General features: G+C 35.8%; 4 protein-coding genes across 4 annotated transcripts; 1 reads left to right on the plus strand and 3 right to left on the minus strand.

Annotated features, from left to right (window-relative positions):
* Positions 1-6615: 6615 nt before the first annotated feature.
* On the minus strand, positions 6616-13505 carry LOC145098779 (uncharacterized). The gene is made up of 10 exons (XM_079036386.1): positions 13282-13505; positions 12440-12582; positions 12268-12336; positions 11703-11864; positions 11485-11608; positions 9825-10245; positions 8857-9203; positions 8467-8580; positions 7982-8367; positions 6616-7850 (listed from the first exon to the last, which is right to left on the minus strand). Exons 1-10 carry the CDS (start codon positions 13503-13505, stop codon positions 6616-6618), a joined length of 3225 nt encoding a protein of 1074 aa, XP_078892512.1.
* A 12880-nt stretch (positions 13506-26385) lies between these two features.
* Positions 26386-28678, minus strand: LOC145102459 (DPP6 N-terminal domain-like protein). Its single transcript, XM_079039856.1, has one exon. The coding sequence runs from the start codon at positions 28634-28636 to the stop codon at positions 26513-26515; it is 2124 nt and encodes a 707-aa protein (XP_078895982.1). The 5' UTR covers positions 28637-28678; the 3' UTR covers positions 26386-26512.
* A 322-nt stretch (positions 28679-29000) lies between these two features.
* Positions 29001-32282, plus strand: LOC145102460 (serine/threonine-protein kinase AtPK1/AtPK6-like). Its single transcript, XM_079039857.1, has 6 exons — positions 29001-29996; positions 30937-31019; positions 31119-31239; positions 31317-31490; positions 31580-31687; positions 31761-32282. The coding sequence occupies exons 1-6, from the start codon at positions 29370-29372 to the stop codon at positions 32070-32072; spliced, it is 1425 nt and encodes a 474-aa protein (XP_078895983.1). The 5' UTR covers positions 29001-29369; the 3' UTR covers positions 32073-32282.
* A 2127-nt stretch (positions 32283-34409) lies between these two features.
* LOC145102461 (transcription factor MYB1R1-like) lies at positions 34410-35913 on the minus strand. The gene is made up of 3 exons (XM_079039858.1): positions 35404-35913; positions 34972-35180; positions 34410-34850 (listed from the first exon to the last, which is right to left on the minus strand). The coding sequence occupies exons 1-3, from the start codon at positions 35684-35686 to the stop codon at positions 34536-34538; spliced, it is 807 nt and encodes a 268-aa protein (XP_078895984.1). The 5' UTR covers positions 35687-35913; the 3' UTR covers positions 34410-34535.
* Between the last annotated feature and the right edge of the window lie 36176 nt (positions 35914-72089).

A 72089-nucleotide genomic window follows, 5' to 3' on the forward strand; every position in this document is an offset into this window, starting at 1 on the left:
ACAGAAGTTACATGCTGAAAAAAATTTCTCCGTCAATTCAAGGTACAGCTTGCTTAATCGGGGCTAGCAAGTAGATTGGTGCGTGTGATAGATACTAGTTACATTATCTAACCATCGGCACAGATTGTTGTGACTTCATCAGTGAGTGGTTTATCTTACTGAATCATTAGACACTGAATAAGAGGAGGGTAAAGAATGGATTGTTGCGTGTGATAAACCTTGGTGTTTTGGTCTAACCATCGGCAAAGATTTTTAGATTCTCATCAGCGTGTGTTTTGGCACACTGAATCATAGGATCAGTGTAAGATTGGTAAGAAGGGATAGTTGCGTGTGATAGATCTTGGTGTTTTGATCTAACCATCGGCAAAGATTTTTGATTCTCATCAGTGTGTGTTTTGGCACACTGAATCACAGAGTCAGTGTAAGATTGGTGAGAAGGGGTAGTTACGTGTGATAGATCTTGGTGTTTTGATCTAACCATCGGTAGAGAGTTTCAAGTCGTTATCAGTGTATGGTTTAATACAGTGAATCATTCAACTTTTATTTAGAAGACTTGAAGAAGAGATAAAGATAAGAAATCAAACCAAAGTGCTCAGTAGCAAATATCATCAGTATGTCATCATCAGCACAATGTACATCAGCTTATAAGACAATATCAAACATTAGCACAATTAAACATCAAAATTAATTACAAGGAAATCATTCCCAGTTCTCCGATAATGTAAGCAGTTGATTGAGAATCCAGTGCCTTTGTGAAGATATCATCAAGTTGCTCCGAAGTCTTGACATGTTCAAGAACAACTTTTCCTTTTTCAACATTATCTCTGATGAAGTGATGTCTGATTTCGATATGCTTTGTCTTTAAGTGCTGAACAGGATTTTGTGTGATCTGAATGGCACTGGTGTTGTCACAATATATGGGAGTCTTTGAGAACTTGAATCCATAGTCGAGAAGCTGATTTTGAATCCATAAGAGCTGAGCACAACATCTTCCAGCGGCAACATACTCAGCTTCTGCAGTTGAGATGGCTACTGATGTTTGCTTCTTGCTAGACCAGCTGATGAGACGATTGCCAAGGAAGTGACATCCACCAGATGTACTCTTTTTGTCTAAATTGCATCCTGCATAATCTGAGTCAGTGTATCCATAAAGTTCAAATACTGAGTCGCGAGGATACCACAGAGCAAGGTTTTGAGTTCCCTTCAAGTATCGAAAAATACGTTTAACAGCCATGAGGTGAGATTCTTTGGGATTAGCTTGGAATCGAGCATAGAGAATGGTTCCAAACATGATATCAGGACGACTTGCTGTGAGATATAAGAGAGATCCGATCATTCCTCGATACAGAGAGTGATTGACATCAGTTCCAGTTGGATCAGCGTGTATCTTATCAGTCTTAGACACTGGGGTAGACGCTGGTTTGCAGTCACTGAGAGAATACTTAACAAGTAGGTCAGAAATATATTTACTTTGGCAAATGGAAATACCTGTATTTTGTTGCTGAACTTCAAGACCTAAGAAAAAGGTCATCTTCCCCATCATGCTCATTTCGAACCTTTGAGACATGATCTCTGCAAATTCCTTGCTCAGTGTCTCATTTGGAGAGCCAAAAATGATGTCATCGACATAAATTTGAACAAGAACCATGTCTGAGCCTTTGTTTTTGATGAAGAGAGTATTGTCGATTGCTCCTCGTCTGTATCCATTTTCAAGTAAATACGATGTCAGCGTCTCATACCAAGCCCTGGGAGCTTGCTTCAGTCCATAGACAGCTTTGTCTAACCGGTACACGTAATCAGGATGATCTTTGTCCACAAAGCCTGGGGGCTGATTTAGGAATACTTCTTCTTCTAACACACCATGAAGGAATGCTGTTTTCACATCCATCTGATAGACAATGAAATTCATGTAGGATGCGTATGCGAGAAACAGTCTAATTGCTTCAATGCGAGCAACTGGAGCAAAAGTTTCCCCATAGTCGATGGATTCAATTTGAGTAAACCCTTGAGCTACAAGCCTTGCCTTGTTGCGAGTGATAATTCCATCTTTATCAACCTTGTTACGATAGACCCAGCGAGTTCCAGTGATAGTCTTCCCGGATGGTCTTGGGACAAGAGTCCAAACTTTGTGCCTTTCAAACTCATTCAGTTCTTCTTGCATGGCTTTGATCCAATCAGCATCTTGAAGAGCTGTGTGTACTTTATCAGGTAAGATCATTGAAACAAAGTTAACATACATGCAAAAGTTGTTAAGTACACTAGATCCGGTTCGGACACCATCATGAATATTCCCTATAATTCGATCAACAAGATGATCTCGATGTTCAATGACTGATGCTGATTCCGGAGAGATTGACACTGACACATTATCAGTTTCAGGAGAGTCTTCAGCTTCAAGGGTTTCATCAGCACCTAATGAATTATCTGCTGATGTGGTTGCAGTATCTTGATTCAAGGAACATGGAACTGGAATGATAGGATCGGAGGAATCAGTCTTATCTTCAGCAAAAGGTGCTTCATCGAATGGACAAGAGAGAAGCTCTTGAAAGATAGAAGGAGAATGAGTGACTTTTTCATCAGTGTATGATTCCTCATCAAACTTCACATGAATGGATTCTTCAACACATTGCCTGTTCACATGAAAAACACGAAAAGCCTTTGAAATAGATGAGTACCCAACAAAAATACCTTTATCAGCCTTAGGTTCAAACTTGGATCTTGGGTCACGCTGATTAAGAATGTAACAAATGCATCCGAACACATGAAAAAAGGATACGTCTGGTTTTCGATCTTTCAGCATTTCATATGGAGTCTTCTTGTGAATCCTGTGAATTAGAGATCGATTCTGAGTAAAACATGCTGTATTGACAGCTTCAGCCCAAAACGACATAGGAAGACCAACATGGATCATCAAGGTCCTTCCTGCCTCAATCAGTGTTCTATTCCTTCGTTCAGCAACACCATTTTGCTGAGGAGTACGAGGAGCTGAGAAGTTTTGTCCAATTCCTTTATGATCACAAAATTCTTCAAGAGTTGAGTTTCGGAACTCAGTACCATGATCACTTCTTAGTTGCTTAACTTTAAGACCTGTCAGTGTCTCATTTTTACGAATCAGTGAGATAATTTCCTATGCAGCATGACTTTTCTTCTTCAAGAAAACTACCCATGTAAATCGAGTGAACTCATCAACGACCACTAGAGTATACTTATTTCCATCTAGTGAACGAAAAGGAATAGGTCCAAACAAGTCCATGTGGAGTAGATGAAGAGGGACTGATATACTGGAACATGACTTGGGTTTGAAGGAGGACTTGGTTTGTTTTCCTTGTTCACAAGCTGAGCACATCTTGTCTTTCACAACGCTGAATTTTGGGAGCCCTCTAACTAGGTCTTGATTGGATATCTTGGATAGATTCTTGAAGTTCAGATGAGAAAACCTTTTGTGCCAAATCTAGCTAAGATTCGTCTGAGACTTTGTAAAGAAACATTGCATCAGTGCCTTGTCACTTGAGAACATGTCAAGAACATATATATCATCTTTTCTACTTGCTGAGAGTACGATGTTCTTGTCAGTGTTTACAACTCTTCCTTCCTTCTTTGTAAAGTGAACTTCATAGTCAGCATCACACAATTGACTAATAGAAATAAGGTTGTGTTTGAGACCCTTTACATATGAAACGTTTTGAAAAAACCACGTTATTGCATTTGATATTTCCATATCCCTTAGTGAACCCCTTTCCATTGTCTCCATAAGTAACTGCAGGACCAGTTTTCTTAACATAATCTTCCAGGAGAGACTTTGATCCTGTCATATGCCTTGAGCAACCACTATCTAAGTACCAAAGATGCTCCTGACCCTGCAGTGTTGAGAAACTAGTTAGAACACACTGACCCATTCAAAGATGGGTCATTCACAAAGTTATTTGATAATAGATTATAACACTCCTTAGGAAGACAGTTTAAAGAGTTTGACTTAAGAGTCCATTTTTCATTTCTAACTTTAATATTTTCAGCTCTTGAGGATGATTTATCAAAAGAACATTCACTGATCTTGTGAGAGGAATCACCACATCTGTAACAAACTCTAGTACCAAAGTTCTTCTTGGTGAGCAAATTTTTTGATTTAACACATTTTGACATGTAAGATTCACCAAGAGAGCTTTGAGTTCTTTTGTTTATCATTGAGTCACGACTGAATTCAGTGTCAGGAGGAGTTTGATCAGTGTTAGGTGATGAACTATCAGTATCTGATTTTGACTCATTCACAGATGGATTGCAATCAGGGAAGTGCTTGAGTTGTTCATGAACAGCATGAAACACTCCATTCGAGATAGGAAAAGCAATAATATTCTCAGTTAGAGGGGTTGGTCTAACAAGATGTGCAGGATAAGAGGTAGGATCAATTCCGGTAATTTCAACATTACACTCAGTAATACCATCAGAATTAGTAATGCAATATTCATCAATTAAACTTTGATTAATAAAAGAGTTACTGACAAACTTATTTTTGAAATTGTTTTTCATCTCATTCATGGAATAGAACTCAGATTCCTTGTCTTGTGATTTAAAAACTTTTTCAGCTTCTGCAAAATTACCCCCAAGGATTTTCTCACAAGAATGTGGAATTTGAGCTGAAATAATATAATTAGCATTCTTATGAGATTTTGCCCAAGTGTGAAGCACAGTTTGTTCTTTGATCAAAAGATTTTTAACATTGTCAATTTCAGCAGACAAAGATGAATTTGACAAACTAGTAATTCTAAGATTTTCCTGAGTGGACTCAATAATGCTATTTTTTATGGATATATCAGTTTCAAGAAGATCAATTTGATTTTGCAAATTTCTTATGGTTTGATTTTTCTTAGAATTAATGACACCCAAATACTCAAACATTTTGATTTTTTCATTCATTGAATAGGAAACAAAGTTTTTAACCTGGTACATTGAAGAAGAGTCAATGTTGTGCTTCCTGGAATTTTCAGCATCAGACATATCAGTGTCAAAAGTACTTTTGTCTTTATCAGAAATAGTCGGGTCCTCTATTTTGACCATTAGACACTTGCCTTCATCATCTGATGACTCTTCATTAGTTTTCCATTTTTCTTCTTCAGCTACAAGCACTTTATGTTCCAAGTTTTCAGCTTTCAGCTTCTCAATCAGCTTGTTGTACTTCTGCTTCCAGTATTCATCTGAGCCTTGTTTCTTTTGTTTGCAATCCTTCGCAAAATGATCAGTGCTCCCACAGTTAAAGCACTGAGCCTTCTCTTTCTTATCAGCACCATGCCTTTTATCAGCTCCTGACCCTTTTAAGAACTTTCCACCCATCTTCTTTTGAACTTTGAGAAGTTTCGACCTGATTTTTCAAAGGTCTTCACAATCAAAGTTGCACTAGCCACAACCTTTTCAAGATCATCAGTGTCAGTTTTAGATGAATCAGTGTCTGAATCACTTTCAGTGTCTGAATCTGACACCAGCTTTTTGTTGGAGAAAAAGGCTATAGAGGATTCACGCTGAGAATCTTTCATCAGTTCCTTTCTTTGAAGCTTGGATTCTTCATAGTATCGAAGATTTCCATAGAGACTTTGTAAGTCCATAGAGTGGATCTTCTCACTATTTTTCAGCACATCAACATGATTCTCCCAACCTGCACCCAGAGAATCCAAAAACTTTTGCACTAGAACAGTTCTATGCTTCAACTGATCTAGTCTCCGAAGATCATTAACAAGAGTATTGAATCTGTTAAAAGTTTGAGTCAAGGTTTCACCTTTCTTAGCAAAAAAATGTTCATACCTTCGGTTAAGATCATTTATTTGAGTAGCCTTGACTTCTTCAGTTCCTTCAAAAGATACAGTCAGAGTATCCATCATCTCTTTTGTTGAGATGCAATTTTGAACCAGCCCAAAGATGTTGTATGGCAGAGAGTAGCTGATTACGGCACGAGCACGAACATCTAGACCATGTTTTCTCTTGTCATCTGGCGTCCAGTTCTCTTTGGGAGTTTTCTTCATAGTACCATCAGGAACATTATTTTTAAGAGGCTGATACATCAGAACATAAGGACCTTTTTCAACGATGTCTAGCATGTCTTCATCAACAGACTCTAAGGCATATAGAGCCTTTATTTTCCACATAGCAAAGTTCGTTTCATCGAAAGGAGGGATTTTAGCAGAAGGATGATTTGATGAGTTTGATGAAGAAGAAGATGAAGCCATTTGTTTGATAAAAGAAACCTGCTCTGATACCAATTGAAGAGGCCTTTAGATCAATCGATATATCAAACAATGACGATAAATAAGAACAAGAGAAATTCACGAAGAAAACTTTCACTAAGAAAGATAATCTCACAAAGAGATTATCGTGTGCACAAAGCGACGATTAGGGTTTGTGAAAGGCGTAACCATTCACAAACCTATACAAAATAATATATACTGTTATTCTAGACAATCCCTACAATTCAGGGATACGCTAGCTAATAAATCAAGATAACTAAGGAAACAGGATAAATACAAGATTTGTTACAATGCACTGAATAGACTAAACTATTACAAACTGAGCTGCTGACGCGCTGGTGCTGATGCTGAGATACGTGTTGACGCTGAGTCTATTTAAACATTATCATATTTCAAGGTTTGACCTTACATGATTTGGTAGATTGGATACTTTAAGACCATTTAATACATCAGGCGAGTATAAATTTGCATCAAACTGATCATGCACAAATTCGGACTGACATAGGCTATCTGAACTTAAATATTCAACCTCATCTCTTGGAAACTTGTTAAGCAAACGATCGTTTATTTCCTGAACAACTTCATTCTTCGAGGCAAGTATAGCTCTTTCTTGGAAATAATGTGTATTGTTATACTGCTCCAAAATTGAAGGATATACAAACTCAATTAATGAACCTATAGGATCATCTGGATCATTAATGAAAATATCATTCGGAATATCGATAATCGTTTCGTCGTCGTTTGGACCACCGAGTTTGCCTTCTCCTATATCCAATAACCAATTTGCAAAATCTCTTATTTTTTCTACATCAGCTTGATCCCTTCCAACAGTTAGTCTCATGTTTTTTGTTAATCTATACACTTTGCAATGTTGCCATAAATATGAAGAACTCAAAGACGCATTAACAATGTTTTGTCTGTTACCACCAGGAACAACTGGTAGAATATGTCTGAAATCTCCTCCAAAGACAATAACTTTGCCTCCAAAAGGAATATTTGAGATGGTAGAATTTCCACTCCTTAATACATCTTTCAAAGTTCGATCTAAAGCTTCAAAAGCATGCTTAAGGATCATCGGTGCTTCATCCCAAATTATCAAAGAGGTTTTTCTTATTAAGCTAGCCAACTCACCATGTGGATTTATTTTACAAAAAGAATCCTCTATAAGTTCAAATGGAAGTATAAATCTAGAGTGTGTTGTTCTACCACCGGGTAATAATAACGAAGCAATACCGCTTGAAGCAACATTTAAAACAATATTACCGTGAGATCTAATTGCTGCAGATATTGTCTTCCAGAGAAAAGTTTTACCCGTTCCACCATAACCATAAACAAAGAAAACACCTCCTTTATTTTCTTTAACAATAATCATGATGTTAAGGAAAATGTAATGTTGCTCATTTGTTAATGCAACAAACATACAATCAAACTCATTCTTTAGAACGGGAATGCCATAATCTTGCTCCTCAACGATAATTTGATTGTTCAAAGAAGAAACTGATTCAACATCTGGGTATGGCATGTTTTTGAAATTTTTGAGAGTGGAGTTGTTTCGAAGTAAAATTTGTTCTATTTCAAACAAAGTTAAGTTCTTAACTTCATCTTCACTGAGTGATAAGTCTGCAACATAAATTTTAAATTAATTACAAAATATAAAATACAATATTTAATAATATTTATAATACTTATTTAATGGTTGTTGATAAGAAAAAAAATATTTTAAATAGAAATGAAGAAAATAATTTAAATACCTGCAGACTTGAACCTTTGTCGTTGGTTATATAGAATTCCATCCGCCAAATATTCCCATTTATCTTCCCAAACAATCTCTGGTTTAGACATATTATTACACATCAACAATGTGGCAAATAAGAAGAGTAGATAAAAACCAGATCCAGAATGACTTGCTTCTTTAATTGCATCGATGTATTCCTTGTCATCATCTAATAGCCCGAGTGCATAACAAGCATCTCTAAAAGAAGAATAAGTTTCACCTTTTACCGTGCGAATTTCATCAAATGACGTCGGACCTTTAACTTTATTTAAAAGAATCCTTAAAAAATAGGTTTCGCCAAGATTAGGTGAAACGGAATGAATTCTACCAATGGCTTTTCCTGTTTTCCTTCGCTTCCAAAACCTACAATTTAATACCCAAACAAACTTTGTTGGAAACTCAAAATATGTAAGATCCCGTGCTTCACTATTAATTGCATTACACTCCATCCAAGATGTGAACTTTGAAGCAGCAACAGAAGGTTTGTCCAGAACCTCGTCGATATCATCGTCTTCGCCATATACAATCTGTTGTTGATTAGGAAGATGAAAAGGTAGTCTAACCACAGAAGGATACCTGCAATGAACATCGTATTTAAAAATTCGTCATGATGTTTCACATGCAAATAAATATTTACAATCGTAATATTCAGCTATTTCATCGACCACATCATTATTTTCACATTCATTTTTTGTTGGTACAACAACAACCGTAGCTCTATCAGGACCCTTGTTTATGTATTTGAACAGATACTTTATAGAAGATCCTTGATTGCACTATTCAACATTAATATGAGCCTGATATCTTTTTAATAGATATTTGTTGTATAGAACAAAATTTCTATTATCCAACTTCACACCTGATTTTTCTACAAAATGACCATCGTTTCTTCTCCTATATAACGGAAAACCATTTCCATCAACAGACGAATGATCACATAATTGTTTTGGAAAGTTTTTTGAGCACTTTTTATCCACCATGCATGGACAATTGATATTTTCAGCTCCACATGGACCATGAATCATGAACTCATTGACAAATGAATACAATTCCAGATCTTCAATTTTATCTGGTATCTCGGCAAAAATTATCGGATCGATAAATTCAACAATAGGTAACTTGTTGTCAGAATGCATAAATAAACATATATATATGACTACGCGGCAAACCTCTCTTTTGAAATTCAATGGTATAAGCATCTGCAAAATATTTGGCAAAAAAAACAAAATATGATTAGACAATAAAAACATATAAAAATATACTATAATAAGAGTAATGTTTTATCAATAATGAAAAAAATATAATTTTAATTACATGCTTGAACTGTGCCGAAAATTTTATTCTCCCTTAAGTCCTTAATAAATGCATTGAGCTTGATCTTAAACAACCTACATAATATCTCAGGTTTGTCTTCTGGTTGAAGTGAAGTATCCCTAAGAAATCTTTTAATCTCTGGCCATTTTGGATTACACGTAAAGGTTATGAAAAAATCTAGATATCCAAACCATTTACATAGTGACATGGCATTCAAATAGTATGCAGCATATATCGTGTGCCACCAGTAAAGGATGAAGGTAATATGACACGTTGTCCGACATTGGAGATATTCGCTGTTCCTTGAGCTTTTTGTTTACATAAATTTTCATAAGACTTACATCTAAGAACATGTTGTTGCCTACGTATGTAATGCAATCTCTCCGTTTCCATCATAGTATAGGCATCTACCAGAAACTGCTGAAACAACCTTTTTGAATTAAGAATGAGGGAGAACGAATGATCTCTATCTTGAATTCTAAAAGCGAAATATTCTCTCATTGTACATTTCGCCCGCTTGTTGTTGGTTGTAAATGAAACACCTCTATGAAGAATGTCAACACTGTAACCATCATCTCCATATGGAAATAGCAGTGGATATTGAAGAGGAATGTATGAAGGATGCAATTCATTGATACGTTGTAGAAATCCAATTTTTGTTTCAACAAAAATATCCCTTTTTCAATTGAATCACAAATGTCCCCGACAATTAAAGCGGCAACCTCTGAAGCAGTCGGTAGGTTATATGTTCTTCCATCTCGCTGCCTTGTCCCGATAAGTCGTAGTTTCATATCAACTTGAGGGTTTTTCTGAAAAGTATCTCTTGCCATCCTATAAGATCTAACCAACACATTATTTGAATCCAACATCACCTTTATATCTTCAATAATATCACTGTCAGTTGACTTTGATTGATCTTTTACCCCACTAAAATAAATGAAATTATACATAATATTAGTAATATATATATATATATATATATATATATATCAGTGTTGTAAAAATCTCGATTAGGTCTCGATTAATCTTCGACTAATACCTAAGCGTTACTCAACCGATTAGAGAACGTCTAGCGATTAATCCGTGCATACAAAATGACCGAAACAGTAGAACCCGAAGAAATTTTGAAACTTTGAAGAAGTTAGATCTCAATAGAAACTATTTGAGGTATGATTAGTGTTGTATTTATCATATTAACCTATTTTGTTATGATATTAGTGATATTTAAGAACTTTTATATGATATTAGTCATATTTAATTTTTTTAAAATCTAACAAATTAGCAATTAATGGTCCCCGATTAATCCTCTGATTAATCTCCGTCTAGCCGATTAATCTCTTAACCCCAGTCCACCGACTAGCTAACGTCGAGCGATTTTTACAACGTTGATATATATATATATATATATATATATATATATATATATATATGTGTGTGTGTGTGTGTGTGTGTAATGAATAATTATGAATAAGAAGGATGAAAAAAAAATACCCAATGCATCTTTGTCTATTTGAAATTTCGTTCTGAGTATCATAAATGTATAACTGAGAGAATTTTGGTTCCGATCCTTTTACTGGTAAAAGGTTTCCAATACTATGATAATTTTGACCACCCAGTCTGAAAATGTATGAAGCGTTTCCTCTATTGATTGAAGTATCAATTTTACCACTCATCAACGTAAAAGAAAACATTGAATTGTAACGTCTAATGTTTTTCATGAAGTGTTTGCTTTTAGAATCCCCATTTCGAAACATTCTTTCGTAACTTGGCGGTGATTTCTTTAAATCTGGAATTTGAACTTTGCCGTAACCACAACATAAAGAATAATTTGTGTTCCCTTTTTCTTTACCTCTAATGGATTCATTTCTTCATAACTTTGCATGACATGTTTGACATACAACATTTTGATCACCATGATCCAAATATTCTGTAAATTAAAAGGCGATGAAAAAAATATCAGTGAAATTTATAAGTATTTACAATGTAGTATTTGAAATGTAAAAAAAATGAAAATGAATATTATTTTTTATTACCATTTGAGATACCAACTATAACGTTTTCATTTATGACTTGATGTATATTTTCTACATTATCTCTCAAATCAATAAAGGGATAGGCGATAAATGTGTCGTCTTCCTTTTTAATTTATGACATCCTGGATTCAACTTGATTGAAGATGAAGAAGCAGTTATTGTAGATGCATTTTTCGATGTCATATCATTTGAAAGTACATAGTACTGTCTTTTATCTGGTAAGTTGGAAGTGACATATTTACCGAAACCGATGTTATCTGAACAAAAAAAATGAAATAAGTATACATATACTTATATTCGGATTATAAAGAAAATTAATAATTGTATATTTTAAAAACAATAAATTATTACCATTTGTAATGTTAGATAACGGAGTTCTAACATTTGTAATGTTAGATAACGGAGTTCTAACATTTGTAAAGGAATGAGAGTATTGTACGGTTGTATTTTGGATTCCTGGTGAATTAAATGAACTGACATTTTGAGTTTGATCAACAATATTGGTTGATTGATCTGCAAATAACAAAAATTTATAAAAACTAAAGAGATATGTATACAACATAATAATAACCTGCAATCATATAATATTACAAGATAATTAAAAAAATATGAGAAATCATTTATTGTAAATAAATGTAAAATAAACATAAAACATTGAATAAAAAAATAATAGGATTATAATTAATTATATTTTTTAAGAGATGAGGTATTGATGTACTTGGAACATTAGATGTTGTATTTATTTTCTTCGATCTTTTATTTTGCAAATATATTTTTCTTTGTCTTCTTTTCTCTTTGGCTTGCAAGTGGCACATGTTATTGTTGTTTTCTGCATAACATATAATATGGCAGGATATGAAATGTATAATTACGTAAATAATATGTTTATAAAATAATGTTGAATAAATAAACGTACATTTGTAAGCATCGGTTACCAATTTCGAAGAATATTGAGTTGCAGTGGGTGAAGATTTTGACAAATTATCTATTTTTTTATGTTAATAAATATTTATGTTATTCAAATAAATATTATGTGAATTAAAAAATAATAAATAATAAGAATAGAATTTGTATATGAAAAAACTTACCTTTGTAAATCGAAGTTTTAACAGTAGTAGTTGTTGAGGCTAGATTTGTTAATGTAGTACCCAAATTTTTATTTTTTGTATTATCTAAATAGAAATTATTTACCTTTATAGATTTTTTAGAAGAAAGTGAATGCATTGTATCTCTGCAACATTCATAGTTAAGATAAATAAAATTAGTTATAAATTAACATGCTTAACAAATAAGAATTAAGTAGTTCATATAATAATTATCTAGCGAAGAAATGGGTATAAAGCCAATGTTTTGTCATTTTTAAGTATTCTTGGTAAGTAGTTGGAAAAACAATACAACTTATCTGTGTCGTTTTTTTGAAATTGTTTATTAAAATGTACATATAAATTATAAATTAGTTTATTAATGTATTATTTATTTATAAAAAGTATGTCAATTGAATAGGTTGTATTTCAAAATATAGAGTCGAATCGTAACAGAAGGGCAATTTTGATTTTTCAGTTAGACATTTAAAGATTGTATAGGGTCTAAGCAAATGTTTGATTGCAATTTTATACTTATTTCTTTATTTATTTATAAAATTTATTTTTTTATTTATTAGTATTAGGATTTGGGATTATTTAAGGCCTTATAAATACATATGTTGTGATTCAATTTCTAACATTTTACACATTACTGGATGTCATTGGAAGGCATTTTATTCTGCATTACAGTTAAAATAAAAGTTCATATTCAAACCTAGTAACAACCAAAATGTACCACTTTAAAAGGTTCATAACAATGTTGTTGATTAATTAATTAATTAATTAGGTCAAGAAATGGCAATATTGTCCTCACCAACTCTATCTGAAAACGTCTTCTTCATTACTACATTTTCTCAGCATCCTCCCAAGCAGTTGTACGCATCTCAATGGCAGTTTTACCCGATTTTTCATATGTCAAAGAAGAAGATGCATCTTTATCTTCTACCTTGCTAGCCCAGGCAGCAATATTCGTCTTTTCCAACTGAGTTCCAAGAGCCTTGATCTCTTTTCCAGATTTCATGAAATGGCAATACTTTTTACAAACAACTCTATATGTCGCCATCTTCTTCATTACTCCGTCTCTCTATCATTCTCTCCATGTGTGTGTTGCTACCAAAAAAACGAAAACCCACTTCGTCACCGGTTAACCATCGGTCACTGTCCTCGATTCCGGCACAATCGATTGGGTTCAACAACGCATCAAACGGAATGGGAAGATTTCATCGACGATGACCGCTGCTTGTGCGACATAGTCTCCATCATTTGAGAAAAGAAAATCAATCCTCACATCGAGTCTCCTTCTTCCACTGGCGACATCAATTCCTTGCGAATGGAAATTACCACTTATCATCCTCATTTCAAAATTAGGGCTTCTTCAAGTTCCATTTGTTCTTTCCCCAATCTCACACAATTGTTCATTCGAATGATCCTAGAGGGTAAAACCCTAGTTCTCAATGGAAACCTGATAACATTGTCTCAGTGTGGAATCGATAACAACTACGGGTTTCATTTAGTTTCCGACATGTGAAGGCTGCTTCAAGGCGAAAGAGGAGTTTGCATATAGTATGTCAAATACTGGATTATCAGGTTTGTCAATCTAAGATTAACCCCCAAAATTCGATTTTCGTTCCTTGAATAATTGATCGAATAAGATTCAGTTTCAAGTAATCCAAGTTATATATAACTTATAACCCGATGTAGGTTCATGTTTTCCATATTAATGTTTTACAACAGAGGTTTTAAGTTTAATTGTTTCATGTTTGAAGCAGCTAAGGTGTATTTGATCGAGAAATTTTGTTACAGGAATCAATGTATGTTGAAATATAATTGATATTTTGAATAATTTATGGTTTATTTTATTGAGTTTAACAACAGGGAAAACATTTTGGTTGAGGATTTGTATATATTGTTAGAGATGAAGAGATACAAAAACGTTGTAATGTAATTTGAACATACATACAGGTACCATTTTAATATAATTTCAAAACACTAACAGGATGTGAATAAGAAAATCTTCCAGGAATTAAGAGACTTTTAAATCAAAAGTAGTTTAAGTCTTCTTCATAATGTGGAATAGAACTTGTATTCCAAATCTTGATGTAAATTTCCCGAAAGAAGAGTCTTAGATGCAATTGAAAGAAAAAGAAGACGAATCAGGAATTTAAAAATTATATGTTAACGTTCTGAGGTATATTTATAGATATAAAATAATTTTTTTAATATTTTTCAAAATATAATCCAGATTTTATGGAATTATTGTTGTTGATATTATATTGGATAATATTGAGTTACCGATTTTGTTGGATTTACTACATTATAAATGAATTTAATTTTAATACAGGATCTGGATTTAATAATCGATTACAAAAAAATAGGAAACAATTAGTGACATAAACGAAAAGTACCATATATTGATATCTTTGACTTAGAAATCAATATATGAATATTCCTGATTTATTAATTTTTTTAATGCAGAGATTTATTTTAAAATGGAAAATTTCTTTGTCTGTGATTCAAAATCAACCAGTGACTTTAATGGAGGTAATTGCATGCTTTTTGGGATTATGGATTTGATTAATAAACTTATGCAATTGAAAGACATAGAACTCCTTATAATGTAGTAATCCATTATTGTATGTTTTGTTAGGTTTGTATGTATAGCTCAATTCATGTTAAATCTAAAAGCCACTTTAGTTTGTATGTATATACAATTGGTGACTACTATATCCATAATCCATCCATCAGTATGTTCATGGTCTAACATAAGATTATATGACTATTTAACGAATGTGTTACAAGCTGTTAAATCTTATTTTACCCTGTGAATTTCTCAATACGTTGGTACAATCTGATAATTTTGTTGTATAGGTTCCTTTTATCCTTGTTGATGGAAGAAAATGGCGACAATCTTATGATCTAAGAGTAAAACTGGCTGGGTCAAAGCATCCTTTAGCTCTTACAACTGTATACCACAATCTGCAGCCTATAAACTAAAGAGTCTTGGCAAATAGCCTGTTGCTGTCAAAAGTGGTCAATTTATTGTTGAAGTCAAGCCCCAAGTATATATTGTCAAAATATTTTCATTTATTTTACATGTCTAAATTGTAAGTTAGAGCTTATTAGCTCTTTGATGCATTACAGGTTTGCCCCAAGGAGAATATACTCAAAAACCATTAATGCAACCCCAAATCATCTACTTTCACAGAATTGGTTATATATCCCAAACCATTTAGAGGTACCCTTTTCCCCTCTTATCTATTTAGCTTTAATTGGTTATATATCACCAGTTTTTTAAGGAAATTAATAATTTTTAACCGAATGTGCATAATGTTATAATGAATATATGGCTATTTGACCAAAATGAATCATTTATGTGATAACGAATTACTGAAAAAATGAATGGTGTACCTAATGAAAAAATGATGTACTAAGTTATTAAATATAACATCTAGATAACAAAAATCTTAATATTAAAAGCAGGATATTAATGTAAATCAACCAAAATCCAAAAAATTAAAACGAACCATAGCCTTAAAATTTGTTACCTAAGTTCCTACATTTCTAACAACCATTGTACCAAATCACCAAACATTATTTAAAACTTAACCAACACGAACCAAATTATTTTGTTTGTTAAACCAAAATAAAATCACTTTTCCACTTTTGAAACTAAAAGTGGATTTCCATCTCCCGTTGATTTTCTTTTGGATTTAGTTGAACTGAAATCAATTCCACTATCAACATCATAAATGTCATGGAGGTTGTGCTTCAAATCAGATGATATTTTCATTGGACTTGTTGCCGATGATTTATCAACTGTTGCGGGAGTAAAACTCTCATCTGTTTGTGATATGACATCCTGAATTAAAAATACATAAGTTGACAATTGGAATCATTAAATATAAAAGTCATTACTTTAATATAAAATACCTTTTCAACAGTTTGAACAACATCATCTGATTGCAGTGGTACTTCAATTAAGGAGACTGATTGAACACTCTACAAAATAAAATGTTAATATGTAAAATGTTTTGTATGTAAATAAAAAAACAAATATAAATTTTGAACATTTAAACATTATGTACCATAACTTCTAGTTTACTTTCCAAGTCCGAAACAGTAGAGACATCTTCTGTAAGTTTGACAACGGTGTAGATATTGTTATAGTTGATCACATTGTATGATGTAATATCCACAAGAAAGGCAAACTTCCTGTTTTTCAAAACGTTCATTTGATTTGGAAATAGGTGCAAACTGTCACCAGCCTGTTAGAAGATTGTTGAATATAAATTCTAATAAAATTTTGTATATTATAAAAAAATATGAAAAAAATATTATACCGCTTCATGTATTTTTTTCAACTCGAATGCACTTATATCCAACAGCCTTTTTGCTTCTCTATCAAAAAGAGTTAGTCCAATGGTGCCAGTATGATCTTGTACATTGATTGGAATTATATACCTAAAAAAAATTAGATTAATAGTTATTTTGATGAAAAATTGAAATAATTAATTAATATAAATAGATATGTGTGTACTTGATAATAGTATGAAAATTCGAATCGTTGCAAGCTGCATTTTTACACTTAATAACAACACTATCTTTCATCTTGTCGAGGGCGGTATAGGAAAGATTGGTTTTGGGCACATTGTTTACCCTGCTTCCACATTTGTAACACGCTTCGTAATACCAAGGTAGATTTTGTCTTATATTCACAATTGAACCAACTAATAGAAATTTCATTTCCTATTTCAAAAAACCTCTGTTAAATTAAATAAAAAAATGTTTAAATAAAGTTTAAAAATATAAACTCAATAAAATATACCTTTAGTGGTTTTGTGATTTCACAAACAGTTTTTAATGGGAAATTCCCTTTGAAATCATCCATATAAGAAGAAGAGTAGCTTGGAAGTGTAGTTATGCTTTTTTCCAACATACCACCATTGTTATCTGCTTTCAACCTGTAATGTTAAAAATTATATTATTAAATATTAGTAAATATAAGAAATTGTATTCATTTAAATAATAATAATAAGATAAATATGTTTAATTGAAAATGAAAAAACTAACTCTTTCTTAAAGTGATTAATTTCCACGATGTCAGAATTAATGAACATCTTCGTTACATCGAAGTGACTTTTAGCTTGACCAATTCCTGTAAAAACAGATAAGTGGATAAAAGAAATATCGAAAAAAGATTAGGTCACATCTCTACAAACCATTCCAAACGTTAAGTTTGACAAACTGCATCATTATAACAACACAAGTAATCGTGGTGTTGCTTTTCAGGTACTGTGACATTTGGTGTGCATGACTTCCAAATATAGTGACATTGAGGTGTACAAACCTAAATCTAAAATTAATTTAATTAGTATGAAAAAAAATGATTCAAAATAATAAATAAATGAAATAAATATCAGCTCACTATAAGTTGGTAATAGCCATCTTTATGTAATGTCTTGATGGGTTAGGATTGGTTGTCTCAAGATGCCTAAATGAGACAATTTGCCCAATAACATCTACATAATATTTTTTTTATAAAAAATAGTATATAAGATTAAGGTAAATAATAACATCCTTTAATTTATAATAAATTACACAAGTTATAAAAGTCAATGGAATAAAATAAAACAACTAACCAAATAATGAGTCTCTTGTGCATTTATGTTCGATGATAGAGTTAAAATCAGCAAACACAAAACCATTAACTGGACCCGAAAAATCATCACATTTTTTTACAATACTTTTACAATCCAAAGTTATTGTCTGTCTCTGACCGGTAACACTAAAACCATTTTTAGCAGCCGCCATGTTTGGTTTTAAATTTTAAAATGATATAACTTTCACCTTCCTTTATAAAGTCACGAAATCTGGAAAAATTTTGGTTGAACAAACGTGATTGGTATTTGGTAGCCTGATAAAAGAAATAAAAAAATTTATTCATTGAAACATATGAAATATTTAGTGGTTTTAAAAAAATTTAACTAACCTCCTCGTCCATGATGATCATTTCAGTTGATAAAACTTGGTTATTTTTTATAAAATTCCAAATCTTTAACACCTGTACTTTGAGATGTGAATCATCAGTGATATGTTCAATGTCTTTTAGGTATATTTTACTGTCGATATTCACTTCCTGCAAATTATTCATAGCATATTTAAATTAAAAACAATTTAGTATGACCATGGGCAAAACGATTGAGCAGTGAAGAAAATAAACAATTAAGGAGTGACTGTTAACAAGGCATACATATTTATATTAATATCAATTTTGTATAAAAACAATTAGGCAGTCACAGTGAAGAAAGCTAACATATTTAAATTAACATCAATTTTGTATGAGTATGGGCAAAACGGTCATTTATGTTATTTATGAGGTGATACATATATGAGCAGGGTCATGTCATCTTATGAAAGTAATGTTAGCAAACCGTCCATTTGTTTGTACAATGTACAAAAACTATTAAATTTTAGTTAAAATAATGCAGTCAAAGTAAACAAAGACACATAAATAAAAGTGCATTTCATGATTCATCAAAACACACATACAAACATCCATAAAATAAATTTTTTTTAGTTGATAACTATGTAATACTAATTTAAAATCCAAAACATAATTTTCAAGAAAGTATTTGAGTTCCTAAAATGGAATGCTATTTGGTTGGATAATAAAATGGCAAAATATTTTTTAAGAGAGCACACAATACACACAGAAACAAAAATAGAACACACATACTTTCATTTTATATGTTCAATTTTGTTTATTATAGCATCATTTTTTGTAAATTTACAAAAAAAAAAAAAAAAGGTTCTTAACACACGAATTGACAGAAAGTGTCCCTGTAAAATAAATTAAATAGCAGAAAAAGTTCCCTAAGTTATAACTTTTTCATACACAGATTATGTTTTCAAAAGTGCAATGTTATAGTTGGTATATTATTGTATTACAATAAATATAATATTTCAAAAGTATAATGCTATAGTTGGTATATTTTTTAAGCAAGTTGTTGCAACAGAAACAAATTAAAGCCATATTGGTATAATTATTCAAAAGTACAATGCTATACTTGGTTTATTATCTTGGTTTATTGTTACAGTTTTACCCTTTGAAAGTATAATAGCTCCTGTATGAAACTTTAGGTCAGGAAACCAATAAAACTTGAAGTAATCTAAACAATTATAATTCGGTATATTTGTAAAAATATAGTAGTATATTATTATTTTTTATAAATTTGGTAGATATATATGAAGGGTAAAATTACAGTTTTACCCTTTGAAAGTGTTATCCTACTTGATTTATAAAACAAAATATATACTATATATCTATGAAAGTAGGATGTTATTCATAAAAAAAATATATGTATCATGCTATATTTATGAAGTTTTACAAATTATAAGAATGTACTTTGAAATTATAGCAGCATCATTTATAGTTTTTATTTATGTGTATTATTTATAGCAGCAAACTTTCATTTTATATGTTCAGTTTTGACAATTATAGCATCATTTTCTGTACATTTACAAAAGAGGTCCTCAATACTATTAGTAGAACATAACATATCTCCATATATATTTGTATTTATTGTAAATTGATTGTGATTAGCAATTTCCTAGAATATATCTTTGTATATCCCTGTAATCTCTCCTATTCCTGTTGTATATATTGAGGGCTCCTCATATCAATAAGATCATCAAGATTCATAGATTCACACTAAAAACCAGTAATTTACCTAATTGATTAATCTTAAATACATGCTCACGATTATTTTCATTCACAGAGATTCCAAAATTCAGAGAAGAAGAAAAATTTCTTGAATATCTTCAAGTCGCCTACTGTTTTTGCTTTAAGGTATGTTTTTAAAATTGATGTGCTGTTATTATTATTCATTGTTTCTTCTTTAAGTCGACTTATATCTTCTTCTTTCTTAATCGATTTGTCATTGTTATTAACCCGTTCGTTTATCTGTCACGTTGTGTGTGTATGATCTATGTATCTGCTTCATTATTATCGATATATACTTTTGTATCTGCTTCATTACTATTAATCTATCTAATTCTATTTGTCACTGTTATCAATCCGTTTTTGTATCTCTTACATAGTGTATCTCTTACTGTAAGTTGTATCTATCATCATCAGCAACAATGAACAGGAGCATCATCTGTGTGATAAAAAGTTATAACTTAGGTTTTTTTTAAAATTTACATGGACAATTTCTATATGTTAGTGTACTTGTGAATCTATGAATCTTGATGATCTTATTGATATGAGGAGCCCTCAATATATACAGCAGGAATAGGAGAGATTATAGGGATATACAAAGAGATATTCTAGGAAATTGCTAATCACAATCAATTTACAATAAATACAAATATATATGGAGATATGTTATGTTCTACTAATAGTCCCCCGCAGTCGAAACTATAGCTGGTCGGATGGAGAGACTGGATCGGAAGCGAGTGAAAAGTTGACGAGATAATCCCTTTGTGAAGATATCAGCATATTGGTAATCTGCCGGAACATGGAGAACTCGAAGAGAACCCATGCGAACTTTTTCTCGGACAAAGTGAATATCAATTTCAACATGTTTTGTGCGTTGGTGTTGCACGGGGTTTTGTGTGAGATAAACGGCTGAGAGATAGTCACAATAAATGATTGTGGCTTGGCGTACTGGAAGGTGTAACTCGAGAAGCAAGTTTCGTATCCAAGTTGTTTCAGCTGCAGTGTTTGCGACCCTTTTGTATTCTGCCTCAGCACTAGAACGAGAGATTGTGGGTTGACGTTTAGATGACCAAGAGACCAGGTTATCACCGAGGAAGACACAATAGCCAGAAGTGGAGCGTCGGGAATCCGGGCACCCTCCCCAATCTGCATCAGAATATGCAGTAAGTTTGGCAGATTTAGAAGGAGTGATGTATAGACCGTGGTTGCTGGTTCCTTTGAGATACCGCAAAATGCGTTTGAGAAAATTGAAGTGTGGTTCACGTGGATTATGCATGAAGAGACACACTTGTTGGACAGCATATGCGATATTTGGTCGTGTGAAAGTGAGATATTGGAAAGCACCAGCTAAGCTGCGGTAGAGAGAAGGGTCGGACATTGGTTGGCCAGCAGTGAGGCTAAGCTTGGAGCCCGTGTCGGCAGGAGTGGTACTTGGTTTGCAGTTTTGCATGTTGGCACGTGTTAAGATGTCGTTGATGTATTGAGCTTGAGAGAGAAAGAGACCACCATTTTGATGTTGAACTTGGATGTCGAGGAAGTGATGAAGTTGGCCGAGGTTAATCATAGCGAATTCTTTAGACAATAGGCCAATGAAACGCCGAAGAAGGGATTCACTTGAGGCAGTGAGGACGATGTCATCTACATACAATAAAAGATATGCCATTCGGTGTCCATGCTTGTAGACAAAGAGGGAGTTGTCACTGGTGGTGCTTTTAAATCCACATGTTTGGATGAATGTTGCAAATCTTTGGTACCAAGCTCGTGGGGCCTGTTTAAGACCGTATAATGATTTCCGTAAGCGGCAAACCTGTGTTGGGTTTTTGGTATCGACAAACCCGGGTGGCTGGAACATATAGATAGTTTCATTTAAGTTCCCATGTAGAAATGCATTCTTTACATCTAGCTGGTGAATAGGCCAAGATCGTGACACAGCAAGGCTAAGAACTGTTCGTATCGTGGTGGGTTTTACCACAGGACTAAAGGTCTCATCACAGTCGACGCCTACTTGTTGGCTTTTCCCATTGATGACTAGGCATGCTTTGTATCTTTCAAGAGTCCCATCGCATGAAACTTGTGCCGAAGTAGCCACATACAACGTATAACATGAGCATCGTTTGGTCGAGGCACTAGATCCCATGTGTGATTGTCTATTAAAGCCTTGTATTCGTTGGTCATAGCTGAGTGCCAGTTAGGATAAGATATTGCCATTTTATAGGATTTGGGTAGGGGAGAAATGGCTGGGTCAGTGGAAGTGGTGTGAAGGTTGAATGGGGTTTTAGGTTTTGTGATTCCGGCTTTGGAGCGTGTTGTCATGGTGTGCGTGGAGGTAGGAGGAGGGGGGTTTTGATGGGGGATGTGGTGGCCGTCTGGAATATGTGATGGGGAAGGATGTGGTGTTTGTTGTGGATGGAGATATGGGATTTACTGGGGTTGTTTCAGGCGAATGATTTTCGTGTGGTTGAGTGGTTGTTAGAGCTTCAGTGTCGGGGCTGGGGTTGGGGTCGTGTGAAGGCGAAGAGGTAGGTTGAGTAGGGGATTGAGGAGTTTGATATATAATGGGTGAGGGATTGGTGTCTAGGAAGGAATAATTAGGTTGCGGGTTTGGAGTAGAGAAAGGGAATGATGTTTCATCAAATGTGACGTGACGAGAAAGGAGGATCTTGCCAGTGGATAAGTCAAGGCATCGATAACCCCAATAGTTGGCCGGGTATCCGAGGAACACACAGGCGGTGGATTTAGGGAAGAGTTTATGTGGGCGGGTGGCAGTGAGGTTGGGGTAGCATGCACAGCCGAAGACCCGTAGGTGGTCATATGTAGGGTGTTTTTGGTAGAGTGCGAAAGTTGGAGTGTGGAAGTTGAGTAGTTTGGTGGGTAAGATGTTGTGAAGGTAGGTAGTTGTATGAAGGGCGTCAACCCAAAATGTAGGTGGGAGGGAAGCATGGGTAAGAAGAGTGAGCATGAGTTCGTTGATACGGCGAATCATGCGTTCAGCTTTCCCATTTTGTTGGGAGGTGTGTGGGCAAGAGAAGTGGATATGAAGGCCGGTGGTTGAGGCGAAATGGTGGAAGTGGTGGTTGTCAAATTCGCCTCCTTTGTCACACTGGAAAGTTTTTATATGTTTATGGAATTGTGTTTGGATGAATTTGTGAAAGTGTTTGAATTTGTCATAGGTTTCAGATTTAAATTTTAAAGGAAAGACCCATGTATAGTGTGTGTGGTCATCAATAATTAGAAGATAATATTTATGGCCACTTTTGCTTGGTAAGGGAGAGGTCCATAAGTCGGCATGGATGAGATCAAATGGTTGAAGTGTGGTTGATGTGGAGTCAGTGAATGGGAGTCTTTTGTGTTTGGCTAGTTGACATGAGTTACATACAAATGAATGATCAAGTTTATTGCAAGAAATAATTTTATTAGAGCTAAGGAAGTCCATTACATGATGGCCCGGATGTCCAAGTCTGTTATGCCAAAACAAGGAATTAGAGGAAACAAAAAAAGATAAATTTGTTGGAGCGTTGATTGGGTAAAGATCCTCGGAGCTATTGAGCCTCGTCAGTAGTTTCCCACTCTTGTAGTCCTTCACAGATAAACCATAAGGGTCAAATTCGACAGATACGAGATTATCTCGGGTGAATTTACGAACGGAAACGAGGTTTTTAATTATACCGGGTGTGTGTAAAATGTCTTTAAGGTGGATGGGCTTAGTGGGGTAAGGTAAGGTCGAATGACCTGATCCTAATACCGACACTCGATTTCCAATCCCAACAAAAACATATTTAATAGATGACACAGAAGGGGTAGAAATTTTACCTGCATCCGCAGTAAGATGAGTCGTGGCGCCTGTATCCATGTACCACTGATTGTCATTTCGCTCCAAAGTCATGGTGTTAAAAGCCGCTTCAAGTTCTGTTGCTTCAAGAGGATTGATATCTGTAAGATGAGCCTGATGTGCATTGCTAGTCTGGTTATTGGGTTGGCGATTTTGTGGGTTGTTCCATGGAGAAGCCCATCCGGGCATAGTTGGATAAGGACAAGGAGGTGTAGTCCACCAGGGGGCAGCAACCCAATAAGGTATTTGTGAGGGATTGGGCCATTGAGATCTGGGTGGATTAGGTTGAGATCCACGCCGATTAGAAGAAGAGGCGTGTCGTTGATTTGAGGTTGGGTTGCCAGGTCTATGAGTAGAAGGACGTTGTTGTGGTTGTCGGCGATTTGGGGCAGAAGTATCACGCCGATTGGGATAATTGGGAGGGGGATTTGATGGCTCGTGGGTGACAGCAGCAACGACATCGGCAGGGGATAGAGAATCTCGAGCATGTTGACGTTGGTGCTCAAGCTGAAGCATAGAGCACGCAGTCTCCCATGGGGGCAGAGTTTGATTGACATACGCACCGACCGGGTCGTATTCAGTGGGAAGGCCTCGAACAAGCTGAAGTACGAGGCGTTTTTCATTCACCGGACAATCAACATCGTTGAGTTGATCAGCGAGTTCTTTCAATCTTTGACAATAATCTTCAAGAGAGGGCATCGCACGAAGAGTCAAGTTGTTGAATTCATGTTCAAGAGCAGCAGCCCTAGAACCTTTGTTATTGAGAAAAATATTCTGTATTCTGGTCCAAGCTTCGTAAGCTGTTGAATCTGGTTCAAGAACACGGGTGAGGAGATCGTCTGAGAGTGTCCCGTAGATCCATTGAAGAACAATGGCGTCAATCTCAGACCAAGACTCATAGTCTTCATCTGTTTTGGCTGGGGGTGTGGTTCCATCAATGTGGGAGAGGACCTTGTATCCACGAGCATGAAGTTTGAAAAGCTTAACCCAAGAGGAGTAGGTTACCTTCTTTCCATCCAGGATTCTGACTTTGTTTTGAATGTTTGCAACAATGTAAACGGGATGGATGATTTTGGTGGTGTTAGGATCGGTTTTGTCACCCATAGGGAAAGGGTAATGACTTGTTGGGAGAGAAGGTGGAGACTACACAGCTGTAGCTGTTGCAGAAGGTTCAGAGACATTACTTGGCTCTTAGCTTGATACCATGTGAATCTATGAATCTTGATGATCTTATTGATATGAGGAGCCCTCAATATATACAGCAGGAATAGGAGAGATTACAGAGATATACAAAGAGATATTCTAGGAAATTGCTAATCACAATCAATTTACAATAAATACAAATATATATGGAGATATGTTATGTTCTACTAATATTTAGGAATTGATAAGCATCATATATTCAAAAGATATGTTTATCTTTTGAAATTAAATATTGATTATTTACTTTCCATTTTTTTAATGTTGCAGAAAGAAGTCAATTTCACATCTAGATTTTTAGGCATCGATTGGTTACTTGAAGGGCAATATCGAAAATTAACATTATGACAAAGAGTGGGAAAAATAGAATGGGGGGTCGCTATTTGACTGCCACGTGGACAATTTGTACCTATTTATTAGAATAGGGGATAAAATAAAATAAAATAAATTCATTTTAAGTGAAGCTTTAAAAATTCATTAAAGTTTTATTATTAAATTTGATTGCTTTACTTCCAACCACATGTACGAGCGATTACAATTCATTTGCGATTCCTTCGAATTATTTCATCGCTTCCAAAATCATCATGTGAAAAAAACATCCCTTAAATTTCTCAATTATATGTTTTAAGTCCCGGGTACTAGTCCAAACATAAAAATTAAAAAAAAAAAGGTGCAAAAACAAAGTTAACTACAAGAAAAAGAACAACATAGTTTTACTATTTGTTTATTATAGCAACCTACATTCATTTATTTTTGTAACAATTTTGTATTTTGAAGAATTTACACAATTATAACAACGTAATCCAAGTATAAAATGATTTTCATTGTTATAACATGGTATATTATAGATTATTCAAATAGAAAAATAGACAGTACAATGTTATTATTGGTTAGCTTTTTTATTAGTACAATGTCTTTATAAAAAAATAAATAAATAAACGAACGGAATTATGTAAAGGAAATAAAGTAAGCAAAACGTAAATGAAAATATGCTGCTATTTTTCATTTTAAACTAATAAATTACATTGTTGCTTTAATACATTTCATTACTGATATTGATAAATTACATTGTTGCTTTAATTAACCATATGAAAATATATAGTGCTATTCATCATATCTTATATTGAAATCAAAACTGATAGTTCAAAATAAACATTCTTAATCGGTATAAGAACCATTTTTCTAATTATAATATTGATAACATTATGAAAATATCATTATCTATATATCTGAATCTCATCCTAAAACAACCTTTTATTGTATAATGGAGTACTAATAAAAACACTATTTGTGCATGATACATCTACTACAAAAGTAATTTAAATACTCCTTAACCACCACATTGGATCTTTTCACCATCACGTGAGTTACTTATCGCCAACCACGTGCAATCCTCAAACGAGCATTTTTCCTCACCTTTTGGCCACTCAACGTCCTTGGGCTTCATAAACTTAGGACCCCAACACGGCGTTCCATCTTCATACGAGTTATGTGTCAATCTGGTCAACTCCGAACCATCCAATTTCATAGTAAATATATCTCCATACGGTTGATAGTGATGTGGATTGGATATTGGTTCTGCTGAAACAGCCGCATAATCCGAAGTGAATACAATGTACTTTCCATCCGGACTGAACCATGGGTGGTTTGTACGTCCAAACGAACCACTATGGATCAGCTGTCGGAGCCCGGTCCCATTCGGGTGGACCATATACAGTGCGAAACTACCCGAACCAGGGTTATGACGGTCTGACGCAAATGCAATGTTGTCCCCATCTGGAGACCAATTACACATTGTGTCAGACCATAGTCCATTGGTCAATTGGGTGAGACCACCTTTTTCACCTTCAAGGGCATTCATGATGTACAAGTTCTTATGGCCTGATCGACCCGACCTAAAAACGATATATTTTCCATCGGGTGAAACAGATGGAAACGCGTTGTTTTGTCCACCGAATGTGAGTTTTGTAAAAGTCGGTTCATCTTTATCAACTTCTACTGCGAATATATCAACGTCAGTGGCCTCACTCGCAAAGGTGGGTCCGATGCTTGTGTAGACCACCCCTTTGCGGGTGGGGTTCCAGGCTGTTGAAAATGCAGTAATATCTGGGGCAATCTCTCGATGATCCGACCCGTCACTGTTAACCACGTAAAGACCTGGTAAACGCACATAAGCGATTTGATTTCCATCGGGTGAAAATGAAGGAAATGATCCGTCTATTCGGAATAGGGAAATCCGGGGTTTTGGGGTTTGGATATTTTCAAGAAACATGTCATTATTTATCACCTCACTATTGCTTCCCGACCCTCTACATTTGTGATAACCGACCCGGGATGAATCTGGTGATATAAATGGGTTATAGTGATTGGCCCGTGGAGCAATTGACCGGGTCAAGTCCTTAAATGAACCAGAAACGATGTCGTACAGCTCTATATGACGGTAATCTGAACCGGGTCTCCTGGTTGCTACTGCAATAATATTCTTCTTGGTTACTGAAGCAGCTGGGGTGAACGCGTGGAGACCCGGTGGAGTGACTCGTTGAGTCGTCACCGAGTTAACCGTGAAGGGCTTATTTTTTGGAAGAATCGCCATATAAATGCTCCACCACCCATCGTCACTCTGCCGGTGGAAGAAAAACGTCGACTCATCTGCCCAACTCGGCCAACCACCGTGCTCCACCACCTTGACTCGTCTTGACCCGTCCTGAGTCAAGAAAACATATATATCCGTATCGAGTTCCTGCACCTCTCCACCCCAACCTCTTTCTCCGGAGGAAGCCACCGCCGTCCACAAACCCGACGGAGACACAGCCGGGCTGAAATCGGCTACTCCTTGAGGCGTTAACCGCCGAGTTACCTTGGTTGACAGCTGAGTCGAGTAAACCGCAGCCCAACTCGTCCGACCCACACCTGTTTCCTCATGAGTCGACACGTATACCAAGAAATCACCCACCAGACTCGGCCTGTCTTTCATCGAAATCCGTCCGCCGCTGCCTCCCACGAGACGGTGTTGGTAACGAGTTAACTCAGCTTCAAGGACCGAACGTTTTCTGGTGCTGTCCACACCAGAGTGATAAATTGAGTCGAGATAGATGGAGGATGATCCGTTGCGTTCAGTGACATAGACGAGGTGGGTGGATTGTGGGTCAACAAAGGTAGGATTAGTTATGGGATTTCCATTGAAGGAGGAGGCGAAGTAGCCATTGAAATTGACGGAGTTGCCATCGGTAAGTTGGATTTCAGTGCCAGTGGTGTCAATTGGGAGGGAGAATATATCGAAGGCATACCTTGATCGGCCGAGTGTAGTGAAGATGATGCTGGTAGCAGGGTCAGCTGCGATCGAGTCGTTGATGAAGAAGATGACGAGGAAGATGATAAGATGCGGGGATTTCATGTTTGGGGTTCGCACTTTGCTGTGGGCAAGTGACAGTGGGAATAGTGTAATAGTGGCCATCTTATCCGAGAGGAATTATCTGGTTCTAATAAAATTTGTTGCATAATAATATACTGAATATTATTGATTTTTCGGTTTTTAGGTAATTAATTTGTCATGTCACGACCATTTATTTATAAATATCATGTTGGACACCAATAAGATTTTTTTTTTTTAACTCTTTCTTTGACTGTATATAGGTACTATTAGGTAGAGGTATTTTCATTTTTTAGGTACATTCTGTCGTTCTCAAAACATATTATCATTTAATTTAATTATCATTTTAATGAATAAGTTAAAAAGACTAAAAGAAAACAAAAATAGCTACTTTTTTGAGAAATCCGATTAAATGAACCCAACCAGAAACAGAAAATTCTTTTACGAGAAGGTGTATTAATGGTGTATTATACTATTATATTTCCTTCCATATTAGATATCGATAGAATCCATCCCCCATGGTCTAAACTCTAAACTCTAGTTCTCGAAGATCATCCAAGAGGGGTAACACTTTGTCTCTTTTGTTTATTTTGCAGAAATTCTACCTTACTTCTATGCTACACAATTGCATCGCAGTACTATCGTCTTGTTATTCATCATCCTCAATCTCCATCGTCGATATCGCTTCTGGATCTGTAAGAAATTCTCGTGTTTATAAAATGTAATCCCAAGTCTCCCACCCCGCCTTGAATCAGTTCTTGGCAGGATTCTTCCTCTAAAAATCATCCCCACACACACGAACACGATAAGTATAAACATGAACATGGGTTCAACAACAGCTCAGCAGAAGAAAACCCTACACTCGATGCTAGCAAGCAAGCTCAATAACCTCACAATTCCGCCATCATCAACTGATCAAGACTTCGATTTTGCCGATGTATTTGGCCCTAATTCATCATCTTCGACTAATCCTAATCCTAACCCTAACCTCTTCATAGGGGATCCCCAAATTATCCACAATCGATCCCACTCCTTCATTGGCCCTTCCCCTCGTTACACCCTCTCCAAATCCCTTGCTTTTCACCATGAGTTTGATCTCGAGAGCTCCGGAGAAGACGACGATCTAATCAAAGTCGAGAAAGAGGAGGAATACGAAGTTGAAGGGAAGGGTAGACTGGATTACAAGATCGTGCCTGGGGATTTTGAAATAATGAGGGTTATTGGTAAAGGGTCTTTTGGCAAGGTATTTCAGGTGAGAAGGAAGGATAGGAGCGTGATTAATGGTGAGGGCGAGGCTGTGATTGGAGATGGGATATTCGCCATGAAAGTTATGCGGAAGGACACAATCATAAAAAATAATCATGTCGATTATATGAAGGCTGAAAGGGATATACTAACTAAAGTAGTTCATCCTTTCGTTGTTCAGCTTCGTTATTCTTTTCAGGTACTCACTTTTGTTCTTATTTTCAGGATTTTTTTTTCATTGAATCTTTGACATCATAGCACATTTGACATTTGCCATCTGGTGGTTGTTTTAGTTAAAAGATGTTTTGGTAATCTTTATTAAGCTTTTGTTGTATTGGAAGATGCTTGTCTCAATTAAAATCATGCAATGAGTAGTAAATGTTTGAGTCAAAACACTGATGACCATTGGTCCATTTTTGCCATCAATAGGTTTTAGTTTGTTTTTCAGATAAATTTGATCACAAATGACCTTATTCGCCCCCACTTCATTAAAAAAGTTCCCTAGATGTCCCACAACCTTAGCTTTAACTGAAAACTTGAAGCATGATAAAGTGTCTTCTACCCATTCATGATGTAAAAATTACTTTAAATCTTTGATATAAGGACTGAATGAGTGCTGTATAAAAACAAGTATGTTTCTTTTTTGACTGAATGAACAGTTTGAATATGAAAAAAAGAAACCAATTTTACCCTTCTATCTAAAAGTGATGCTTATTTATTTTCATGAATTGAAATTGTAAATGACCACAATAGAAAAGTTAAAATATTAGGTATCATGATTTATAATATTTTCTTTGGTATATAATTCTCTCAAAAGATTTAGAATGCAAAAAGCCATAAATGACAAAACTGTCGGGTGTTATTTTTTTTCGTAAAATATTGTTTGTTTTATATGCTCCACATGTTTTAAAAAGAAGACATGTAGCTATAAAGGAAGTGTATATCAGTCCTTTACACAAATGAGGGACGATTGGAATTGAGTTCCATGACTTTAAAAAAAGTTAATTTCGTACTCATTTGCAACCAAAAACAGGAACCGGAATGGAATTGAATTCCGATTCCAACATAAACCCTTGAACCTGATCCTTTTCATTTGTTAATTTATTAATTATACTTTTTTGGTTTCTTTTTTCTTGCAGACAAAAACAAAGCTGTATTTGATCCTGGATTTTATAAACGGGGGCCATCTTTTCTTTCACTTATACCGACAAGGAATCTTCAGGTACGCATTGATTATTTGTTTATAATAATTTATTTACACTTCATTTTTTATAAAAAATAATAATTATTATTATTATTGTTGAATTTGAATGTTGGGTAGTGAGGATCAAGCAAGGGTGTATACTGCTGAGATAGTATCTGCTGTTTCACATCTTCACCAGAATGGAATTGTGCACCGAGACCTTAAACCTGAAAACATACTCATGGATGCTGATGGCCATGTATCTACTAATTCTAATTTCCATTAATTAATTTCCTTAAAAAATTAAAAAGTAATTATTATTATTTATGGTTTCAGGTTATGCTGACTGATTTTGGTCTGGCAAAGGAGATTGATGAATCAAGCAGATCAAACTCAATGTGTGGGACCACAGAATACATGGCTCCTGAAATATTACTTTCTAAAGGCCATAACAAAAATGCAGATTGGTGGAGTGTTGGAATACTCTTGTATGAAATGCTAACTGGGAAGGTAAAAAAAAATTTATTATTTTATTATTTTATTATTTTATATAGTTGGATTGTAATTGTAAATTTTTGTAATGATGTTATTATGTTCAGCCACCATTTACTCATTCAAACAGAAAGAAACTTCAGGAGAAGATCATCAATGAAAAAGTGAAGCTCTTACCACGATTAAGTGGTGAAGCTCACTCTTTGCTCAAAGGAGTAAGTGAAGCTATAAATATAATTTGGTAAAATTTTCATAATACAAATTAAAAATATGTTTTGTTTTGTTTAGTTGTTGCAGAAGGATCCTTTAATGAGGTTGGGAAGTGGAGCAAGAGGAGGTGATGATATTAAAAGCCATAAATGGTTTCGGACAATAAACTGGAAGAAATTGGAGTTGAGAGAGTTGCAACCAAAGTTCAAGCCAGCTATCAGTGGAGAAGATTGCACTGAAAATTTTGACAAATGTTGGACAGGAATGCCCCTGGATGACTCACCAGCTCCTACACCAACAGCGGGTGAACATTTCCATGGTTACACCTACGTGGCACCTAACCCTTGGCTTTCATCTCCTCCTAACCAACCAACCCCTCAAGATTTGTGAATTTGTCGATTTGCCCCCTTCTCAATTTAACGTGAAGAAACAAGTGTCATTTCATCATGTGGATTGATGCAAAAATGGAATCTTTTTATCTTTAGACTTTTCTTTTAATCAAAGTTGTCCCACATGCTTGTACTTAATTAAATACATAATATTCATAAGTGTAATTCAACAAAAACAATTAATTAATCAATTTACTTACTCCCCAATCCAGTCAAATCTTGTTAAGATATGTTTGCTCTCCTCCATCTCCATGTGAAGTTGCCTAGAAATTAAAACAAATAGTACGAGGAGTCGTTGAACAACTCAAAACTTGGTCGCTTTTAATCTGCTGGAATTCCCTTTCTTGTGGATTTCAAGATTCTATGGACTTTAGTTTCTTTTTGGTACTTGGCTTTTCTTTGATTTTATAAATTCTTATTCATCTTGTACATTTTTTAGTCAAACTAGTGGAAATGATATTAAGAATATCATTAAAACGTGTGTTTAGACTTTAGGCACAAGGTTATCAATTGAAATTGTAAACCCAAAATAGGTGTTTTGGGTCATCTTCTACTTAATACCCTCTTAATCGTTGTATTTTTTCAAAGATAAATAAATGTGTACTTTTATAAATGTTAGTATTATGAATCTGATGCCTAATTAGCCTAGAAACGAGAGAAATTGTAATTTTGAAGGTGAAAGCTGTAAAGTGTTTTATTTATTTATTTATAAATGAAGTTGTTCCAAGTGGGAAGTCATTGGTTAAAAAAGGCTTCGTAGGTGTCCCAGCTGTTCTTGGTTACAAGATAAAGAGATAAGATTTGAGCCTCTACTTTTGAAAATAAAGTAAACCAAAACTTACTTTCCATAGGCATTGTGATAACAAAAGTCAATAAAATACATTTTTGCTTATTTCTTAAATATCTAAAACACTACTAAGAATAATGCTAATATCGGCAACCACCCACGTAAAGATGAAAATGGCACAAGACAAAAAATCACCCAAGAACCACCATTAACTTAAAGTTAGGTCCTACCACTCTCATCTTACCACCACACCCACATCTCATCCTCATTCATTCATAATTTCATATTCTAATTCCCATCATACAAATCCAACTTTTGATCTAATCTCATTCAATAGTTATGATTAATTTTCAAAATTAGTTTATCCGGGTCATTTTTAGTTTTTGTATATTTAGTCTTTATTGTTTTTTTACAAAATAAGTCCTTGAACTTGTTGTTTTCATATATATTTCAGGTTAAGCAGGAAAAAAAATAACTTAATAGGATATATAGTTCTCAGTTCATATATATTTAATCCTTAATGTTTCTTGTTGCAAAATAACGCATTCAATTCTTATGACCAGTTTCTTTAGTTTTTGCTCATATAATATCCTAAGTGGGACAATCATTAATGAGGTATTCTCATACGTGTTTTGTCCCTCACTTATATCAATAACCTAATTCACGAATCGGTTATATAATATTGATGTCTCAGTTTTCTCCAAGAAAAAAATATCTTAAGCTTTGGTTTCATCTATCTTCATAACAAACAACGAGATTCTTTGTGATTGCTTCCTCCCAACTCAAATTTGTACTTCAAAAAAAAAACACTAACAAAGAGTCTTCCTTAATTCTTTGGTATGTCTGAGTTTGACAATTTTTTTTTCTACAAATAGGTTTTTTGTTCTTTTCAAATTAACCTTCTTTTTTATCGGCTTAAATTTTGTTTTTGTTACCGAAGAAACAAGATAAAAAAGTGTAAATTTTGGCAAATGGATTGATGATTCATATCAAATTGAATCTGAATTTTGAAGTTGAGTTTATAGCTACTAAAGATGAGGTTTCATATCTCAAAAAAAGTAGTGAATGAGCTGAAGAACGTACATGATATGGTTAAATAATTTATAATCTTCTATAATGATATTAAAACTATAATGTTATTAATGTGCCTCTACTAAAATCAATGGTAGTATATGATCCCATTACCCAACCAAAACCAAGAAAAATAACACATGATTCCACACCACGAACAACTATTCTCTAGTAACTAGTAATTGCTAGGAATGGACTTCAGTTGAATCATACGGATGCAAAAACCAAATGACCACTCAGATTTTTTTTTGGCAACCGCATCAAATTAAATTGATGGCCGCGAACGAAATTTGGCCATTCATATATTTTTAGAACCACAGAATATACGCTTTCCTTTCTATATGTCGGTTGCTTTTAATTTCTTGGATTTGTATTCAAAGCGTTGGATTTACCAAGATGTAAGTAGTGTTTTTCAAAACATTACTTGCATAGCATAATAGATAATGTGATGACTGATGAGTATGCATACAACAACGATAATTATAACAAACATGATGATAATTTAAGGAAATCCTGGTCTGTACATGATAAAGTATTAGATTAAAATAAACAAAAATATAAAAAAAAAAACTAACTACCTGCAGATTTCACTTCATTTGCAGATGGTTAACCAACACTGATCATACGATCTCCATTGTTGAAGGGTGAGATGACCTGGAACGCGGAAGAATCCACCATTCGATTGTTATCATAAGACAGAGAGAGGTTGAGAGATAGTGACAATGAATTTTTTTCATTTGTCCTTGTTGATTGATTGAATTGACCACCATTACAGAAAGCTTCAGTTTTCATCTGGTTCTCCATTAATGGTAGTGGTGATGGAGGTGAAAAAGCTGCCATTGGGAATCCACTTAGAGGAGATATCTGCTGACTCTTGTTATCTTCATCATCTTTCTGTTCTTCCACTGGGATAGCAGCAACCTAATCATCATCATCCGCAAAACCAATTGATTACTTTTATAATCGCTTGATATGTTGGAGTGACACAAGTAATTAATGATTTACAGATTTAGATTCAGATCTGTTATGTGATGAGACTCACTGAATCAGTAGTGATATCAAAGAGACTGGATCTCCGGCGCCGGCGGTTGAGGTTGCTCCGGCGGAGGAAATATTTCTGAGCATGGCTTGCGACTTGAGTAGGTGTACGTGTCTTCACAAAGTTCCTTGAAATCCCCCTCCAGTCCCCTTTCCCTACCTTTTGCAGACCTAACAGAAACAGCTTGTGTTCTTCCTCCGTCCATGGAACCCCTGTTTTTTCAATTATAATAGAATCAGTTATTATGAAATATTGAAATTGCTCGCAACAAGAACAATCAATTTCCAATATCAGAGATTCAAAATCGTAATCCTCCACTAACAAAAGGAGAATCTAATACAAACGCTAACTCAATCAAATGCGAAAAAAATGCAGAAACGGATAAACAATAGATAAATCAAAGATATTAGAGAGATTGAAAAATCGAGATCTAACCTCGTTTGCGTTCTCGTCCGCCATTGGATTGGTTGCGGACAGCATCATCAGCAGAGGCGTAACCGGTATCGGCGGCAACCGCGGTGGAGCCATCAAAGTTATTATTACTATTGCTAGACGAACCATGTGTAGCAGGCTGTATCTGTACGTACTGTGAGAGATCGTTCATACTCACACTCTTCCTCATCGGATCAACCTTGACTCTGACTCCGAACAACATGATCTCACCGGAGCCACCATCGCCGGAGTTCTGACCGTTCATCGAGTGTGATTCTGACATCATCCTCAACTCAACCAAAAATCAAGCAATCAATCAATCAGACAATCCGATTGCGACTTACCAAATCCAAAAACCGAATGTACTAAAACGATGAAAATATATTCGAAATTAATGCCGAGTTCACCGGATAATCTTTAATCTTATCTGTGGGAAGGTCGGGTGAGGGAATCAGATGGCCGTACACAGGGTTTATTTGTTTTATCGGTGGAGAACAGATGCATATGATAACGATATTGGGGATGGATGGGTAGGTCTAGGTGGGATATATATATATAAATAATTACAAAATGCTAAAATTGACAGGTGGGTTCCATTATCCATGTGGTTATAGCGTTCATACACGTGGCAATCTATGCTACGATGCTTATTTGTCCGCGAATCACACTCCTTCAGCTTGAATATGACCATGCTGTAAAGTCAAAGTCTAACCAACGTTTCTCATGCTTAGCTGTTTTTTAAGGTAAATAAATAGATTGTAAATAATGCATTCAAGAATATTGATTATTTTAGTAGTTAATGGATATCATATTTAATGTTATAATTATTACTATGTAGTAAATAGTAATACATTAAAACTTTTAATATTATATTTTTGGGGATTTAGATTTTTTATTTGTTTTTTAAGTTTTATATTTGGTCATACTGAAAGAAAATTATTATATTACATTTTAGTGAAGAAAACATAAAAAAAATCGCGACTCCTAAAGAAAAGATGAAAGGCCCTACATATATATAAAGTCACTTTCAAGCTATTTTTTCTCCCTCGTTATCGTGAACTTCGCTCAAAATATCTCGACAATATGCTCATTTCGCCCTAGTAATTGATTCCATATCAACTTTGTAGATCCGAAATCATTTTGAGAAATTGTTGTTCGGTTATGGTGTCTTCTAGATGAATCGTTTTCGATTTCACTTTAATCGGTACGTCTTTATTGGATTTTCAGTTTTATCGGCTTTTTATATATCTTAAAACTAACAATAACCAAACCAAATAGGTTTTGGTTAATTCGGTTACAGTGTATTCGGTTTAGTTTCCCTATTAGACCGAATAAATTTTTGCATGTCAAAAATAAATATTAAACTAAAAGAAAAAAAAATTATTAAACTTTTATCAAATAAAAAAATCTGATAATACATAACATATTATATTTAGTCTTTAGCAATATGTTGTTTTGAAGTATGGATCGTAGAAGCCAGTTAATATAGCTTTACTTGTATATGAATATGGTAGAAGTAACCAACGGTTAATTGATATTTGACTAATTAGTTGTTTTTTAATACAAAATAGAAAAAACATCATAAATGGTCTCTATGGTTTTTCAAAATCTGAAGTTTAGTCCCCGTAGTTTAAAAACATCATAGATGGTCCCTGTGTTTTCAAAACTTTTGACGATTGGTCCTTATTACTAACACCGTTAACTTTTGTCCGTTAACTGAAGGGCATTTTCGTCATTTCACTACCATAGGGACCATTTATGATGTTTTCACTTATTTAAAAAAATAAAATAATATACAAATGGGTCTCTCTCTCTCTCTCTCTCTCTCTCTCCTTATCAACAAGGCTGGTCTTCCCTCACTTGTACTGCTCTCCTTGTATGATACAAAGAGAATAAAACATCTGTCTTCTATGGGTTTTAAGATTCACTCTTAAATTATTTGATTTCGACTTTCATCAAACATCAACCAAAGAACAATAATTCGCCTTCTTCAATTTACAATTTGATTAGGGTTTTTCGTTTTCTGCTTCATTGATCCTTTCTTTCTCTCTCGAACTCTTGTTCTGTAGGGTTTTTCTTGAGCAAGAGTGGTGGAAGATTACATGGGCCAAATGAGAGAGAACAATAGCAACAATAATATGGGCACACCATCTACTAGATTACTACTGTCTTATACGGGTCGGGTGGAGAATCGGTTCTTTCCCCAAATACCACCAATACTTCTTTGTATAGAAGAGGAGGAGGCGGTACTATCGAAAGTGGAGGTACCCAGAAATTTCGTAATTACCCTTCTGTGATGAGCTTTCATAACGAAGATAAATCTCTTAAAGCTAAGATCATTTACCGCCCTCACTATTCCAACCTTTTTCAAGCGTACATGGACTGTAAAAAGGTGACCTAAATTCATATAATTCTCGAACTCAGAATAATTACGGGTTATATACACAATATTACGAGGAATGACAATGGGCTAATTGTAATGTCTGTGTTTCTGGGCTTGTCGTTAATGTTGATATAATAGTCTAGGTTAACTTTTGTAACCCGTTTTGAAATAATAAGAATGTATTATTTGAGTATTATGTGCTTTGTGCTTAATTGCTTAATTATGTGATTTGATTAATTAAGAATAAAATAAGCGTCAAAATTAAAGTATGAGATAAGTCCGATATCTTTACATAAAGTTGTAGTGGTCGAAATGAGGTTTCCGAATATATAAAGAATGCCAAAATCCGAGTTATAACGAAGAAGTTATGACCTGTCGAAGTTTCACGACAAAACCGGCAACGTTGAATGACGTAAAAAGTGAAATTTGCGTTAGTGCGATATTTAGCCTTAGTGATCTAAGCGAATGTTGTAGAGTTCCTTAAACCGGGAGCGTGCATGAAAAGAACGCCCAAATCTGACTTCGTATGAGGAAGTCATGATTTTTCGAAGTTTCGACTTAGCGGTATGCAGCCCGAATACTCGAAATAGAGATCGAGTGATATTTAGCCAAAAATTTCTAAATGAGAATTGAAGATCTCATTGATAGTAGTCCAACGATAAAAAGACAGACGAAAACGGAGTTCAGATGAAGGAGTTATGAATTTCGAACAGAGTTTTCCTGTCCCGGCCTACTAAAAATACTATATAAGTAATATACTTATAATATATTAAAAATCCATTCAAAATTAGCCAATGGAGTCTAAACAAGAGTTGTAGAGCATAATCTCACCCTCGCGTCGATATAAAGAACGTCGAAAACGGAGTTCGTATGCGAAAGTTATGAATTTCTGAAGTTCGGGGCGCGAAACCCCAAAACTGTCAGAGACCACGACGTGGCAAGCAGTGCCACGACGTGGCAAGTCTCCTGACACCTCCGGGAGGCCCCCAGATGCAACTTGGGATGACGCATGCAGTGACGACCATGCCCACGACGTGGAAAAAGATTGCCACGACGTGGCAAGGGCCAAATTTGCCCTATAAATAGATTTGAAGGGCCAGCCGTTTAGGGTTGCTATTTTCTCTCTTCTCTCTCCCGTTTTACCTCGATTTGCGTGCTAGAAGTACCCCGAAGCCCTGGTATCATTCCTGAGTCTCGAAGCAAGATCCGAAGCCCCGAGAATCCCGAAGAGCGTGATTCCCGAGCCGAAGCCCTGCCCGCGAGAAGTTCGATTTTTTTGAAGATCTTCCAGATCTGCGGAGAGATACTACTTCTACAAGCCGTAGTACTGTCTGATCATCTTCTGATCAAGTGAGTATATACTACCTTTCATAAACACGATAATAATACAAGTATGGTTTGAGTGTATTAAGTATATTGTTGTTTATATGCGTGAGTGTGTAGTTACATTCTTCTAACGCATAACTATGAAGTATTTTATACGATATACGTGTTATGTGTATATTTTGTTGTTATATGTGTGAATGTATATTCACTTTATTCTATCTCATAGATATGATTTATTCTCTATGAAATACGTGTTATGTGTGTGTGCCTCATCTGTTGTGTGGAATAGATATTGATTGAACATGTTATACATGTTTTAAACTATGTATAAAAATGCATATTTTTATCTACTAATATGTTGGGTAGAACATGGGTAGATAGTTGGTGTGTAATAAACAGATGAGAGGCCTCGTTGTTGTTGTTGTTGTTGATCTAGTTATTCAGCGGAGTATGGATAACGACCACGGACTCTTTCTAGACAGTCCTGTGGAACGCTAGCAAGTTCATAACCTGTAGGTGTTGTGAACGATGTGTTCACCGGTGTACTCTATCCCCCTCGTGGTTGCCTTTAGGACATTTATTGTTAAGGAAGCCCCTTTTGCGGTAATGTCTGTCCCGATGAAAATCCTAGATTAAGTCCCTTGAGATAGATGTTGTTTTAGGGACGTAAAGTGAGGATAACGGGAACGGGTAATCGGGATAGTGTTGGTTGGTGAAATTAAATATAATTTATTTATTGTGGGTTGAAAACCCTATATGCTCACCAGGCTCCCAAGTCTGACCCACTAAGTTTTATTTGTATTACAGAAAGTGGCGCAAGGGCATAAGATGGATGACTCATCGAGTTGTTTTGTTTACAAGTCTGTATATGTATATATTTGTTGAATGACTTGTAATGTTATCGTTATGCTTTTGGTCTGTTTATCGGAACATGACATCCCGAATATTGTTATATAATGAAAAATGCATCTCTTGATGAAATGCTTTGATAAACTTTATTTTATCATATTTTGTTTTGGGAACAAATTCCGCAACTCTTTTAAATCAAAAGGATTTACTCTGAAAATTATTTTAAAAGAATAATTGAAAACGGTCTTTTTTTGGCCATGATTTTGGGGATGTCACAGTTGGTATCAGAGCATTAGTTTAAGCGAACTAGGAATTTGTAGGATTTCTAGACTTAAACTTAAAATGCTAACTGAAGGTTTTTGAGGTGTGTGTCTGTTAAATTATAGACACGAGCACTAATATATTTTAGGAAAGTTGCCTAAAATGCTTTTACGTGCTAAATGTTATATGTTGCCATATATGATATTATTTGTTCGGATCTATGGTCTGTTGCCGACCGGATCGGGAAACCTTATGTGTGTAGGATTCTAAGCGTACGTCTACGATATTAGGACTAACATGTAAACGTTTCGGAAGTGATAAGGATGATTGTAATATCTATCATGGATAAGGATCTAAATGTCACCTTATTCGGTGTGTAGATCAAGAATGGCAAGAGCAAGAAGTGGAGTAGGAAATGCAAATGAAAACAGAAATCAACAGCCTCAACCGCCTGTGATTGAGCAAGCACCTATTGTAGCTGCTGCACCAGAACCAATCACCATGGTTGGAGTGCAGGCCATGATTCGGGCTATGTTAGCCGAGCAAAGGGAAGAAATGCGACAGATGTTGCATGGAAATGGGGACGAACCTGTTGTACCCATTGTGGAACCTGAACAGATTCTCGAGCAGTCGGAAGAAGGGAACTACAGCGGGACTGTTGGTCAAGCCAACCCGCCGATAGTTAGGCAAAACAACCTGAATGGAGGAAATGATGGGAGAGGATGCAAGTACAAGGATTTCATGGCATCCAAACCACCATGTCTATCCGGAAGTCCGACGCCGATGGAAGTTATAAATTGGATCTCTGAGATGGAGACAATGTTCAAAAGTTGTGAATGTAGCAACAGACAGAAGACCGCTCTCTCGGTTTCTCTGTTAAAGTCTGGAGTATTGAGTTGGTGGAAGCTTCATGCTGATTCAATGCTCAAGGGAGAAGCAAGTAAGATGTCTTGGGAAGACTTTGTTGTGCAACTAAAGTTGCAATACTACTCAGAGCAGGACCTTCTATAAATCAATAATGAGTTTCAGAATTTGAAGAAGGGAAGATTGAGCGTTACTGAATACGCTACAAGTTTCACAGAGAAGATGAAGCTTATTTCATATCTAGTACCAACAGAACTCTCCAAGGTCAACAAGTTTGCTCTCGGATTACTAGCGGACTTTGGTTCAATGGTTAAGCAAGCAACTACTTTGAAAGCCGCCATCTGGGCTGCTAAGAATGTGAGACCCAGATCAGGGAGAAGGGTCTGGAGAGGTCTGATGTTGGTGAAAAGAGGAAGTTTGATGGGCCTTCAGGGTCCAACAAGAAAAGTAAATTCTCGAAATCTAGTTCGAGAGGAGGAGAAGGCGAAGTAAAATGGTGAGACAAATGTAAGAGGAAGCATCATGGAAAATGTGAGGTAGTGACCACATGTTTCAAATGTGGGAAGCCAGGGCACTATGCCAATGAGTGCACTCTCACCAAGAAAGTTTGTTATGGTTGTGGTGAGGAGGGTCATATGTCAAGGGACTGCCCTAAGAAGAAGGAAGCAGCAAGACCCAATATTCTGCCAAAGCCAAAAGCAAGAGCATTCCAGATGACACTGGAAGTTGCCAAAGATGAAGTTGATGTTGCTTCAGGTACCTTTCTCGTTAACGAATTGCCTGCCCAAATTTTATTTGATTCTGGAGCCAACTACTCCTTTATATCGCATGAATTTGGTAGAAAACTAGCTTTGCCTGTTGTTAGACTAGATGATGCTTTGTTAGTCGAAGTTGCTAGTGGCAAGTTTGTACCTGTTAGCTATCGCATGAAAAACATCTTAATTGATTTAAATGGGAATAAGTTCCACGAGGAATTATTGTCTATCGAACTTAATGGTTTCGACATCGTTTTGGGAATGGATTGGCTTAGCGCCAATGATGTCGAGATATTGTGCAGAAAGAAGATAGTCAAAGTAAACCCGCCTGGGAAGGAATCGTTTATGGTGTATGGAGATAAACGGAGAGTAAATTCTGGAATCATTTCATTGATGAAAGCCAGAAAATGTTTGACCAAGGGGTGTACATCATACCTAGCATTCGTGATCGATGCTAAGAAGGAAAAGAAGGTGATGCACAATATTCCTGTTGTGTGTGATTATCCGTAAGTATTTCCCGAAGATCTTCCTGGGTTACCGCCTGATTGACAAGTGGAATTCCGTATTGACTTGTTGCCCGGAAAAACGCCGATTGCAAAGGCACCTTACCGATTAGCACCGACAGAGATGAAGGAGTTGATGATGCAACTTCAGGAGTTATTGGACAAAGGTTTCATTAGACCTAGTTCATCACCCTGGGGAGCTCCGGTGTTATTTGTGAAGAAGAAAGATGGAAGTATGAGAATGTGCATCGATTACAGAGAGCTGAATAAAGAAACAATAAAGAATAGATATCCGTTGCCAAGGATTGATGACCTATTCGATCAACTACAAGGTTCAAGTTATTTTTCAAAGATCGACTTAAGGTTAGGATATCATCAGCTGAAGGTGAAAGAGCAGGATATAGAGAAGACTGCATTCAGAACGCGATATGGACACTACGAGTTCTTGGTTATGTCGTTTGGACTAACTAATGCTCCAGCAGCATTCATGGATTTGATGAATAGGGTTTGTAATCCGTTCCTTGATAAATCCGTGATAGTGTTCATTGACGACATTCTGATTTATTCAAAGAGCCAAGAAGAGCATGGTAGACACTTGCGAGAAGTGTTGGAAGTCTTGAAAAAGGAGAAGTTGTATGCTAAGTTCTCCAAATGTGATTTTTGGATTTGAGAAGTCCAATTCTTGGGTCACGTGGTCAACCAAGAAGGTATAATGGTTGATCCGGCAAAGATTGAAGTTGTGACAAAGTGGGAGCAACCGAAGAGTCCCACGGAGATCCGAAGCTTTTTGGGATTAGCTGGATATTACCGAAGGTTTATCCAAGGCTTTTCTTCGATCGCTAGTCCATTAACAGCTTTGACCCACAAAGGAGTTGTTTATGCTTGGAATGATAAGCATAAAGAAGCATTCGAGAAGCTAAATAAAAAGCTATGTGAGGCACCGATTCTTTCTCTACCCGATGGAGTTGAAGACTTTGTTGTTTATAGTGATGCGTCTGGGGTTGGATTGGGTTGTGTTTTGACCCAAAGAGATAAGGTGATCGCATATGCGTCTCGACAGCTGAAAGAGCATGAAAAGAACTACCCGACTCACGATTTGGAGTTGGCAGCGGTAGTTTTCGCTCTGAAAATATGGAGGCATTACCTCTATGGCACGAAGTGCAAACTTTTCATTGATCATAAGAGTCTCCAATATCTCTTTAGTCAGAAAGAATTGAATATGAGACAACGACGTTGGCTAGAATTACTCAAGGACTACGACTGTGAGATACTTTACCACCCCGGTAAAGCTAATGTTGTTGTTGATGCTCTCAGTCGGAAAGTCAATCTTGAAAGGAAAAGGCCAAGAGCGTTGAGAATTGAAGTTGTCTCGACAATTGTGGAAAGTATAAAGAAAGCTCAAGAGGTAGCTTCCGAGAAGAATGACCGAAAGGAGGAACGTTTGGGCAAAACGTTGGTGTTCGGTATAAACAGTCATGGACTGAAGGTGTTCCAAGATCGGATTTGGATACCAAAGACAGGAGGAGTCAGAGATCTTCTGATGGAAGAAGCTCACAAGACCATGTACTCGATTCATCCTGGTAGCACTAAAATGTATAGGGACCTGAAACCCTACTACTAGTGGCCGACGATGAAGCTCGATGTTGCAAAGTATGTGGCCGAGTGTGTGACTTGTGCTAGAGTCAAGACACAACATCAGAAACCATACGGGAGTTTAGAACTATAACGCCCGGGTTTCAGGGCTAAGCATATTTGTCAATGTAATAGTCTAGGTCAACTATTGTAACTCTTTTTGAAGTAATAAAGATGAAATATTTGAGTATTATGTGAATTATGTGTATTTATGTGCTTACGATTTAATTATAAATAAAGAATAAAAATAAGCATCATAATTAAACTGTGAGATAAGCCAGATATCTCTACATAAAGTTGTAGAATATGTCTCAAGGTTTCCGTACATATAAAGAACGCCGAAATCCGAGTTATAACGAAGAAGTTATGGCCCGCCGAAGTTTTACGGCAAAACGGCACGGCACCGGGTGACGTAAAAAGTGAATTTACGATAGAAGACTTTTTAGACTTAGTTTTCTAAAATAAAGTTGTAGAATATGTTAAACTAAGAGCGTCGATAAAAAGAACGCCCAAATCTGACTTCGTATGAGGAAGTTATGATTTTTCTAAGATTCGGCTTAGCAGTGCACGACCCGAAACTCGAATTTTAGTTCGAGCGGTATTTGGCTTACGCGACCTAAATGAGAGTTGAAGATCTCATTAATAGGAACTCAACGGTAAAAAGATGGACGAAAACGGAGTTCGTATGAAGGAGTTACGGATTCTTCGCGGTCATTTAACAGTCTAAACGCCTCCTACTGTTAAATTTGAGATCGGTCGAGAATTAGCCGACGGAGTCTAAATGAAAGCTGTAGATATTGATTTTACCTACGCGTGGATATAAAGAATGTCGAAAACGGAGCTCGTATGCGAGAGTTATGATTTTTCTAAGTTCGAAGGTTGATACGCGATAGGTGGTGACGTGGCACCACCAGAATTGGACACGTGGCACCACCAGAAGGCCACCACATGGACCAACTCAGCGAGTAGGTCCCCCTACTCGGCGAGTCCATCAGATTTTTGCACTATAAATAGAGGTGTCGGGTCTAGCCTTCTCTTCACACCTCCCAAACTCACTTTCTCTCTCTAGTTTCTCTCTCTAGCCTCCCTAACCCCCCTAAAAGCCTAGGTAAACCCCCTAGCACCCGAAGGAAGCCCCGAGGCTCCCGGAGTCCCGAGAAAAGAGCCTTTCGGCTCGGGAACGCTGCTCCAGCGAAGCCCGGTTTTCGAGAAAACCCGCTGTAAGTGAGCTATGTCTAACCTACATTTAGTTTAGCTTATGTTTTAATATAGTAATGTTATTAGGACCTTATAATAAGTACTTGGGCTATTATTATGGGTTATATAAGTATCGTTTAACTCTTATATAATAGTAATAATAGCTAGACTACTAATTAGTCGCGGTGAATATTAGACTAAACCCTAGTGGCAATGATACTAGGTTTTGCCGAAGGAAAAGTGTGTTAAGAGTAACGAAGTGCTGTCCAAGCGCCGAGTCACCACCTACTCAGGTGAGTGCATAGTTACTTTCAACTTACACATATATATGAAGTATTTTATATACGTGCTATGTGTGCATATTATCTGAATACTTGCTATCTATGCCGGATGAACATTGTTATACATGTTTTCAATGATTTAAACTGTATATGTATTTTATATCTACGAAAATGTTGGGGTAAAACATGGGTAGATGTAATAGGTGATGTGTGATAAAATGATGAGAGGCCTCGATGTTGATGTTGTTGATTCTGTCATCTAGCGGAGTATGGATGACGACCACGGACTCTTCTAGACAGTCCAGTGGAACACTAGCAGGCTCGCAACCTGTAGGTGTTTGTGAACGATGTGTTCACCGGTGTACTCCATCCCCCACATGGTTACCTTTAGGACATTTATTGCCGAGGAATCCCCTTAGCAGTAGTGTCCGTCCCGATGATGATCCTTAGGCCAGGTCCCTTATGATAGGTGTTTAGGGACGTAAAGTGAGGATAACGGGAACGGGTAATCGGGTTATTGTTGGTTGATGAAATTAATAAACTTATTTATTGTGGGTTGAAAACCCTATGTGCTCACCAGGCTCCCAAGCCTGACCCACTCAGTTTTATGTATTACAAGTAGTGGTGCTTGAGCATAGATATGATGTTTGGACGATGGATTATGGATATAGGTCTGTAGATATGAAATAATGTAGTAAGGCTTATATTGTACTGTTTATGCTTTTGATCTGTACGAACATGACATCCCGAGTCTTTTAATGAAATACATTTCTATGGAAATGCTTTTGATAAATCTTTATCATATTTTGTATTGGGACAAATTCCGCAACACTTTCATTTAAAAATGTTACTCTGATTTTTAAACAAAGCATAAACAAACCGGTCTTTTCTGGCCGTGATTTTGGGGATGTCACAGTTGGTATCAGAGCATTAGTTTAAGCAAACTAGGAATATGGATTTATTTCTAGACTTAAACTTAGAATGCTAAGCGATGATTGTGAGGTGTGAGCACTAGATTATTTTAGGAATTATGCCTAAAATGCTTTATGTGCTAAATGCTTTGTGCCTGATATGCTATTATTTGTTCGGATCTATGGTCTGTTGCCAATCGGATCTGGAAACCTTATGTTTTTAGGATTCTAAACGTACGACTACGATATTAGAACTAGCATGTAAACGTTTCGGAGTGATAAGGACGATTTAAACATCTATCCTAAATAAAGATCTAAATTCGCCTTATTCGGTGTATAGATCAAGATGGCAAGGACCCGTAGCGGAAATGTGAACGCAAATGGAGATAGGAACCAACCCCCAGTGGTTCAGCAAATACCTGTTGTAGAAGAAGTTGCACCTGAGCCAGTCACCATGGCTGGAGTTCAAGCCATGATTCAGGCTATGCTAGCTGAACAAAGGGAAGAAATGAGACGGATGCTCCACGAAAATAGGGACGAACCTACCATACATGTTGAACCGACGGAGCCAGTTCCCGAGCCGTCTGAGGAAGGGAACTATAGCCGCCAAGTGAGTCAAGTAGGGACTCAAGGTGAGCAAAGGGATGGCCCAGAAGGGAGAAACAACAAGGATGGGGGGATGTACAAAAATTTCTTGGGTGCGAAACCACCAAGTCTCTCAGGATGCCCAAAGCCTGTTGAGATTATGGACTGGATCTCTGAGATGGAGATGGTGTTTGAGAGCTGCGACTGCAGCGAGAAGCAGAAGACTGTCTTCGCTGTGAGACAATTGAAAACTGGAGTCTTGAGCTGGTGGAAGCTATTGGCAGATACAATGCCACGGGGAGAAGCTCTGAAAATGTCATTGGATGAGTTCTTGGAACAACTGAAGGCGCAATACTGTTCAGAGATAGACCTGATTGATCTGAACAATGAGTTCTAAAATTTGAAGAAGGGGAGAATGAGCATCGATGACTATGTTGCTGCATTTACGGAAAAGATGAAGTTGTTTCCATACCTAGTGTCAACCGAACTTTCCAAAATTGAGAAATTCGCAAACGGACTGCCGGCTGACTTTGGCCCAACAGTCAAGATGGCAACCACTCTGAAATCAGCTGTTCGAGCAGCTAAGAACGTGGAGACCCAACAAAAGGAAAGAGGTCTGGAAAGGGCTGAGGTTGGTGAGAAACGGAAATTCGATGGATCCTCGAAGTCCAACAAGAAGAGTGGATTCTCGAAGTCTGGTTCGAGAGGAGGAGGATCAGAAGCGAAGTGGTGTGACAAGTGCAAGAAAAAGCACTCTGGGAAGTGTGACGGAGGGGTCACTTGTTACAAATGCGGAAAGCCTGGGCACTATGCCAATGAATGCACCCTCAACCAGAAGGCCTGTTATGGGTGTAATGAAGAAGGGCACATTTTGAAGGACTGCCCGAAGAAGAAGGAGGCAGGAAGACCCAACATACCACCGAAGCCGAAGGCGAGAGCCTTCCAGATGATGCTCGAGGCTGCAAAGGAGGCAACAGACGTCACTTCAGGTACCTTTCTTGTAAATGGTTTGCCTGCAAATATACTATTTGATTCCGGAGCCAACTACTCCTTTGTATCGCATAAATTTGGTGGGAAATTAGCATTGCCTGTGGAAAAACTTGATAATGCCCTGATTGTAGAAGTTGCCAGTGGCAAATTCGTACCTGTTAGTAATCGTATTAGGAACATCGTCATTGACCTAAACGGAAACGAATTCCACGAAAAGCTGTTACCCATAGAGTTAAACGGTTTCGACATCGTTTTGGGTATGGATTGGCTTAGCGCCAACGATGCTGAGATTCAATGTCGAAAGAAGATAGTAAGGGTGAACCCACCCGGAAAGGAATCATTTATGGTGTACGGGGACAAACGCAGAGTGAATTCTGGAATCATCTCCCTGATGAAAGCCAGGAAATGTTTGTCCAAAGGATGTGCATCATACTTAGCATTCGTAATCGATGATAAGAAGGAAAGGAAAGAGGTGCAGAATATACCGGTTGTGTGTGATTATCCTGAAGTCTTTCCCGAAGATCTTCCCGGATTACCACCTGATAGACAAGTGGAGTTTCGAATCGACTTGGTACCAGGAACGACACCGATAGCAAAAGCACCTTACCGATTAGCACCAACAGAGATGAAGGAACTCATGACACAACTTCAGGAGCTGTTGGACAACGGTTTTATTCGACCTAGTTCATCACCCTGGGGAGCTCCGGTGTTATTCGTGAAGAAGAAGGACGGAAGTATGAGAATGTGTATAGACTACCGAGAGCTGAATAAGGCAACGGTGAAGAACAAGTATCCATTGCCGAGGATTGATGACCTATTCGATCAGCTGCAAGGTTCGAGCTACTTCTCAAAGATCGATCTTAGGTCATGATATCATCAGCTGAAAGTAAGAGATTAGGATATCGAGAAGACTGCATTCAGAACGAGATATGGACACTATGAGTTCTTGGTTATGTCGTTTGGACTAACCAATGCTCCAGCAGCATTCATGGATTTGATGAATAGGGTTTGTAAACCATTCCTCGACAAATCTGTGATAGTGTTCATCGACGACATTCTCATCTACTCAAAAAGCCAAGAGGAGCATGGCAAGCATCTGCGGGAAGTATTAGAAGTGTTGAAGAAGGAGAAGCTTTTTGCAAAGTTCTCCAAATGTGACTTTTGGATATGGGAAGTCCAATTCTTGGGTCATGTTGTTAACCAGGAGGGAATAATGGTTGACCCCGCAAAGATCGAGGCTGTAATAAAGTGGGAACGTCCAAAGAATCCCACGGAGATTCGAAGCTTTCTAGGATTAGCCAGATATTATCGACGATTTATCCAAGGCTTTTCTTCGATAGCTGCTCCATTAACAGCGTTGACCCACAAAGGAGCTACGTATACGTGGAGTAAGAAGCACGATGAGGCATTCGAGAAGCTAAAGAAGAAGTTATGTGAAGCACCGATACTTTCTCTACCCGATGGAGTTGAAGACTTTGCGGTTTATAGTGACGCATCTGGAGTCGGGTTGGGTTGTGTTCTAACCCAAAGAGAAAAGGTGATAGCATATGTATCTCAACAATTGAAAGAGCACGAAAAGAACTACCCCACTCATGATCTGGAGTTGGCAGCGGTAGTATTTGCCTTAAAGATATGGAGGCATTACCTCTACGGCACGAAGTGCAAGCTTTTCACTGATCATAAGAGTCTTCAGTATCTCTTTAATCAAAAAGAATTGAACATGAGGCAACGACGCTGGCTAGAGCTACTCAAGGACTACGACTGTGAGATACTTTACCACCCAGGTAAAGCAAATATTGTTGCTGATGCTCTCAGTCGGAAAGTCAATCTTGAAAGGAAAAGGCCAAGAGCGTTAAGAATTGAAGTCGTCTTGAAGATCGTGGAAAGTATCAGGAAAGCTCAAGAAGAAGCTTTAGAGAAGAATGACCGAAAGGAAGAACGTTTGGGAAGAACGTTAGTGTTCGGTACAAACAGTCGAGGACTAAAGGTATTCCAAGATCGGATTTGGGTACCCAAGACGGGAGGAATAAGAGATCTTCTGATGGAAGAAGCACATAAGACCATGTACTCAATTCATCCCGGTGGCACTAAAATGTATAGGGACCTAAAACCCTACTACTGGTGGCCGACGATGAAGCTCGATGTTGCGAAGTATGTGGCCGAGTGCGTAACATGTGTGAGGGTTAAGGCACAACATCAGAAACCGTATGGGAGTTTAGAACCTTTACCTGTACCCATGGGTAAATGGGAAGACATCACCATGGATTTTGTGACTAAACTGCCCAGGACGAAGAACGGACACGACATGATTTGGGTAGTCGTGGATCGTTTCACCAAGAGTGCACACTTCATAGCAGCCAACGAGAAGTGGCCTATGGATAAGCTCGCAAATGCTTACGTGAAAGAGATAGTAAGACTTCACGGTGTTCCTCTTACAATTGTATCTGATCGTGATAGTCGTTTCACGTCACGGTTTTGGAGGAGTCTACAAGAGGAGTTGGGTACAAAGTTGTGTTTGAGTACTGCTTACCATCCGCAAACCGATGGTCAGAGCGAAAGAAAAATTCAGACACTAGAAGATATGCTAAGAGCATGTACCCTCGAGTTCCAAGGGAATTGGGACGAGCACTTACCTCTGGTAGAATTCTCCTACAACAATAGTTTTCACTCGAGCATCAAGATGGCACCTTATCAAGCCTTGTATGGACAGAAGTGTCGTACGCCGTCTTGTTGGCTAGAAGCCGAAGAGAAGCAGTTTATGGGCCCTGAGATAGTCCATGAGACTACTGAGAAGTTGAAGATGATTAGGGAAAGAATGTTAGCAGCTCAGGATCGTCAGAAGAGTTATGCTGACAAGAAGAGACGACCGATAACCTTCGAAGTTGGGGATTCGGTTTTGCTAAAAGTCTCACCGTGGAAGGGACTTATTGTAACGACCCAAATTTCATGTCCAAAAATTTCGTTTTAAAAACATTACTTTAGAAAATATTGATAGTAAAAGAAAGAACATTGTTTGATCAACCATATCAAAATGTAAATCATGTCCAAAAGACAAATCATACAACCATCAAAATATCAAAGTATAAGTCCCAGAGAGTCTCGTAAGTGCGGAAACAGTATGTGTGTATGATGTGCCGCTACCGCGCCGGCTCCTTCCCCTTCGACGAAGAGGTACCTGAAACCAAAACTACAAACTGTAAGCACAAAGCTTAGTGAGTTTCCCCCACTGTACCACATACCATATAATCACATAACATACACATATTGTCAGGCATATCTGGGTGCCCGACCTACCCCTTTGGCCCTCTCGACCGGACATTGCCTAGCATATCTGGGTGCTGGCCTCCCCTTCGGTCCTCTCGACCGGACTCTGCCTAGCATATATGGGTGCTGGCCTCCCCTTCGGTCCTCTCGACCGGATACTGGAGAAATACTTATCCCCTCTACTACTACTACCACATAACATGTATCACAATATCAGTGCCTATCTAACATGGTTGGATATGACTACCCTTTCGGCCCTACCGACTGGATATCTCGGGGACTATCTCCCCCTACTGTCACATAGCATCATATCATACTAGCATATAAACGCAACACTGGTAGTAGTAATCCCTAGATGAATATCACAGAGACAATCATCTACATACAACTCCTATTGGTGGGCCGGCATTGTGGCTGTAGACCCACCGCTACTGGAAGGTAACTCACCTCGAATAGGCTACTGGTCTGTGTGGGAATTGGCTGTCTACTGCTACTAACGTCCCTCGACTGTAATTCCCACAAAACGATCAGTCAAACACGCTAGATGTTCTTAGGGTAAAATGACCCTTTTACCCCTCACCAAGTCAAAGACCAGGTCAAAGTCAACTTCCAGTTGACTGGACTCGCCGAGTCCAGAGAGCAACTCGCCGAGTCCATCCCTCACTGATCCGATCCCACTCACCAGGTCCCTCTTTCCACTCACTGAGTCACCCCTGACTCGCTATCCGGGACTTTGGGGCCTACTCGAGTACCAACTCGCCGAGTCCTGCGAGCAACTCGCCGAGTTCCTCGAGCAGGTCCTCTGCTCGCTTCCAATCCACACCAAAACACCCCATTCGAGGGTTTGGGGGTTTCGGGACTACGTTATACGGTTAATTCTGTGCACAGGTACGAAGGGTTGAGCCTTCGACGCTTTAACCCCTCGGGTTCTGAGGATGTTCATATTACTCGCCGAGTTTGAAGAACTACTCGGCGAGTTCCAGGCAATCTTCATAGGACTCGCCGAGTTTGTTCATCCAACTCGCCGAGTCGGCGACCATCTTCATAGAACTCGTCGAGTTCCACTTTGGGACTCGCCGAGTCCTTCGACCCACTTCCTGAGTAGGCCAGATCTGGGACATGCAACACTTCCAGACCACAGATCCATGGTCCTAGGGCTCATTTACCACGTAAAGTTGTAAACTTTACGTGCATGCATGGCCCTATGAACTCAAACATGTACTTCCAAGCTATACAAGAGGTCATATGCTCAATGGGGACTTCCACTACCTCAACCACAGAGACTTTATGCTACTATGAAGTCCAAAAGGTCCACATCCGAAGTTCTTGCCGAACATTAGCTATAAACACATAGAGATTTAGTTTCTTAGGGCTTAAAACCTCTTTTCTTAGGGACAAAAAGGGGACTAACGAGCTAAAGATCAAGTTAGGGTCTTTTCTACCTGAATAGAAGCCTTTCCCAGAGTAGATTCCGGATCTTCTTCCCTTCTTGCACTCTTCAATCTTCCCCTTCTTCTCCCAAGCCCCAAATCACCTTCAAAATGCTAACAATCACCTACAAGGACACAAAGGAGGCTAGGGTTTCGTTCTACAGGTCTTTGGGAGTGCTAAGGGAAGTGGAGGCTGGGTTAGATCGATTAAATAGGGTGCAAACACCCGGGTTAGGGTTTAAGTCCAAACAGGGTCTACTCGCCGAGTCCATCGGACCTACTCGCCGAGTAGACCGAGTAGATCCCGCGTCTAGTCCCGCTTCTACTCGGCGAGTCAGTCCTTCAACTCGCCGACTCCAAGGCTAATTATGAAAAATAAAGAGATTTAATAACCACGAATACATACCAGGAATCAGGTGCTACAAATCTCCCCCACTTATTTTAGACTTCGTCCTCGAAGTCTGCTGCTCGATCCTGAAACAGCTCGGGATAGTGCTCCATCATCTCGTCCACCGACTCCCAAGTCCATTCCGAACCCTTGCGGTGCTGCCATTGCACCTTCACTAGCTCCACCCTCTTGTTCCTCAAATCCTTCGACTTCCTGTCGAGGATTGCGACTGGGCGCTCAACGTAATTCAGGCTATCATCAACCTGAATATCCTCCAACGGCACTACCGCTGAATCGTCCACTAAGCACTTTCGCAGCTGAGAGACATGGAAAGTGTTGTGGATCTGGCTGAGCTCGGCTGGCAGATCCAACCTATACGCCACCTTGCCCACCCGGGCTACAACCCTGAACGGTCCGATGAACCTCGGGCCCAACTTGCCCCGCTTCCTGAATCGGATGATGCCTTTCCAAGGCGACACCTTCAGGAGAACCATATCCCCAACTCGAAACTCCAAGTCGGATCGACGCTTGTCGGCGTAACTTTTCTGCCGACTCTGAGCAGTCTGAAGCCTGCTCCGGACCTGCTGAATTCTCTCGGTCGTCTTGAGCACCACTTCGGTGCTCCCCATGACTCTCTGGCCAACTTCACCCCATCATATCGGGGTCCTGCACCTTCGTCCGTACAACAACTCAAATGGAGGACGATCAATACTCGCGTGGTAGCTGTTGTTGTATGAGAACTCGGTCAGGGGAAGATAGGTATCCCAGCTACCACCGAAGTCTAGCACGCACGCCCGCAGCATATCCTCCAGAGTCTGGATGGTCCGCTCGCTCTGGCCATCCGTCTGCGGGTGAACACTAGCAGGCTCGCAACCTGTAGGTGTTTGTGAACGATGTGTTCACCGGTGCACTCCATCCCCCACATGGTTGCCTTTAGGACATTTATTGCCGAGGAATCCCCTTAGCAGTAGTGTCCGTCCCGATGATGATCCTTAGGCTAGGTCCCTTATGATAGGTGTTTAGGGACGTAAAGTGAGGATAACGGGAACGGGTAATCGGGTTATTGTTGGTTGATGAAATTAATAAACTTATTTATTGTGGGTTGAAAACCCTATGTGCTCACCAGGCTCCCAAGCCTAACCCACTTAGTTTTATGTATTACAGGTAGTGGCGCTTGAGCATAGATATGATGTTTGGACGAGGGATTACGGATATAGGCCTGTAGATATGAAATAATGTAGTAAGGCTTATATTGTACTGTTTATGCTTTTGATCTGTACGAACATGACATCCCGAGTCTTTTAATGAAATACATTTCTATGGAAATGCTTTTGATAAATCTTTATCATATTTTGTATTGGGACAAATTCCGCAACACTTTCATTTAAAAATGTTACTCTGATTTTTAAACAAAGCATAAACAAACCGGTCTTTTCTGGCCGTGATTTTGGGGATGTCACAAGAACCTTTGTCTGTACCTATGGGTAAGTGGGAAGACATTGCTATGGATTTTGTCACTAAACTGCCCAGAACGAAAAGTGGTCACGACATGATTTGGGTGGTCGTTAATCGATTCACTAAGAGTGCGCATTTCATAGCAGCAAAGGAGAAATGGTCTATGGAAAAGCTTGCGAATTCTTACGTGAAGGAAATTGTGAGGCTTCACGGTGTTCCGCTAACGATTGTGTCAGATCGTGATAGCCGTTTCACCTCGAGGTTTTGGAAAAGTCTACAAGAGGAAATGGGTACCAAGTTGTGTTTAAGTACAACTTACCATCCGCAGACTGATGGTCAGAGCGAAAGAACGATACAAACACTTGAAGATATGCTAAGAGCATGCACCCTGGAATTCCTAGGTAATTGGGATGAACATTTACCTTGGGTAGAATTTTCCTATAATAATAGTTTCCACTCGAGCATAAAGATGGCACCTTATCAAGCTTTGTATGGGCAGAAGTGTCGTACGCCGTCTTGTTGGCTTGAGGCTGGGGAAAAGCAGTTTATGGGACCCGAGTTGGTTCATCAAACTGCTGAAAAGTTGAAAATAATTAGGGAAAGAATGTTAGCCGCTCAAGATCGTCAAAAGAGCTATGCTGACAAAAAGCGAAGACCGATGACTTTTGAAGTTGGAGATTCGGTTTTGCTTAAAGTCTCGCCGTGGAAGGGACTTATAAGATTTGGTAAAAGGGGAAAGTTAAGTCCAAGGTTTATTGGACCGTTTAAAGTTCTTCAAAGAATTGGGAACCAAGCTTACAAGCTCGAACTACCAGAAGAACTGAATGGAATTCATAACACTTTTCATGTGTGTTATTTGAGGAAGTGAAGTTATGTTTGGAATTTATGATCAATCCATGGAGAAAATTAGGGAAGATAGGGTGCTTATAGTAGGTAACGCAAAATCGACTTCCTCTAGCAGTAACAAAGAGAAGAAAAAGCTTGATAGAGGAGTTAGGAAAAGTGTGTATATTCATCACTCTCTTGCTAAAGAAACTAGGGAACAAGCAAGAGCAGGGGCAAAGAAGAGGACAATTGAAAAGAGAAATAACAAGATTGGAGGGGGTGATGTTGGTGGTTCTGGCTCTGATAAGGTGATGAATCAAAATGTAAATCGATTAGGGTCTTGGATTCCCTTTGGAGAAAACCAAGCTCAAACAACTGATTAAGCGAAATATCCAAATTCCCATTTTCAATATAAACAAGGGATTGTTGGTGATAACTCGTCAGCGATGCCACACAGAGAGAGAGAGAGATTTTGCATATTATTATTTTTTTTAAATAAGTGAAAACATCATAAATGGTCTCTGTGGTAGTGAAATGACGAAAATGCCCTTCAATTAATGGACAAAAGTTAACGGTGTTAGCAATAAGGACCAATCGTCAAAAGTTTTAAAAACACAAGAACCATCTATGATGTTTTTAAACCACGGGGACTAAACTTCAGATTTTGAGAAACCACAAGGACCATTTATGATATTTTTTCTACAGAATATAAATAATTATAGATTTGTAATAGTTAATAGTCAAATAATGAGTCATGCAAATATTTTTTATTAGACAAAACTGCACAAATGGTCCATGTGGTTAGCTGAAAACTGTTACTTTGGTCTAAAAAGGTTTGGACTAACACCAGAGGTCCAAACTTTTCATTTTGTTGCGAATTTGGTCCAGTTTTCTATTAACTTTTTCATAATGACTATTTTACCCTTATTTTTTTCTTTTTCAGTTTTATTATTATTTAAATACTTTTTTTTATTAAAAGAAAAAATAAAAAAGAAAATTTGCATTTTCTATTTTATTTTTATAATTTTTATAACAAAATAAAAAAATAAAAATGAAATCTCTCTCTCTCTCTCTCTCTCTTTCTCCCTCTCTCTCTCTCTCTCTCTCTCTCTCTCTCTCTTAAACACACAAACCCACCTTCTCTCTCAATCCTAATCCATGAAATCCTCCTGATTCCAGTAACTATTACACTAGAACCGGTACCTAAATCCACCCACAAACCTTCGTTCAATTCTTGACTCTGCTTGATCACATATTCCACCAGATCGATTATCAACTCGATTTCAAGCCTTGGAATCAGAACACCTTCTTTGACACTTAGAACCAAATCCTTTGATGGTCACATCTTGTAATATACTGAAACCATTTTCTATTTTCAATCATTTGCCTCCATAAAGAGTAAAGATCACCCAAATAAGCTCTTAATTACCATTGAGCCACAATAGTACACACAAATCCAGATACACATACAAATATAGGGGTCATAAATCAAACAATGGTTCAGAGTTAGGGTTCAAATAAATAAAACAATAGTTTAACATATTCATGGTGAGGGGCATAATGGTAACCTGATGAAGCTTCTTGAAGATTTGAGTATCGATATCTGCAATTTGAACTTCAAATTGATATTCGTGACTCACTTCGAATAGAGAAAGAAGTTTTCTACTCTGCAATCCAAGGTTTATGGGTAGAGGTGGAAGTCGATCTGAGTTAAGCTGCCGGTAAGAGGAAAAGAGGCGAAGCCGATCGGTGGGCAGATGGTAGATCGGACGGAGATACGACAGGGATAACCGATTTGAATGGATCGGTGTCAAACACTTGCTCTGTCCATTGACTACGTTTTTTACTCTTCAAATTCAAGCAAACGTAACCCTAAAATCGACTACGTTTGAGGGAAGAAGAACGAAGATTAGGAATCTATGTGTTGGGTAGATTGATCGTAATATTGTTCTAGGGCACATCGGCTTTAACAAGGGCAAATCCGTCATTTTGAAAAAATTCAGAACAAATTGGACCAAACAAACAACAAAATGAAAACTTTGGACCTCTGGTGCTAGTCCAAACTTTTTTGGACCAAAGTGGTAATCTTGAGCAAACCATAGGGACCATTTGTGCAATTTAGTCTTTTTATTAACTAATCTATCAATTTAAATATAAAATGTTAATTTATAAATAGAAACTATAAAAATATATATTAATTAAATAGTTTATTGAGTTTTTTTTTGGTTTAACCAAAATAATAAAAATTTAACCAAAAACAAACCAAATAAGGTGTCCTTATTCGGTTAATCAAACCAAATAAACAAAACATAATTTGGTTCAGTTCGATTTCAGTTTTTTATCACACCTTATGAACCACTAAATAACAAATTAATCTATCATCATTGATGTTTAATTAATTAATATTTATTTTGAGAAATAACAAATTAATTAAACTAATTAATTGTTTATATCCTTTTTATTAATTTTTAATTAATTTCCACTTATTTAACAAAGAACAAATTAATGGATCTAATTAATTGTTTTTGTTTTTCTTAGTTGGGCAAAGTATATGTAACGCGTACATGTACATGCAACTATTATATTATCTCCAACAGATTGTCAACTTGACGTTTTTATATATTTTATAAACCGTCTTAAATGTATAATTGTTTTTTACTATGGAACAATTGGTGTATCTTGTAGGTAGGAACATTAGTGATCATCTATTTAAAATTAACGAATTATATTGTTAGATATAGAAAGTTATGGGTTGTTTGTTTTTTTGGTGCAGATGTGTGCAACCATTTTTGTCTGCGCCGCATAGACGTATGCCCTCGTAGAGTGTTTCTTTTTTGGAAGTGTGCAGATCAAAAAACGTCTGCGTGAGGTCTTCCTGATGTAGACATGAGACACTGTCTTCAAAAGTCTTCACACCTCATTTTAACCTAAACCAAAAAACGTTGCCTATCTTTTTTTCCGTTCTACGCCGTCTATTTTTTTTTTGTTGAAAATACCTTTTTTTATGTTTATGACATGAAATTAAGTTTGAAAAATCAGTTATTTCAGTACCTGCAGATGTTAAAAAACAAACAAACTTTTATTGCAGACTGCAGACATTTGGTCCACCTCTTCTGCTGCAGAGGCTTGTAGATATGGTCTGCAGACCGTAGACATCTTGGTTTCAGAAAAACAAACAACACCTTAGACAAAAGATAATGTTTTTAGAGAATTTATTCTTTCATAAAAAAAAATTGGTCAATTCAGGCTTTATGGATTTAGTCATATATTGGTTTTAAGGTTCAATAAATAGGTTACATGGATTCAAAAAGACATAATCGTGACACGTACCTTAATACATGTAAATGGAAACACCACGAAAGAGTTCGAGATTTGAAAGGGGGTTATGCATGATGACCCCTTATCACATTTCTCTTTTATTCTAGATATAAAGAAGTTGCATGCGACATTGGTCACATCATTTTCACATGCTCACTGATCATCGTTTCAAGAAATGGTTACCTCTCATTTCCTCACACTTCTTGTATTCACTTTTAATAAACATAAAACAATAGTATATTGTACTGTATTTTACAAGTACCAAAACATGGAAAGAAAAGAGAAGAATAAAAGCAATGGATTTGCTTCCTACATTGGCCCTCAACACACATTTCATAGACCATGTTGTGATGTTACCATGGTGGTATGATGCTATCTGGCATTAACTGCACCATGTGATGCATGCACACCATCCGGTCTTAGGCTTGTTGAAAAGAAAACAACTTAATGAGCAAATTAATAATCTCATTCACAAGTGATCCCAAGCTTATTAGATCATTCACAAGTCGAGTAATAACCATATCATAAATATCAAGTAATTTCTCTTGTGTGTCAAATTTCTTCGAGAGAGAAAGTGTAACATCCTAAAATTCAAGGCAAAAAATTTCATTTTTAAATAAGATATTACATAAAACCATCAGTACAAAAACATCCATTATAATATTTCGTGACAAACCAAAGTGTCAGTAATCAAAATATATTATCATAAAACCATATTATAGTGTAATCCCAAAGATCTCATGTGCGGAAAACATAGTGTGATGCGCTGCGATCAAGCCGACTCCTTTCCTTGAAAACAAAATACCTGAAACCAAAACTGAAAACCGTAAGCACAAAGCTTAGTGAGTTCCCCAGATACCACATACCATACAAACCAACTGATCCATACATGCCATACATAGCCAAGAGCCATACATAACCAACATATCCATAATCAAGTAAGGTGATATGTGCCAAACATAGTCTTGTGGTTATGCCACGGGTCGCACGTGGTCTTCCTGGTCAAGCCTGGGGCCACTCCCTGGGTCTTACAGACAAGTGTCAAGGGCCACCCCCTGGTTTTTCATGCAAGTATCACAAAGAAAACTATACATACTACTCTACTAGGCTACTCTGCATATAGTGTGCTAGGAGCCACCTCCTAGTCTTCCATACACAATAGCATGTAGTGCGCCAGGAGCCACCTCCTGGTCTTTCTTACATATTGCCTAGGGCTAACCCCCAGGTCTTCCTATCATACATTATAACATATTGTGTGCCAGGAGCCGCCTCCTGGTCTTTCATGCATAATGCCTAGGGCTAACCCCCGGGTCTTCCTATCATACATAACTACATGGGCCGGCATTGTGGCCGTAGACCCATACAAACAGTGAGGAGAGTCACCCCGCACTGCTAAACTTTGCTGATAAACCTCTGGCTGCTGACCGACAACTCTCTGAACCGCTGCTCCACTAGCTCCATTAGCTACTAGTATCAACATAACACTTAGTTCCAAACTAAACTCTAGAAGTCAAACTAAGTCAACTCTGGTCAAAGTCAAAGTCTTGGTCAAACTCAACCTTCCAGTTGACTCGACTCGCCGAGTCAACCCATAGACTCGCCGAGTCCTTAAACTCATAAGCTCTCAAAATACGACCCAACTCGCCGAGTTACCCCAAGACTCGTCGAGTTCAACGATCTCTGAGTCTCATCCTGTCCAACTCACTGATCTGCGTCTTAACCAGAAGAGGTTGGGGTTCTGCGATCTGACTCGTCGAGTCCAAGAACAGACTCGCCGAGTCCTAGGCAATTTTCAACAAACTCGCCGAGTTGTTCTTCCAACTCGCCGAGTCCATGCACAAGTTCATACAACTCGTCGAGTACACCCATGTGACTCGTCGAGTCTCTCCAGTTCTCAATCCATACAGTGGCTTTTCGAGTCATGCAGGGGATCCAATCCATAGATCCACTCTTCTACAGTCTATCCCCCACATAAAGTTGCAATCTTTACGTGAAACCAAGCAGCTAAAGGCCCAAAACACTCTAGGGCTAGGTTTTAAGACAAAGGGGCTTCACCGATAACTTATTGACTTCAACTTTAAGACATTGTGGACCATCACAACCCTAGATCTGAAGTAGCAGCCTCATATCTAAGTCCCAAACCCGAAATAGATCTCAATCTTACCAAAATAGCCCCAAAATCTCATTCAAGAATAGATCTAATTGCAATAAAGCCAAAGCAACAGCTTATTACCTCAAGGACGACCTCCCACTGAAGAATAATCCAACTCTCTACAAAGCCCCTTGCTCCAAGCTTCTTGATCTTCAATATCTCTTCACAAAACTCCCTTATCTAAGCTCCAAATTGCTCCCAAGGACTCTCACTCACGATTTAGGGTTTCTGGATCTCAAAAGGGAAGTAGAAAGGCTAGGGAAGGGATGTGATGTTCTTTAAATAGGGCACAACCCCCGGGATCAGGGTTTTCCTCATCCAGACCAGACTCGCCGAGTCCAATAGCCGACTCGCCGAGTCGGTCACTTACTTCATGCCCCGGATCCCGCTCCGACTCGTTGAGTTCTTCCCTGGACTCGACGAGTTGACTATTGACTTAGAGCCTTTCCTTTCTTTTCTTGGTCTTTCTGATTCTGGGTGTTACAGAAAGAGAACCCATTAGACCATTAGTAATACATACCACGAATAGGTTCGTTGTTGTAAAAAAATCGGGATAAAATAGCCTTGGAAATTCTGAGAATTGTGGTTTCACTTTCAGATTAAAGTATTTGGGTGGTACTCCCAATCTTTAATCGGATAAGACTCAGAATTGAGAAAACAGAAGAGAGAATGTTCAAGATGTTATGAAGAAGAAGAGTACCAACAACAGATTTCGGATATGATCATATAACCAGAAAAACTTCTAGTCTTTAAACTGCCACATGACAGTTTTATGTCCTAAAACTGTCAAAAAATCATAATCTAACTTAAATTCGGCTCTACCCCTTAGACCCCGCCAAGGGCTTCGCTCCTAAATAGCAGTATACTTTCAACAAAGACAAAATTAAGCAAATGTGCACTCTGCACCATACCGATTTGTTCAATAATTGTCAAAGTGACATTGATCAACAAATTAACCCCATTACACTTAAATAACATTAGTGATATAAAATCACCAACAATTGTCGACGTGGCCACAAACCACGACTATGCACACTATCATGTTGGTTCGTGGCCGGACGCTGTCGTGATGATTTGTGGTGAGAGAAACGAAGGACCACGACCAATCAAATCTCTCTTCTTCTCTCTTGTAGACCACGTCCACAATCAATGTTGATTGTATTCCGACTTTGTTGTGGAAGACAATGATGGTGACGTGGAGATGGAAGGAAGTTGTGGTCGTGAAGACCATTGCGAATCCGCAATGGCCTTAGAGCTAGTATGAGAGTTAAGTTAAAAGTTAATAAGAAACTTCGATACCACATGCTCTAATAAAATCAATGTCTCATCATATTAAAGGAACATTTATGTCGATAATGGTGACTTACTCACATTCGTCTACTTATTGACATGTTGAGTGGAGATTAACGGCTACTAAAACATACCTTCACTAGTGTACCAATCAACACCAAATACAAAAATCGAAATCACAATCTCATTATTCAACCGAATCTCATACACAAAGTTTCTTACGGAACTTAAGCTTATACGTGGCTTATTACTTTTTATTAAAGAAAAATGATTGCTTACAGTTGAGATTATTAATAGTTTTTTCCTTTGAATAATTACTCCGAAATAAGAACAATTTAACGAAAAAAAAAAAACTATTAATAATATCCATTGTAAGTAATCTTCTCTATAATATATATATATATATATATATATATATATATATATATATATATATATATATATATATATATATATATATTGAAACGGTAAATCTAACATACTTCTAAACTACACCTTAAATCCACCTATGTTCACGACGAGACTTAAACTCTCAACCTCAATGAGGGAGGACAACACCGGATACCGTTGGGCTACAAGCCCTTTGGTAGTAATAAGCTATATATAGATATACAACTAATTATTTGCCGTACTAAAAACTGATGAATTTATTTTTTATGGTGTAACTGAAAAACTATATAACGGTATAACACAATGTTTGTCTACTTTGTTGACATTTATCTCAAAAACATTGCAATGAGTTTTCAATATAATTAACTTAATCTATAGTAAACTATATATCATGAATTTTGGTATAGTCGATAAAACCTTTAGATCAATCAAAAATTGAAATAATGTTATCAAACTTTATATATATATATATATATATATATATATATATATATATATATATATATATATATATATATATATATCAATGAATGTGCTAATGTGAACAAACTCGTAGATTGTTTCTTTTATGTCTCGAAGCAGTCTCCCCCATTAACCCTTATTCTGCCTATTTTTTTTCACGATGACGATGGTGCGAGGACATAGGGTAGCAACGAGAAGATAAGAAGAGAGGGAAGCAAAAATATGCTAGTGATGAAATTTAGATGAGGGAGGATGGACAATGATGGTTGTGACAGATTGTGTTCTGAGATAAAGATGATGGCGTGCCCTAGATTTCAAAGAGTGATGGAAAATTAAAGGAAATATGTGAGTGATTGAGAGGTTATAGGAATTATTTAATGTTTCTAGAGTTATAATTACTGTAATATCTTTTTCACCATTTCAAAGATACACTTTAATACCAATAAATTTCAGAATTTACGTAAATGGTCCGTATGATAATAGCCTTAGATTTGAATATTTAGATGATCTAGATCTGTTCTCGCTCTCAACATTTTAAGTTTTCTAATTTGATCCTACTCTTATATATATATATATATATATATATATATATATATATATATATATATATATATATATATATAGGGCTAGGTTCAAATGTTCTTGACATCTATTGTGTGCCCGTATGCACAAATCTGGACCAACGGATGGAATAGAATCAATGATCTTGATCTGAGGGTCTATGATATTAAAATAGGGTAACATGTACCATATAATCACATAAATTTCACCATAAGGGTATTTAAAGGAAATTTCCAGATTTTAAGGGATAATTAATACCCTTATTTTTAAAAATCTGAATTTTTTAAATTTAATTCAAATATAATTTTTAATAATATCCGATTTCATTCTGTTAGAATGACATAAAAATCAACCATAAACTAGTAAATATATTTTTGATTTTATTCTTGCAGAATATGATTATATTCAATATTTATATATATTAACATGCTTAAAGAATTATAGAACATATTATCAACACTAACATTTTATAAAGAATACATGTCTTCGTGCACTAATAATATATCAAATAATTATATTGTATGATTGTGATACAAAGAGCATTCTTGAATAATAACAAAATTCTGAAAGAATAACAAGTGTAATTCTTTAAAACATAACTAGATTCTTAAAATGTGAGTGTGATCAATCTTTGATTCATTCTTCAAGCATTTCCTATCATGTCTTCAAACCATTCTTCAATCAATTCCTATAAAAAATGCAACAAAAATTAAGAATGGTTAAAAAAAATATCGTATTCTTTAAGAATGACTTTACTGAACATGTTCATTCTGTGGAAAAATATCATAGCAAATCTATTACAAAAAAGGCAAACACAAATTCTAAAAGAATCATTAACTCTAAAGTGCAATTACCATTACTGCACTACCATTATTCTGACAGAATATATATATATATGCCATTTTAAATTTTGGCAGAATATAGCAAACATTAAAAAAATTGTAACTTAATCTAAAAGAATGTAATCTTCAAAGTATAAATTTTGATAGAATGTAGTAAACATTAAAAAAAAATTGTAATTTACTCTAACAGAATGTAATCTTCAAATCAAATATATTCTAACAGCATGTTATTTTACTTATCCTATCTTGCAATGTTTTTTTTTTATTTTTCCTGTCTTGACAAATAAACTAATTGACATATAAATAATTAACCAAAAACATAATCGGAAGACATGAATGAAAAAAATACCTAGATTTCACTGGAGAAGAAGAATCAGCGACCACCACCACATCCTCTCCACCTCCTGACCTGCTTCGATCGGAGCAACAGCCCCACCCCATTGCTTCTCCTTTTGTTCTTCGGTCTAGTCACTCATCGGAGATCGATACCTCCTCCCCTCGCTTTCTTTCTCTTCTGTTCCCATCGATCAAGGCCTATGAAGATTCGACTTCATCGTTGATTTCTTTGCCCCATCGGAACCCCTCCTGCCCTCTGATCAAACCTCTAACACATCTCCCCTTCTACAGTAGCCCAAAACCTCCGAAACTCCGTTGAATAGCAGGGACTAATGCTGGGAAAACGAGAGGGAGGATAAATCGTTGTATACGTGATCGGCTAGGGGTTTTTTCAACAGATTTTGACTACATCCCATATTTAAAGGAATAATAAAGAACATATTAATTATCTACCATATTTAAACATGTCAAGATTACTATAATACCCTTAAATGATTTATTTAATAATTAATTATTTTCTGAATTCTTATTGGTGCACACAGTCACACAATAGTTGTCAAAAACATTTAAACCTATCTCTCTCTCTCTCTCTCTCTATATATATATATATATATATATATATATATATATATATATATATATATATATATATATATATAGGGTTAGGTTATTTTGTTTTCACTATCTATTGTGTATATGTATGATTGATTCTGGACCAATCATTTTAGTTATTTTAAGAAAGTAATTAATGCATATTACATGTTGAAGATATAATGAATATCAATTATATCTTCAGCATTTAATATGCATTAATTAGTTTCTTAAAATAACTAAAATGATTGGTCCAGAATTAATCATACATGCACACAATAGATAGTGAAAACATTTGAACCTAACTCTATATATATATATATATATATATATATATATATATATATATATATATATATATATATATATATATATATATATATATATATTGGAGCTCACTGCAAATAAAATATTAAAAATAAAAAGAATGATGTCTACCGTCCATTTGGCATTGTCGCATATTTGGTTCACAGATTAGATGTTGACGCAACTCAAAGTATTCGCAACCGCACCTTCATTCGGCCTTTTTTTCAACAAAACCATGTTCTAAAATATTATTCTATGGCCTTCGTGTACACATAGAATCACAGATAGAGCTGTTACTGATTGATCTAGGTTGGGTTTTGGTTCAACTCATTTATCCAATCTTTTTATTTAAATGAATATCCAACCCAATCTTTAAGATAAATATATTATCACCGGGTTGACCTATTTATGTAATTCTCAACCCACATATTAAATAAATTGGTTAAACTTTGGTTAACCTATTTAAAATAAATAAATAAACTAAACTAAATATTACCCCACTTAAATTAGCTCAAAACTTAAATAAACTTTCAAAATATAATAAAAGCACGATCCCGATTTACTAATACAAAAAAATTATTCAAGTAACATTAAAGATGTGTAATTTCAAAATGATTTTGAAGAATGACTAGTGTTGTCGGCATGAAGAAAAAAGATAGGAATTATGATTGTATTTTTTTAAAACATAAAAAATAAAACAATATTGTAATTTATAAATTAATACTAGATTATACATTGTAATATTTAAATAATTATTAAATTAAATATATATTAAAATTAATGGGTTGGTGGTTGAAAACGGGTTGACAACATTTATCCAACCCAACCTATTTAATTAAATATGTTAGGTGGGTTGACTCATATATCCTAAACAGGTTGAGATTTAATTAAATATGTTAGGTGGGTTGACTCATATATCCTAAATAGGTTGAAAATCTCAACCTGACCTGTTAATTTTGGGTTAGGTTCAGATTGGATTAGTAGGTTTGATCGATTTTTGTTAGCTCTAAAATAGATACATTATATGTAGAAGTAATAAAAAAAGAAATTTACCAAAAAGAAAATTCATATTTTGTTGTCACTAATAAATGGAATGGAGTATTCTATTAAATGTGATTCTTTTTTATGGACTACTTTCACAATTTGGAGCATGGGACAGGCTTTTTTTTTCTTTCATTTAGAAATCTAATGATATTTATTATAATTCTAAATTGAGTAAATTATACTTTTGGTGAGGTTTCGAAATTTTGATATTGCCTTTTATTGTAGTTTGAAAATATTATTTACAATGGATATTACACTTTTGGTCTCTATTCTCGTTACTGTCAAGATATTTTTGGTAAGTGCCTATGAAATAATGAAATAACTAAAATGCTCGTGTTTTAATTATCTAATTATTTTTTTGTTTTTTAGATTATTATTAAAAATTAAATTAGAATAAACCACCAATAACGCATGTACACTTCTACCATTATTAGCACTAACACTACCACCTTATGCAATCACACCACCACAAAACCTTAAAATTTTGACAAAACCCGACAGTCGACGAGTCTCTGCCACCGATTCCACCACGGTCGTCAATAAATTTTGTGATGGAGGAGAGTGTTAGAGATAGATCTATGACCGGATTGTAGGTAAAAGAGAGGAGGGAGAGAAAGTTTTTGTTGTTGTGAGATATGTCGGTTTTGTGAAGCATTTGGAGAGGGTGATGGTGGTGTAGAAGCTGCTAGATCTATGAGGCGGTTGGAGAGGGGGTGAAGGAGAAAGGAGAAAATAATGGAAACAAACAACGAAGTAGGCGACACTGTCAACGAAGATGACGGTTAGGCCGTCGGAGTACCGACAGAGAAATAGAAAGAGTTCCGTATGTTAGAGCGGATAAGGTTAGTATAATATAATGTCGCTGCAAATATTTTAGTGTTCTTATTAAAACTATGGGTGTTCAAAAATATCCGCATCCGAAATATCCGATCCGAAAATCCGATCCGAAATTTCGGATATCCGGATTTTCGGATATCCGAATTTCGGATATCCGGTTTTTCGGATTCGGATACGGATAGTGAATTTATAAAGTTTCGGATATTTCGGATATCCGATATCCGAAAAAAATAATTTTTCTTTATTTTTTAATATTTTAAAATGAGAAATTAGAAACATTGACATGCTTAATGGACTAATGTTCCCCACCATTTTCAACTTCTTCGTGACCATTCTTTCCAAACTTTTATTGCAAACCTTTCATTTTACAATCGTTATATATTTGTTTGTTATAATTCAGGTTCGTTGGCTTATAATAAAAAAACTATTTAGTAAATGCTACATATATTTATTTGTTGCTATCGATATCCATCTATGTCGCAAGATTTAACATAGTTGCTATTATTAATTTTAAGAGTTGCGGTGATTTTACGAATCGGATGTTCGGATGCGGTTTAAAATTAATGAAATTCGGATATCCGGTTTAATATCTGAATCCGTATCCGAAATTTCTGATATCCGAAATTTCGGATACGGATTCGGATATCAAAAATCAACTATCCAAATTTTCGGATATCTGGTTTTGAACACCCCTAATTAACACAAGAATACAAGATCCCCTCAAATTCTAAAAATGATAAAATAATAAGGAAAATACATAAAATTGGAAAAAGACAAAAACAATGACATTTTGGTCATTCTACTACCTTAAATCACATAAGACCAATGGATTAGACAACCATAACTCCATAAGGACCAAAATGTAATCTTATAAATTGTTTTTATTTATATAATTTTCAATAATATTTGTTTTTTTTTATTTCAAAACTCAATTAAAGATTTCTTTATTTAAAAATAAAAATAAAAATAAATATTTTAAAATATAATTACACCTCAAAATTTCATAGTAACTAATTTTTTATTTATAATTCGTTTATATCATATACAATCCTTTTTATCTATTTACAAAACATATTTTGAACGAAATAAATCCTTATATGCAATTTATTTAACGATATAATTTTATTTAATTATAGTTTAATATTATAAAATAATATTTAGTTATTTAACTATTCCACTCTAGTTATTTTTCTGTTTACTAATAAAAAAATATTTTTGAAACTTTGAATAACTCCTTTTATTCCTTGAACTTAACAAAACATAACCATAAAATGTAATGATATGTTCCTATTTTATTCATTCCATTAAGTCGTTTATTTTTTTCATTGTTGTTTATATTTCATCATACCAAACAAACACATAATATATATATATATATATATATATATATATATATATATATATATATATATATATAGAGAGAGAGAGAGAGAGAGAGAGAGACATAACTGTAGATAATTAGATAACAGTTTAAATTCATAACTAATCGATCGTTCATCATTCAAATTTTTTCTCCAACCTTCAACAATCATTCATATTTCTTCAATTATATCACCGATCAACATCATCTAGTGTTAATCAATCATCGAACTTCGTCAATAACATATTTATAAACACCATTCAACAGTAGACAACAAAAACTTGTTTTTGGTTCTTTCAATCCAACCTTCAATTCTGCTTAAATACGAACATATCTTCAACATCTACGATTAATTCTACTACCAACATCATTAGATCAACATCATCGATAATCAACAACAGTTTCACTTCATATCTCATTCATTCAACATTGATCATCAAACGAAACTTTGAAATTAAGGTTAGAAAAACATCAAATCATTTTTTTAGAAAAATTTCATATAATTCTCTATCAATCTATTATTTTGTAAGTTTTAAATAGTCAAAGTATCATGCTTTTTAAAAAAGCTAACTTGTATACACTCCAACTGTTTGATGAAATACATAAACTAAATTTACCACGTTATATTCACATATGAATATGTTTTCGCCCCTGAATCATTATATGATTATTAAAATACAAAACAAATATGCAAGTCTGTTTGTTATTTATAGGTGAATAACATATATAAATTATATATATATATATATATATATATATATATATATATATATATTTGTGAATACACCTTGAAGTATTCATATGTAAATATATTGTGTAATATTCACATATAAATATAGCATCTAATATTCATAAGTGAATATATCATCTATTATTTACAAATAAATATACTATATAATATTCACATGTGATATATCATGTAATATTACGTAATATTCACATATGAAGATACCATCTAATATTCATAAGTGAATATATCATCTAATATTCACAACTGAATATACTATCTAATATTCACAAATGAATGCATCGTCTAATATTTAAATATGAATATATTGTATCATATTCACAAGTGTATATACTATATAATATTCATATATGAATATATTGTGTAAATCGCTATTATTATAAACTAACAATATATTTTTAACATTTTTGATGTGTATTCACATTTTTTTTCAGGTATGGTTATAACTCAATAAATGAATAACATTTCAATCAATGGTTGGTTCATATCGCAGTGGTTGACAATTGGTTAACGTAATTGAGAAGATATCATTGACGAAGACAATATATTTTTATATTCATGTGTAAATGTTATACAATTTAATATATTCTTCATTTTGATCGTGTTAAATTCAAATGCGAATGATATTTATTAACCAATACAATGTTATTTGTCTTGGTATAATGTTGAATTTACATGTAAAATAATATTGTTACAATATACAAAAAGAACTATTCACAAACCAATTCTTATAATGTATTATATATATATATATATATATATATATATATATATATATATATATATATATATATATATAAAGGTTGTATGCACAAAATAAATAAATCAACATGTATAGTTTATTCACATAAATAAAAATAACTGATTATATATTTTTTTTATTAGTGAGATTGAAGTTAGTAACATCATTAGTAAATATGTCGTAATGATTTCTAAACTTTATTCATATATGAATAAATAACATGTCATGATGATGTCATCACTAGTAGGAACGTAAATTTAGTGACGTCATCAAAAAAATTGCCACAATGAAGTTTAGTCTCGGAATTGGATGAAATTCGCATATTTGATGTACAGTGGTGCGATTTACAAAACTCACCGCTTCGCAGTGATGTACGGTGTTTTTCGGCAATTTGGGACTATTTAGGGCCTCAAAATGACGTTTTTCTATTTTTATAATTTTTCGAAAAAAAAGTTATCATTTATTCACAAATGAATATAACATTAATAAAAAAAATATGCTTATATTATTATTTTATTAACCTAAAAGATTAGTCGTATGTGAATAAATATATATTCTTATCAAATACTTTTTTTTTATCTTTAATTTCATATATTTTGTAGTTCTCGGTTTTATTGATAATTTTATTCATTTTTGAAATATATATATATATATATATATATATATATATATATATATATATATATATATATATATATATATATTCATTTGTGAATATTACATACATTCACATATGGATATAATTATTATATGTTATTCACATATGAATTACAATCTTGCTTAGGACCTTAAAACGACGTTTTTTTTCAAAAAAATACATTATCATTTATGAATATTACATGTATTCGCATGTGAAAATAATTTTTATATGTTATTCACATATGAATTACATAGTTGCTTTGTGTTTTTAAAAGACATACATTGATTATCGTGTAAAGACATATTAACTTGTCAATATTACGTGATATATTTAGTTTATGCATTTTATCAAACAGTTGGCGTGCAAATAAATTAACTTATATAATCATGGTAAAAAATTCACAATTGAAGCTAATAAATACAACACAAATTAAATCCTATCAAAATCGATCAATAGGTTTAGATCAAAATTTTTGAAAAAATGTATGAAAAACAAAGTTTTTCAAGCCTGAAAAACGATTTTTAAAAAATTCTTCAAATATATGGTTATTTTGATGCACTTTCGATTGCTATATGTTGTTTGATATTGGTGAAGGTTCGATTGATGAAGTTTCGATGACTGATGATCGCTAAATGATGTGACATCGATAAATATGGATTATGTTTAGCGATTTTGCTTGACATCAACGAAACTGGACAAGATTAAATCACGACTTACACCTAATAGTACGAATAAATGTTTTTGATGATGAATCACAATATTTTGATGAAATAACAAAGATTTTTGATGAATAATTGATGTTTTTATGAAGTGTCGATGTTTTTTTACGATGAAGAGGTGACCCTGATGTTTTTTTATGAAGAACAAATGATGTTGATGAAGAACATAGGAACGGTCCAGATGAATGAATAACATATGGTGTTGATGAATAACAGATGAACAATTCAGAAGAATAACGTATCCTTAATGACTTAATCTAAATGTGTTTTACATATATAAAAATGATTGGGTAAGAATGATTCCCCCATTCTCAACCTTTTATTTTTTCTCAATTGACATCAACGAAACTGGACAAATGGTAGCCTAAAATATATATATATATATATATATATATATATATATATATATATATATTTATTAGTTAAATATATATATATATATATATGTAACA

Source organism: Lactuca serriola, chromosome 4, assembly GCF_051521515.1.
Source record: "Lactuca serriola cultivar US96UC23 chromosome 4, Lser_US96UC23_V15, whole genome shotgun sequence".
NCBI lineage: Eukaryota > Viridiplantae > Streptophyta > Magnoliopsida > Asterales > Asteraceae > Lactuca > Lactuca serriola.

What these genes read in the sequence shown, in the direction of transcription:
- LOC145098779 (XM_079036386.1), bottom strand. Translation starts at nt 13,505, where the DNA reads ATGAAGAAGATGGCGACATATAGAGTTGTTTGTAAAAAGTATTGCCAT. An exon ending in TAAAACTTCGATTTACAAAG is followed by an intron (nt 12,337 to 12,439) that starts GTAAGTTTTTTC and finishes ATAAAAAAATAG; the next exon opens with ATAATTTGTCAAAATCTTCA. An exon ending in ACAAAGGTTCAAGTCTGCAG is followed by an intron (nt 7,851 to 7,981) that starts GTATTTAAATTA and finishes TTTATGTTGCAG; the next exon opens with ACTTATCACTCAGTGAAGAT.
- LOC145102459 (XM_079039856.1), bottom strand. Translation starts at nt 28,636, where the DNA reads ATGGCCACTATTACACTATTCCCACTGTCACTTGCCCACAGCAAAGTG.
- LOC145102460 (XM_079039857.1), top strand. Translation starts at nt 29,370, where the DNA reads ATGAACATGGGTTCAACAACAGCTCAGCAGAAGAAAACCCTACACTCG. An exon ending in TCATGGATGCTGATGGCCAT is followed by an intron (nt 31,240 to 31,316) that starts GTATCTACTAAT and finishes TTATGGTTTCAG; the next exon opens with GTTATGCTGACTGATTTTGG. An exon ending in CTCACTCTTTGCTCAAAGGA is followed by an intron (nt 31,688 to 31,760) that starts GTAAGTGAAGCT and finishes TGTTTTGTTTAG; the next exon opens with TTGTTGCAGAAGGATCCTTT.
- LOC145102461 (XM_079039858.1), bottom strand. Translation starts at nt 35,686, where the DNA reads ATGATGTCAGAATCACACTCGATGAACGGTCAGAACTCCGGCGATGGT. An exon ending in CGGACGAGAACGCAAACGAG is followed by an intron (nt 35,181 to 35,403) that starts GTTAGATCTCGA and finishes TTGAAAAAACAG; the next exon opens with GGGTTCCATGGACGGAGGAA. An exon ending in TTGATATCACTACTGATTCA is followed by an intron (nt 34,851 to 34,971) that starts GTGAGTCTCATC and finishes GATGATGATTAG; the next exon opens with GTTGCTGCTATCCCAGTGGA.